Source organism: Canis lupus, chromosome 30 (genome assembly GCF_048164855.1).
Source record: "Canis lupus baileyi chromosome 30, mCanLup2.hap1, whole genome shotgun sequence".
Lineage (NCBI taxonomy): Eukaryota > Metazoa > Chordata > Mammalia > Carnivora > Canidae > Canis > Canis lupus.
Genome location: NC_132867.1, coordinates 3,406,120 through 3,478,000, shown reverse-complemented (window position 1 = coordinate 3,478,000; position 71,881 = coordinate 3,406,120).

Below are 71,881 nucleotides of genomic sequence, written 5' to 3'. Positions count from 1 at the left end.
TTTATATCCTGCCAGGGTACCAAATTGCTGTATGAGTTCTAGCAATCTTGGGGGCGAGGGTTTTGGGTTTTCTAGGTAGAGTATCATTTCATCAGCGAAGAGGGAGAGTTTGACTTCTTCTTTGCCAATTTGAATAGCTTTATTTCTTTTTGTTGTCTGATTCCTGAGGCTAGGACTTCCAGACTATGTTGAATAGCAGTGGTGAGAGTGGACATCCCTGTCTTGTTCCTGATCTTAAGGGAAAAGCTCCCAGTGATTCCACATTGAGAATGATATTTGCTGTGCGTTTTTCATAGATGGACTTTATGATGTCGAAGAATGTTTCCTCTATCCTTACGCTCTGAAGTGTTTTGATCAGCAATGGATGCTCTATTTTGTCAAATGCTTTCTCTGCATCTAATGAGAGGATCATATGGTTCTTGGTTTTTCTCTTGCTGATACGATGAATCACATTGATTGTTTGACGAGTGTTGAACCAGTCTTGTGTTCCGGGGATAAATCCTACTTGGTCATGATGAATAATTTTCTTACTGTACTGTTGGATCCTATTGGCTAGTATCTTGTTGAGAATTTTTGCATCCCTGTTCATCAGGGATATTGGTCTGTAATCCTCCTTTTTGGTGGGGTCTTTGTCTGGTTTTGGAATTAAGGTGATGCTGGAATCATAGAATGAATTTGGAAGTACTCCATCTCTTTCTATCTTTCCAAATAGCTTTAGTAGTATAGGTATAGATTCTTCTTTAAACGTTTGAAAGAATTCCCATGGGAAGCCATCTGACCATCTGACCCTGGACTTTTGTGTCTTGGGAGGTTTTGATGACTGCTTCATTTTCCTCCCTCGTTATTGGTCTGCTCAGGTTTTCTATTTCTTCCTGTTCCAGTTTTGGTAGTTTGTGGCTTTCCAGGAATGCGTCCATTTCTTCTAGATTGCCTAATTTATTGGCGTATTGCTGTTCATAATATGTTTTTAAAATCGTTTGTATTTCCTTGTTGTTGGTAGTGATTTCTCCTTTCTCTTTTTTTTTTAAATTTTTATTTATTTATGATAGGCACACAGTGAGAGAGAGAGAGGCAGAGACACAGGCAGAGGGAGAAGCAGGCTCCATGCACCGGGAGCCTGACGTGGGATTTGATCCTGGGTCTCCAGGATCGCGCCCTGGGCCAAAGGCAGGCGCTAAACCGCTGCGCCACACAGGGATCCCGATCTCTCCTTTCTCATTCATGATTTTATTAATTTGAGTCTTCTCTCTCTTCTTTTTAATAAGGTTGGCTAATGGTTTATCTATCTTATTAATTCTTTCAAAGAACCAACTCCTGGATCTGTTGATCTGTTCCACATTTCTTCAGGTCTCGATTTCCTTGAGTTCTGCTCGAATTTTAATTAACTCTCTTCTTCTGTTGGGTGTAGGATCTATCTGCTGTGTTTTCTCTAGCTCCTTTATGAGTAAGGTTAGCTTTTGTATTTGAGTTCTTTCCAGTTTTTGAATGGATGCTTGTATTGTGATGTATTTCCCTCTTAGGACTGCTTTTGCTGCATTCCAAAGATTTTGAACGGTTGTATCTTCATTCTCATTAGTTTCCATGAATCTTTTTAATTTTTCCTTAATTTCCTATGACCCTTTCATCTTTAGCAGGATGGTCCTTCACCTCCACGTGTTTGTGGTCCTTCCAAACTTCTTGTTATGATTTAGTTCTAATTTCAAGGTATTATGGTCTGAGAATATGCAGGGGACAATCCCAATCTTTTGGTATTGGTTCAGACTCGATTTGTGACCCCGTATGTGGTCTATTCTGGAGAAAGTTCCATGTGCACTCTAATTGAAAAGAATGTGTATTCAGTTGAGTTTGGATGTAAAGTTTTGTAGATTTTTGTGAAATCCATCGGGTCCAGTGTATCATTTAAAGCTCTCATTTCTATGGAGATGTTGTGCTTAGAAGATCTATTGAGTATAGGAAAGGCTAGACTTAAGTCACCAAGTATAAGTATATTATTATCTAAGTATTTCTTTACTTTGGTTATTAATTGATTTAAATGTTTGGGAGCTCCCACATTCGGGGCATATATGTAGAGGATTGTTATGTCCTCTTGTTGGATAGATCCTTTAGTATGATTTAGTGTCCATCTTCATCTCTCACTGCAGTCTTCAGGGTAAATTTTAGTTTATCTGATATAAGGATGGCTATCCCTGCTTTCTTTTGAGGATCATTTGAATGGTAAATGGTTCTCCAACCTTTTATTTTCAGGCTGTAGGTGTCCTTCTGTCTAAAATGAGTCTCTTGTAGACAGCAAATAGATGGGTCCTGCATTTTATCTAGTCTGAAACCCTACGCCTTTTGATGGGGTCATTAAGCCTGTTTATATTCAGAGTTACTAATCAACAGATATGAGTTTAGTGTCATCTTGATATCTATTCAGTCCTTGTTTTGTGGATTGTTCCACTGAACTTCTTCTTAAAGGGGAATTTCCCCCTTAAAATTCCCTGCAGAGCTGCTTTGGAGGTCACATATTCTTTCAGTTCCTGCCTGTCTTGGAAGCTCTTTATCTCTCCTTCCATTTTGAATGAGAGCCTTGCTGGATAAAGTATTCTTGGTTGCATATTCTTCTCAGAGGACCCTGAATATATCCTGCCAGCCCTTTCTGGCCTGCCAGTTCTCTGTGGAATGGTCTTCTGTTACCCTAATGCTCCTCCCCATAAAGGTCAGGGATTTCTTTTCTCTTGCTGCTTTAAGGATCTTCTCTTTATCTTTGGAATTTGCAAGCTTTACTATTAAATGTCGAGGTGTTGATGGGTTTTATTGATTTTAGGGGGGGATCTCTCTATTTCCTGATTTTAGGGGGGGATCTCTCTATTTCCTGGATCTGAATGCCTGTTTCCCTTCCCAGATTAGGAATGTTTTCAGCTAGGATTTGTTCAAATACATATTCTGGCTCTCTGTCCATTTCGGCGCCCTCGGGAACCCCAATTACACGTAGGTTTTTCTTCCTCAGGCTGTCGTTTATTTCCCTTAATCTGTCTTCCTGGTCTTTTAATTGTCTCTTTTTTCCTCAGTTTCCCTCTTTGCCATCAACTTGTCTTCTATATCACTCATTCGTTCTTCCACCTCATTAACCCTTGACATTAGGACTTCTAGTTTGGATTGCATCTCATTCAATTGATTTTTAATTTCTGCCTGATTGGATCTAAACTCTGCAGTCATGAAGTCTCTTGAGTCCTTTATGCTGTTTTCTAGAGCCACCAGTAGCTGTATAAGTGTTTCTGAACTGGCTTTCTGACATTGAATTGTAATCCATATTTTGTAACTCTTAGGAGAGAGGACTGTTTCTTTCTTTTAAGGTGCGGTTTTCCTTCTAGTCATTTTGCTCAGTGCAGAGTGGCCAAAAACAAGTTGTATTGGGAAAAGGAGAAAAAGAGGGAGAAAGAAGGAAAGAAAAGAGAAAAAGTGAAAAGGAAGAAAAAAAAGAAAAAAGAGAAGAAAAAGAGAAAGAAAAAGAAAGAAAGGAATAAAGGGTGGGGGATGCAAACAAATCAAAAAGAAATCAAAGAAAAGAAAAGAAAAAAACACGGGGAGTATCTCTGATTCTGTATACTTAAGTCCCTTGACTTCACCTGGAACTTGTCAGTATAGCTGGTCTTCTGGGGGAGGGGCCTGTTTTGCTGACTTTCAGGTGTTAGCTCTTGGGGGGCTGCTGTGCCCTCTGCCTGGTGCAGGGCTCGTTTAACCTGTGAGACCCCAGGAGGAACCATCCCAGTGACGCCAGCAGCTCTGGAGCCCTGGATTCAGCTCCCACAGTAACTATGGAGCTCTCCCTCTGCAGGGCCTGGAGGTGCCAAGGTGGGGACGCTGATCTGCTCAGCTCTGGGCAGAAGCGTCCTAGCTGTCGTGGGCCTTCCCAGGCTCTACCTGTCCCAGGGGTAGGCCGGATCCTGGGCTGTGTCCTGGCGCCCTGTGCTCCAATGCCTGCGCTGTTGGATTCCCCCTCCCGGCCACACAGCTGCCTCCATGGTGCCGCTGCCCGAGCCCCTCTGAGCTGGTCCCAGAGCCCCACAGCCCTCTCCGCAGGGATCCTCTTCCTCTGCCGGAGCCCACTCCGTGCCCTGGCCTCACAGCCCCCTCCATGTGGAGCCACCACCGAAGCCCCTCAAAGCTGCTCCTGGTCCAGCTGTGGGCCCGGCAGTCTTTTAGGGAGCTCGACGTGGGATATGGTGCAGTCTCCTGGGCGCGCAGGTGTCTATTAGTGTTCCAGGGATCCCGAGGGCATCCCCGCCATCTTGGCGTCCTGCTCCAACTCCCTGCGGGTGCCTTTCCACCCAGGAAGATTGGTGAAGCTCCTGCTTCTCTGGGTCAGAGCTTTCTTATCCTGGAGGCACTCGCCCAGGCCTTAGCCCAGAACCTCGTGCGGCCCCACCCCCTTGGATGCCTTTTGTTTCTTTTTTTTTTAATTTTTATTTATTTATGATAGTCACACAGAGAGAGAGAGAGAGGCAGAGACACAGGCAGAGGGACAAGCAGGCTCCATGACCCGGGAGCCCGATGTGGGATTCGATCCCGGGTCTCCAGGATCACGCCCTGGGCTGAAGGCAGGCGCTAAACCACTGCGCCACCCAGGGATCCCCTTTTGTTTCTTTATTTCTTTCCCCCCTCTTCCTACCTTGATAGAAGTGCGAACTCTTCTCACTGTAGCATTCCAGCTGGTCTCTCTTTAAATCTCAGGCCGAATTCATAGATTTTCAGGATGATGAAAATTATCTAGGTAATTTGGTGGGGACAGGTGATTTGGGGACCCTACTCTTCTGCCATCTTGCCCCTCCCTCCACTTTCCTATTTCAACCAATGTCAGAGAGACACAGGATAAAGCAGTGTGGTTCTAGGGCCCCGCTGGCTCCGTTGGTTAAGCATCTGAATCCTGACTTCACCCTTGGTCTTGATCTCGGGGTCATGAATTCGAGCCCTGTGCCGAACTGTGAATGAGGCATGGAGCCTACTTAAACAAACCAAACCCACAGGGGTGTGGTTCTGGCATAAGCTGAAGGAGCAGAATAGAGAGCCTGGAAGAAAATGCACTCCGATACCGTCAACTGATTTTTTAAACTTAATTCAATTTAAACCTAATTAATTAACAGTATAGTGTATTATACTTTCAGAGGTAGAATTCAGGGTTTCACCAGTTGGAGATAACACCAGGGCTCATGACATCACGTGCCCTCCTTCATGCCCGTCTACCAATTACCCTGTCCCTCCACTCCCTTCCCCTACAGTGACACTCAGTTTGTTTCCTGTGATTGAGTCTCTTTTTCCTCCATCTCTGTTTTCATATTATTTGTTTTTCCTTCCCTTCACAGATGCTCATCTGCTTTGCTTCTTCAATTTCACCTATGAATGCAACCATACGGTAATTTTCTTTCCTGACTGACTTATTTCACTTAACATGATCCCTCTAGTTCTATCCACATCATTGCAAATGGCAATATTTTCTTCTCTTTAATAGCTGAGTACTGTTCCTATCATCTAACTATCATCTATGACCATCATCTATCTTCCATCCTCTTTATCGATCATCTGCCTGAGGGCATCGAGTCTCCTCCCACAGTGTAGCTACTGTGGACCCGGCTGCTGTGGACATTGGGGTGCAGGTGTCCCCGAGTCTCATGCATCTGTATCTTCAGGGTGAGCTAAGGCCGTGCACCTGCTGGTCACAGAGCGGCTCTATTTGTAACTTCCTGAGGAGCCTCCACACCGTTTCCAGGGTGGCTGTGCCAGCCTGCGGTCCCGCCCACAGAGTGTAGGGTTGAGTGAGTTTTGCAGGACGTTGTTAAAGTCTGGTCCACATTTCATTTTGCATCATGTGTGCTCCAATAATTGTCCTTAAGTATTTCTGGGGAAGCCAGGTATTGGGCTCCTTTTCAGTGAGACGTTTCCATAGCTCATAGGCCTCAGCTGTAGCCTGGAAGGAGGCAGGTGTGGACCTGTGCACAGGGATGCTGCCTCCTACATGGCCTCCTGCAGTGCCTGAGCGTCCCGCAGGAGGCGCCCGAGCCCAGGCCCTGCCCAAGTGCCGCAAAGGCTCAGTAGGCCTCGTCCACCTGCACTAACAGGAGCCCACCTGTGCTGGGGAGGCCTGAGGAGGACGTGGGGATGCACCATGCTGATGAGCCCCGGTCTCCTCAGGAACCGCAGTGAGGCTTCAGGAAGATGTGGGCCCGCATCCACCCTGACAGGAACACCTGGGCCACTTCAGGACCTGCAGGGAGGCTTCAGGAAGCTGTGGTGCCGTGTCCACTCTGGCAGGAGCTCCCGGGCCGCTCAGGACATAAGTTGAGGCTTCTGGAAGGTGAGGGCCGCATCCACGGTGTCAGCAGCCCTGGCCTCCTCAGAACCTGCAGTGACGTTATGGGAGGACATGTGGCCATGCCCACACAACAGGACGCTGACGTCCTCAGGACCCCCGGTGTAGACTTCGGGAAATATGGGGATGCTTCCATGCAGACAGGAGACCCCAGCCTTGTCAGGGCCTTTGGTGAGGCCTAAGAAAGATGTGGGTGCCGAATCCACACTGACAGGAGTCTCCGGCCTCCTAAGGACCTGCCCTTTGACTTCGGGATATATGGGGCTGTGTCTATGCTTACAGGAGCCCACAGCGCCCTCAGGACCCGCGGTGAGTTTTCTGGAGGTCATGGGGCCATGTCCAGGCTGACAGGAGCCCCCGGCCTCCTGAGGACTTGCTGTGAGGCTTCCAGAGGATGTGAGGCATAGTCCACAGTGACAGGAGACCCAGCGTCGTCAGGACCCGCTGACTATGACTCAGGAACACGTGGGACCACATCCACACTCACAGGATCCTGACTTCCTCGGCACCCCCTGGAGGACTCTGGAGGCACCATTGGGGGCCACGTCCACCTCAGAAGGGATTACTCAGAACCACAGGGTAAGTGAATGGGTAGAATGAATGGTAGGGTCAGGGGAGGGGAGGTAGTTGGTTGTTAGGTTAGATGTTAGGGTTTCGTGATTATGCTTATGGTTATGGATTAGAGGATAGCATGAGGGATAAAGTAAGGGTCAGTGTTTAGGAGTCGGATGGGGGTTAGGGATTAGGGAAAGGGTTTAGGGTTAGTGTTAGGGACAGGATTTAGAGTTAGGGTAGGGTTTAGGCTTAGGGATTAGGGCAGGATGTTAGGAGTTGGGGTTAGGGTTATGGTTAGTGTTAGGGTTGTGATTAGGTTTGCAGTTAGGATTAGGTGTTAGGATGTGAGTTAGGGTTAGTTGTTAGGGTTAGGGTTAAAGTTAGGGCTAGCTTTAGAGTTAGGGTGAGCGGTAGGGTTAGGATAGGGGTTAGGATTAGGGTTAGTGTTTGGTTAGAGGTAATGGTCAGGTCAGGGTCAGGGTAGGGTCAGGGTACGGTTTTGGAAAAGGGTAAGAGATAGGGTTAGGCAGTGGGTTAGGGGTTTTAGGGTACGAGTTAGGGTACATTTTGGGGTATGAGATAGGGTTAGTATTAGAGGGTTAGGGTTAGGGTACAGGAAAACGTTCAGAATAGGTTTTGAGTATATTAATTTAAGGTTAGGGTTAGAGGTTAGGGTTAGGGTTAGATTTAAGGTAGCGGTCAGGGTTAAGGAAACCTAAGAATAGGTTAAGGAATTATGGTGAGGCTTGGCAGGTAGGTTCAGTGAATGTGTTTTTGTCTTGGGGTTTGTGTTTGGTTGTCGATTAGTGATGGGTCTTGTTTTAGGTTTCAGTTAACATTAGGATTAAGTGTAGGGTTAGGGTTATGTCTGTGTATGGTTAGAGTTTCAGTCTTGACCTGTGCCTGCACTGGGACTCCTAGTATCTTGGGCAGTTTAGTTTTATGCACTCTATTTAGGTTTTGGGTTCAAAGGTACCTTGACTCCACCAAGTCAGTGGCCTCCCCAGAGAATCAAAATACAGGCTTCTGCTGGGTTGAGAATAGACATGGCAGGCTTCTCCCGAGCTGAGCTAAGGAGGGGATTTGGGGCTCTAAATACTCTTTATTTGGATTTTCAGTTGCCTTTCTGATTTTATCTCTTGTGTGCACATGTATCCTCTATACTACCAATTATATTTTAAAGTTTTATTGAATTCCTGTTTGTAAACACAGTATAATATAGTTTCAGGTTTACCACATACTGATTCAACCCTTGGGTGCAATGCCTGGTACTGGTCACAGGTGCCCTCCACTATCCCCATAGCCTGATTCCCCATCCCCCCCACCTTCCTCTGGTATCTATTAGTTTATTCTCTGTGGTTAAGAGTGAGTTTCTTGGTTTGCTTCTGTCATCCCACCCCATCAATCCCCTTGCCAGTTTGTTTGTTTTCTTAAAATTTATTTGTGAATGCAATTGTATGGTATTTGATATCTGTCTTTCTCTGACTGACTGAGTTCATTTAGCATAAGTCCCTTCCACTTCTCCCATGTCATTGTAAATGGCTTCATTTCATCCTTTGTGATGACCGAGTGATGTCACAGTGTGTATATTTACCACGTCATCTCTGCCCATTCATCTGTTGATGGCTGTATCCACAGTTTGGCTCTTGTTGATAATGCTGCTACAAACACTAGGCTGCGTGTCCCTCTTTGAATCTAAGAGACTACTTTTATATCCTGGGATAAATACCTAGCTGTGAAATTTTGGAATCATAGGGTACTTCTACTTTTAACTTCTTGAGGACCCTCCACACTGTTTTGCACAGTAGCTGCAGCTGATCTCATGCTCACGAGGAGTATAAGGGGGCTCCCCCTTCTCCATAGCCTCACCAACACCTGTTGTTTCTTGTGTTGTTAATTTTAGCCATTTCGACGGCTGTCAGGTGACATCTTATTGTGGTTTTGGTTTGCATTTCCCTGATGATGGGTGACGCTGGGTGTTTGTCCATGTGTCTGGTGGCCATCTGGATGTCTTGACAGAGACAAAGTCCATTCATGTCTTCTGCCCATCTTCAGTTGGATAATTTGTGTTTAGGATGCTGGCATTTATATTTGCTTTATGTATTTTGGATACTAACTCTTTATTGGATGTGTTGTTTACAAATATCTCCTCTCATTTTGTATGTTGCATTTTAGCGTTGCTTGTTTCCTTCACTTTGCAGAAGCTTAGCAATTTGATGAACTCCCAATAGGATTTTTGCTTTTGTTTCGCTTGCCTCAGATGCATATCTGGAAAGCAGATCCAATGGCCAATGTCAAAGATGTTGCTGCCTATCTTTTCTTCTTTGTATGATTTCAGGTCCCACATTTAGGTCTTTCACCCATTTTGAATTTATTTTTTATATATATGGTGTAAGAAAGTGGTCCAGTTTCATTCTTCTGCATGTGGCTGCCTGGTTTTCCCAACACCATTTGTACATATCCTGGGGTCAGGGTTAGGGTTTGTTGAAGAGACGGTCTTTGTGCTTTGGATATTCCTTCCTTCCTTGTTGTTGTTTAATGGACCATAGTGTTACAGGTTTGTATCTTGTTTCGCCTCCCATTCTATTCTATTGATATAAGCGTCTCCTGTTGGGAGATTCTTGATTGCTGATTCAATTTCTCTGCCTGTTATCTGTGTGTTCAAGTTTCTTATTTCTTCCTTTTTCATTTTTGCTATGTTATATATTTCTAGGAATTGATCTATTTCTTCCAGGTTCGGGGTTGCTGGCATATGATTTTTCATAATGTTCTCTTATAAACATTTGTATTTCTAGTGTTGATGGTTATTTCTCTTTTCTCATTTATGATTTTATTTGGGTCCTTTCACATCTTTATATCTTTTTCTTTTTTAAAGATTTTATTTATGTATTCATGCGAGACACAAAGAAGCAGAGGTATAGGCAGAGTGAAAATGGGGCTCCATGTGGGGAGCCTGATGTGGGACTTGATGCCCCAGGAGTCCGGGTTCGTGATCTGAGCCAAAGCAGATGCTCAACCACTGAGGCACCCAGGTGCCTTGCTGATTCAATTCCTTTGCTAGTTATGGGTCTGTTCACATTTTCTATTTCTTCCTATTTCAGTTTTGCTCGTTTGCACATTTCTAGGGACTTGTCCATTTCTTCCTGGTCTCCCAGATGTTAGCGTATAACCTTTCATAGAATTCCCTTATAATTGTCTTATTTTTCTGGTGTTGATTGTGATCTCTCTTCTCTCATTTGTGATTTTATTTATTAGGTCTTTTCTCTTTTCTCATTGATAAGGCTGGCTAGGGCTTGTCTATTTTATTAATTATTTTGAAGAACCAACTCTTAGTTTTGTTATTCCATTCTACTGTTTTGTTGTTTCTGCATTGTTTATTTCTGCTCTCATCTTTATTTTTTCCCTTCTTCTGTAGGCTTCAGGCTATGTTTGCTATTCCTTTTCCAGCTTCTTAAGGTGTAGTGTTGGGTTGTGTATTGGAGACTTCTTGTTTCTTGAGGTAGGCCTGTATTGCTATGTACTTTTCTCTTACGACTGCCTTTGCTACATCCCAGAGGTTTTGAGAAACATGTTTTCATTTTCATTTGTTTTAAATTTCCTATTTAATTTCTTGGTTACTCCATTCATACTCTAGTAGGATGTTCATAATCTCCACGTATTTTTGGTCTGTCCAATTTTTTTTTTTTTACTGTTGACTTCAAGTTTCATAGTGTCTGGTCCAAAACTGTACAGGGTGTGATATCAACCTTCTTGTAACTGTAGTACCTGTTGAGGGCTGATTTGTTGGCCATGATATGATCTGTTCTGTAGAATGTCCCATGTGCTTTTGAAAGGCATGTGTAGGGATCCCTGGGTGGCGCAGCGGTTTAGCACCTGCCTTTGGCTCAAGGCGCCATCCTGGAGACCTGGGATCGAATCCCATGTCGGCCTCCCAGTGAATGGAGCTTGCTTTTCCCTCTGCCAATGTCTCTGCCCGCCCCCCTCTCTCTGTGTGACTATCGTAAATAATAAAAAAAATGAAGGAAGGTGTTCTGCTTTAGGATGAAATGTTCAGACTATATCTGTTGAGTCCCTGTGGTCCAGTGTGTCAAGGCTATTGTTCCCCTGTTGATTTTCTGTATACACGATTGGTCCATTGCTTAAGTGGTTGTTAAAATCCCTGTCATTGTATTATTATCAGTGAGTTCCTGTACGTTTGTTGTTAATTGGTTTCTATATTTAGGTACTCCCATGTTGGCAACATAAATATTTAGTTGTTTGATCTTGATAGAGAGTCTTTTTAATTTTGAAATAATGCCCTTCTTCATCTCTTCTTACAGTATTTGTTCTTTCTTTTTTGAAATTTAAATATTTTATTTATTTATTCATGAGAGATACACAAAGAAGCAGAGACAGAAACATAGGCAGAGGGAAAGGCAGGCTCCACAAATGGAGGTCGATGTGGGACTTGATCCTGGGATCCCAGGATCACCCCCTGAGCCGAAGGCAGATGCTCAACCACTGAGCCACCAGGTGTCCCCTAGGGTTTGGTTTCAAATCTCGTTTGTCTGATATAAGTATGGGTCCTCCAGCTTTCTTTTGATATCCATTAGCATGATAGATGATTTTCCATCCCCTGACTTTCAATCTCCTAGTGTCTATAAGTCTAATGTGAGCATCTTGTAGGCAGCATACAGATGGATCTTGTTTTTTTAATAACGATTAAAATGAGAGAGTGAGGGACAGAGAGAGAAAGAGAGAGAGAGAGAGGCAGAAAATTAGGCAGTGAGAGAAGTAGGCTCCCCACCAGGAGCAGAATATGGGACTTGATCCCAGAGTCCAGGATCACACCCTGAGTCAAAGGCAGAGGCTCAACCCCTGAGCCAACCAGGCATACCGGATCCTGTTTTTTAAGCCACTCTGATACCCTAAACCTTTGATTGGAGCATTTAGTCTATCAGCATTCAGAGTGATTATTCAAAGATATGAACTTTGTGCCTTTGTGTTTCCGGAAGAGATGGTGTTTCCAGTGACTTTCTCCGGTCCTTTCTAGTCTATGTTTCTTTTGGTCTCTTTTTCCCCCCCTAGAAGAGTCCCTCTTAAAATTACTTACTGGACTGATTAAGTGGTCATGAACTCCTTTATATGTTGCCTGTCTAGGAAAATCTTTATCTCTCCTTCTCTCCTGAATGACACCCTTGCTGAAAGAAGAATTCATACAAATTGGACTCCAATAAAAAGAAATTTAAAAACCTAAAATAAATTCTTTCTAATATGATTGAGGAAAATGGCATGTAGGAGGAAAACCAGAAGCACAAAGAGAGAAGGAGAGATTTCACCCTCTGTAGCCTTCACAGGGAACTGGTGTCCTTTCCTAGCAGGGGGCCCCCGTCGGTAGGATGCTTCCTTCCCCTCTGTGCCCTTGTTGGAACCCAGCAGGCACATCTCCGTGCCTTCAGCACGTCTGCAGTCGTGGTTTATAGCGTCTTCCATGTATCCTATTGGGGATCACAGCGTGGTGTATGTAACCATCCGGCTGCTGTTTGACAACATTGGGGGATTCTGACTTTTGTTGGTTTTGGGGTGTGTGTGTCTATCACATGCAGCTATCACATGCAGCTATTGGATCCTCTGGCTGGGTAACCCAAAACCTGGAAATGGTTGGCACAACATCATTTCTGGTGCTGGCGCTGGGTGGCTGGTGGCTGGGCTCTCCTGTCCACCCTGGGGCTCGCTCATGCAGTGTCTTTCCGCTGGAGAGTCAGCTGAGCTGGAAGGTCCAGCTCGGCCACATTCCCATGTCTGGCAGTGGGTCCTGCCGAGCGCCGGCTGCTTCTCTTCTCCCCAATGCCTCTCCAGCAGGGAGCCAGACATTCGGGCCACCCTTGTGGGGAGCTCCTGAGGAACCGGCTGCCCATGGCGGGAAGCCATGAGGCTGCCTGTATATGGGAGTCAGAGTGGGGATGGGGCTGGGGTTCCTTGTTCCCCTGTGCTGACTGGCCTTCAGGCCGAGTCCCATGCTCACCCACCCCCTACTCACTCGGGCAAGGAGGGTGCGTTCCACACGTTGGTGTGAGAGATCCAGCACCAAAAGGTGTTCACACTGAGTCCACCTGGTGAGGGTGGTCCAGGTGGATGAGCTGCAAGTGTGGGACCCAGGAAATTTAACAAAAATCCCCTACCCCTGGACAAGCAGAGCAGGAGTGATTCCATTTTGTGCTATATCCGCCACCTCCCCTATGACCCCCAAATGACCTGCTTATGGCTTAAGGTGCTGCCCCACCCTAGTCATTCCACTGGGCACACCCTAATCGGAAATCTGCTCATAACAATGTAACCATGCTTTGTGCCCGCCAAAACCCCGCAGCGATTCTGACCAAAGAATAGGCCAGGTCAAGTGGATCCTATAGGGTAAGGTGTAATTCAATCGGCCACCTACATGTGGACCGACATGACTGTGCAAATTTCTGCATATCCCATGGTCCACTGGCCCCTATAAAGCTGCCTCACCTCTTAGTCTCAGGGTCCAAGTCCCTGCTGCAATGTGTCTGGTGCACTTGGACCAACTTTTGGTTGGTCCCAGTGGGGGCTCCAGCTTGTAAAGAAACCCTCGGGAGTTTGCATTGGTGTCGGCTCCTTGGTGGTTTCTTGGATTCGCAATCTTGGGCATAACACAAGGGCCTGCTGTCCTGAAATCACTTCCATGGCCACGCTGACCACCCTGCAGGCCCTCTGTGCCCCAGGCACCCAGGCACAGGGATGCGGGGAGGGAGAAAGTGCCCCGGAATCCGGCCAGCCCCGGCCCCCTGGACAGAGGGAGCAGTGACCTCTCAGGTCACTTTGCACAGACCCTGGTGACCTGAGGCTCCCTGGCTGTCACACTCTCCCACCCATTCTGGCCCACGGGGCACAGGCTGAGTCCCAGTAAAGTCTGTGAGGCCTGACCCTGGCGTCCGGCCACCCCTGGATGGCACGTGGGGACGTCAGCTGTGTGTGCCTAGCGGCACCCCTGCATGTGCTGGTTGGGGCCTCAGTGGTGCCCCCTCCTCCTCACTGTGGGTCTCTCCACGCCCCATGCACAGAGTTCTGGGAGACACACAAATGGGCTGGTTGTGCATTTTTGCACCACAACACTTTATTGACTTTCTACAGCAAACAGGCTCAGAGCAGAGGGTGTGCGCCTTCTCCTGGGGAAGGAGACCCTTCTGTCTTAGGGGAGAGCAAGAATCACACGGAGTGGGGGGGGGCGAGTGCTGGAGTCCCCCACCTGGGAGCATGTGTGGACTCTGGTTGGAGGTGTGTGTCCTAGGTTTCAGCCTGAGTGACGGTTCTGAGGACAGCAGAGCTACCTGGAACTGTAGCTCATGGGCTCCTGTGCTGGATCCCTGCAGGGCAGCTGGACCCCGGCCTCGGGACCCCTGGGGCCCCAGCACCTGTAGGAGCCTGCCTCCTGGTGTGGGTGTGGGTGGGGCCCACCGACCTACCCCTCCTCTCCCCACCCTGGGGTGTACCGGGATCCCCCGGTCTGCCCTAGGTCAGCGACCTGGATCTGTGGGTGCACGCCCAGTGCCCAGGAGGCCACATCCAAATGTGAGAAGGCTCGCTCATCCCGGGGCCAGAATCCAGGGCTGGCCAGGGCCATGGGGGGGCTGGATCCCATTAGTCTTTGTGTTGGGCCTGGTGGGGGCTCAAATCAACCCAACCCCCCAGAGCCTGGCGACCAGTCAGCCCAGGTTCCTCTAGGTTAGGGGCTGGTGTCCTGTGCAGGGTGTGCCACACTCCAGGAGGGACAGTGTGCGTGGCAGGGCACAGTGGGTCCTCTGCACCACTCACCTGCACACACCCTGTTGGGGGCTCCCTGTCTTCCCTCCTCCCTGCCACCCCTGGGTACTCTATGGGACACCTGGGGTTCTGATGGGAGCAGGGTATCCATAGAACCCTGGGGATGCTGAGCATGTCCCACAGGGGGTAGCTGCATTGGGTCTTGCTCAGGGACGATGGTGTGGGGGTGGATGGTGTGGGGGCATGGGTATGATGGTGGTAGAGTGTGGGGGATGGTGAAGGGGGGATTGTGTTGGGGTATAGTGTGGGTGGGGATTGTGTGAGGTTGTGTGTGAGGGGGATGGAGTAGGGGTTACGCCATGGGGGATGATGATGTTAGGGGATGATGTGGGTCTGGGAAATGGGATGGGGTGGGGGGGCTGGCAGACACACGGCAAACCCTTTATCTAAGATCCACAGGGGAAATCTACAGAAAAAGGTGACCCCGGTCTGGGGTTTGCTGTGACACTTGCCCCTGGGGCCCCGTGTGGTCAGTGCAGGGCCCTGGCTGGACCGGGGACAATATCTCGGGTCATCATACTATGTATGTTTACAAATTGCAAATTGTCTCAAATTAAATGCATAGAATTTAGAAATATATAAAGCACCGAGAGGAGGTGTCACCCTGACCCGTCCGACCCTCATCAGATCGATGTGTGTCCTCCTCCAGTCACAGCCATGCACCCTGCCCCCTTGTCCCCTTACTGACCCCCACGGCCCGCACCCCCAACCCCTGCTTTTCAGGGGGCCGTCCCTCACCCCTTTGGTTTTCAGCTCACATGGCATCCCCTGGAGGCCCCATCCTAGTGGCCTCCTCATCCCCAAGACTCCAGGGGAGGGGTCATGGGGGTCATCCCCAACACCTTACCATGCAGCCGTGTGTTGTTGGCTTCTGTTCTTCCCCCGGCCTCAGAAGCCCCGTGTTCCCTACCCAGAAACCCCTGGTCTTCCCCTGGAGCCCGATCCCCCCTGGCCCCTCAGCCTCACCCTACCCTGTAGTAGTATCAAAACATGATGTGACTGCTGAACGTCCTGTTGACTTCCAAGTCTACCTCCGTGATGTCCTAGGAGGAGACCAGGGCCTCCTCTTTCATTTACTGTGGGAAAACCAAGGAGGAGATGCAGGCATCAGGGACACAGACCCCGACATGTCACAAGCTGCAGTGCTGAGCAGGGAGCCCTAGGGCAACCATGCGAGTGTGTCCTGCAGAACCTCCTTCCTTCCTCTGGGAGGCTGGGGATGGCAGGAGTGCCCACCGTGCCCATGGGACCTGTGTGAGGGCCTGTGCACAGCTGTTGTGGGCGGGGAGGTGACTGAGGGTCAGCCTGGGTGGGATGGCATAGGGGTTCAGCCCAGGTGGGAGGGGACATGGGGGTGTTGTGCCCAAGATTGCGAATCCGAGAAACCACTACAGAGCTGACACTGATGCAAACACACAAGGGTTGATTTCCAAACTCGAGCTTGCGTCCAAGTACACCCGACACAGCGGAGCAGGGACTTGGACCCCGAGGTAGTGTTTTGCTTTTAAGGGCTTGTCCTGGGGACCTCCAGAATGGCTGGAGTAATTCCTCAAGTTCTTTTTACATTTTGATATGGGGCCTTCAAGGGCATTGACCTCTGTTCTCATTCTAATAGACTCCTCCAGCCCTCAGTTCTTATTCTAATGTGGGGCTTTCTAGGACATTAAGCTGTAAACTTTTGTTTTTTTCCTGTAACTGTAAGCATGTAAATTTCAGCTCTTCTTCACAGGGGCCTGGGATGGCTGGACATGTTCGAAAGCTGAACTTAAAGTGGAAAGGCCTTCATTTTCTCAGCCTACTTGAGTCCCGTCCCATCCTATCTTGCTCCTTCCCCCTTCCCCAGAGCTCCTGAGAGAGCAATTGCAAATGACCACAACTTGGCATTCTGCTTTGGGGGACAGGACCAGGGATTTGGGATCAGGAAGAGCTGGGGTGCAGTCATCCTGGCTGTGCAGCGGGATTTGATGCTGCAGACTCTTATTCCCTAAGGCTATCATGACAACTGACTTTGTACATACAAAAGCTGTCCTTTATCTTTAAAGTTGAAGAGCCAGTCAAAGCCTTTTTTCTCTGCCTATCTGATTGCTCAGATTCCAATCTGAGATGTATTTCCTGTTAATAAGGATAATTTACTATCCATAGTACTATGCTTAAAATATTCTGACACAAGTAATTCAGAGGGATGAGGGTTTCTCATCTCTTTCTTCACAGCTCACTCATCAGGAAATGCATCTTTATGGATTTGGAAAGAACTGAGAGACATTATTACCAAAGGTCTTATTATTATGTGAAGGATTCTTCCCTGAGATTCTTACCCTGTTTCAACTGACACTGAAACACTGTGAACTCTTTGGAAGACAAATTTCAAGGAAATAAATGTTATGCATTACTAATTTTAAATGCCCTTGCAATATGGTGTCTATTATACTAGAAGTATTTTTATCTGATTTTTGCTATTTGTTATCCGTTCCTGCTTTTCAGGTTGAGGAGGCATTGTACGTGTTCATAAGTGTTTTTCTTTCCTTCTGATATAAACTTCTTACTTTGTTCCCATCGAAGGAAGTCTTTAAGAATAAGGCTAAAGTTAATTAAACTATTCTTAAAATGTCTTTACACTTGGAGCCTGATTCATTTAAGTCAATTTTCAAAATAAATCTTATTTATTAGGAAAACAAGAAAGATTTATAGGGAAATTGAGAAGATAGTACAGAGCATTCGCATGCACTTGCACTCAATTTCTCCAATTATCGATATCTTATATTAGTATGGTACAAATATTAGCTAATGAATCAATATTAAAATAGTCGCATTAACCAAAGACCATACTTTATTCAGATTTCCTTAGTTTTTGTTAAGTTACCATCCCTCATATCACATTCCATTTGTCCTCCTGTTTTCTTAGGCTCCTCTGGATTGTGACATTCTTTCAGCCTTTCCTACTTGTTGTTGCCCTGGAACACTTTGAGAAGTAGAGTATTTTGTAAAATTTCCTTCAGTTGGGACATGTCTGTTGTTTATCTCATGATTGAAGTGTTTTTGTGGATTATATACAGAGATATACTGCCATTTTCATTATATCATATAAAGGATAGATACTATCAACATGATTTATCAGACTTGGTATTGATCTGATCATCTTGCTGAGGTAGTGTTTGTCATCTTTTCCCGTAGTTAAGTGATGATTCTTCTTCTTCTTCTTCTTCTTCTTCTTCTTCTTCTTCTTCTTCTTCTTCTTCTTCTTCTTCATTATTATTATTATTATTATTATTATTATATTATCATTGTTATTTTAAGTTTTTCATAATATATTCTGTAGAAAGAAGTTACTATGTGTATTCCACACCTAAGAGTGGGAAGCTATGCTCATCAACTTGAAGGTGGAATGTCTGCACAAATTGTTTGAAATTCTTCTACATGGGAGATTTCTCTTCTTGTGGGTTTTCTTTTCTTTTTCAAAGATGTTATTTATTTATTTGAGAGAGAGAGAGGAGAGAAAAACCATGAGTGACAGGGGCAGAGGGAGAGGGAGAAGCAGGTTCCCTGCTGAACCGCGAGCCTTCCTTGGGACCTGGATCATGATCTGACTTAAGGCAGAAGCTTAACTGAATGAGCCACCCAGGTGCCACTATTTCTTTCTTTCCCTCTTTCTTTCTTTTTTTAAAAATAATATATTTACTTTTTATTGGTATTCAATTTGACAACATATAGAATAACACTCAGTGCTCATCCCGTCAAGTGCCCCCCTCAGTACACGTCACCCATTCACCCCGACCCCCCACCCTCCTCCCCTTCCATCATCCCTAGTTAATTTCCCAGAGTTAGGAGTCTTTATGTTCTGTCTCCATTTCTGATATTTCCCAAACATTTCTTCTCCGTTCCCTTATATTCCCTTTCACTCTTATTTATATTCACCAAGTGAATGAGAACATACAATGTTTGTCCTTCTCCGATTGACTTACTTCACTCAGCATAATACCTTTCTGTTCCATCCACGTTGAATCAAATGGTAGGTATTTGTCATTTCTAATGGCTGAGCAAGGCCCACCTTTTCTCTCTCTTCATCTTCTGAGTCTCCTATGATATGAATGTTATTGTTTTAATAAGTGGCTGAGTTCCCTATGTCTGCCTCTGTGGTCCATAACCTTTCTTGTTTTGAAGGCTTCCACTGGGGACTGCGTCTCAGTTATAGCATTTTTAACATTGGCCTGACTAGATTTTAGCTCTTTTATTTCTACTGTAAGGGATTCTCTAGTTTTCTTCTGTGCTTTTTTCCCAGCCCAGCTGCTATCTTTATAATCATTGTTTTAAACTGTAGTTAGACATCATATATGTGTATTGATGAACTTCCTGGCTGTGAGTACTACCTCATGTTATTTTATGGAGGAGAATTTCTCCATCTCATTATTTTTTCCAGAAAAGAAAGAAGGAAGAAAAAGGAAAACCACGAAAAACAATAACTACCCTCCCCCAAAAAACACTAGATTATTTTGGCCTGCTTGTTAAAGATTCTAAATCCCAAAATAAGAAACACAATTAAAGTACCATGATAGTAAAAATAAGAAATATATAAGGTACATACATAAAAATTAAAATAAGGCAATTAATAAAAAAGAATCAAAGAAAATAAATGAAAATAAAGCACAAAGTACAAAGGAAGCTACACCCTACTTTCCAGGCAGAGCTGAAGCTCTGCTGCCTCTGTGGTCTGACAAGTTGGTGGCAGTGAGTGGTCTGTGCAGGGTCTCGGGATGGGTCTTGGCGCTGATTCTCAGGTGCACATCTGCCTGGGAGATGCACCTGCGGTGTCAGAGGCTGGGTTGGTGTCAGCGTCTCTGGCCTCCAGTGGGCGGCGCTGTGCTGCACCCTTAGACTCAGTGCTGATAGGCGGGATGCGGGTGGGGACGCTGGGTCCTCTGGCTCTGGGGCTGAGCATCCCGCACCCCCATCTGCAGGGTCCTCGATAGAAGAGCCCCCCGGTGCTCCGCTGCTTCTCTCAGAACCCTGCATTTACTCGGCGTGCGTCCGAGCTTATTTTGGTTTTCATTTTTTATCTCAGACTGTTTGCCCAAGATTGGGAATCTCAGAAACCACCGAGAAGCCGACACCGATGCAAACACACGAGGGTTTATTTACAAGCTCGAGCTTGTGTCCCAGCACACCCGACATAGCGGAGCAGGGACTTGGACCGTGAGGTGGGTTTTAGCTTAGTTTTAAGTGCTGGTCTCAGGACCTCCAGGAGGGCTGGAGCAATTCCTCAAGTTCTGTTTACATTTTGATATGGGGCCTTCTAGGTCGTTGAGCTCTGTTCTCATTCTAATAGGGGCTTCCTGCCCTTTGCCTGGACTCAGTTTTTATTCTATTGTGGGGCTTTCTAGGACATTAAGCTGTAAACAGCAAAGGTTCCACAACTGGAAGGGGAACTCACACTGTCCCTATATGCTGAAGCCGTGGTACTAGAAACACGAAACTTGAGAGCCTCCACCAAGCCTGTTAGAACTAAGGAGTGAGTTCAGTAAAGTCAGGGGACACAAACTGACCCTACAGAGCAGAGTAGCCTTGCTGTGTCCCGGAAATGAGCACTCAGGAAGGAAATGAAGGACGTGACTCCCTTCTCAGGAGCATCCCAGAGAACAAATAATGAGACAGAACCAAAGGAGCACAAGACTTGTGCAGTGAGCCATACCAGTCTCTGGGAAGCCTTCATGGGCTTGTGGGGTGGGAGCCTCATCTTGTCAAAATGTCCGCAGTTCTAGAAGCCACCCTCAGTTTCAGTGTCATTCATATCAAAATCATGGTGGCAGATCTTAGAAATAGGAAAAGAAAAACCCGTAACATCCATCCGCCCCCACAAATGACCCCGGAGAGCAAATCAGTATTGGAGAAGCAGGACAGAGTGGGACATAGCACTTTCCTATTTCAAACCATGTCACAGAGACACAGGATATAGCAGTGATGTTCTCGGGCCCCGGCTGGCTCTGTCAGATAAGCATTCGACACCTGACCTCACCTCCAGTCCTGATCTCGGGGTTGTGAGTTCTAGCCCTGGGCTGGGCCATGGACAAGGCGTGGAGCCTCCTTAAACAAACCAGACTCAAGGGTGGTGGTCCCGACATAAGCTGAAGGAGCAGAACAGAGAGTCCAGAAGGAATTGTAGTCTAATACAACTGATTTTTAAACTTAATTTAATTTAAACCCAATTAATTAACATATAGTGTATTACACTTTCAGAGGAAGAATTTAGGGATTCACCAGTTGCAGATAACAGCAGTGCACATGACATCACGTGCCCTCCTTCATGCCGGTCCCCTGTGATCCCCTCACCTGTCCCCTACCCTCCAGCACCCTCAGTTTGTTTCCTATCATTAAGTGTCTGTATTTCCTGCATCTGTTTTCATGTTATTTGATTTCCTTCCTTCACAGATGTTCATCTGCTATGCTTCTTTAATTCCACCTATGAATGACACCACACAGTCATTCTCTTTCCCGACTGACTTATTTCACTTAACTTGATTTCTCTAGTTCTATCCACATCATTGCAAATGGCAAGATTTCCTTCTCTTTGATAGCTAGGTTCCATTCCTCTCTCTATGACCATCATCTATCTCCCATCCTCTTTATCCATCATCTGCCTGAGGGCACCGAGATACTTCACACAGTGTGGCTACTGTGGACCTGGCTGTTGTGGACATTGGGGTGCAGGTGTCCCGAGTCTCACTGCATCTATATATTTGGAGTCAGCTCCAGGCCATTCACCTACTGGTAGCAGGACAGCTCTATTTGTAACTTGCTGAGGAGCCTAACACTGTTTCCAGGGCGGCTGCACCAGCCCGCGGTCCCGCCTACAGTAGAAGAAGGATGAGTGAGTTTTTCAGGACTTGCTAAGGTCCAGTCCACATTTCATTTTGCGGTCTATGGGCTCCAATTCCTTGTCCTTAAGTATTTCTGGGGAAGCAGGGTGTTGGGCTCTGTTTCAATGAGACATTTCCGATGCTAACAGGCCCTAGTACGCACATGTTTCATCAATACTACCAATTATTATTATAAAGATTTACTTGAATTCCTGTTTGTAAACACATTATGATATAGTTTCAGGTTTACCACATAGTGATTCAACCCTTGGATACAACGCCTGGTACTGGTCATAGGTGCCCTCCACTATCCCCATCCCCATCCCCTGATTCCCCATCCCCCCCACCTTCCTCTGGTATTTATTAGTTTATTCTCTGTGGTTAAGAGTGTGTTTTTTTGTTTGCTTCTCTCATCCCCCCATCTGCCCCTTTGCCAGTTTGTTTGGTTTCTTAAAATTCACATGTGAATGCAATTGTATGGTATTTAGTATCTGTCTTTCTCTGACTGAGTTCATTTAGCATAAGTCCCTTCCACTTCTCCCACGTCATTGTAAATGGCTTCATTTCATCTCTTCTGTTGATCCAGTGATGTCGCAGTGTGTATATTTACCACATCGTCTCTGCCCATTCACCGTTGATGGACATGTGGCCTGTATCCACAGTTTGGCTCTTGTTGATAATGCTGCTACAAACACTGGGCTGCGTGTCCCTCATCGAAACTACTAAACGAGTTTTGTATCCTCGGGGCAAATACCTAGCTCTGCAATTTTGGAATCATAGGGTAGCTCTATTTTTAACTTCTTTTTTATTTTTTTTATGATAGTCACAGAGAGAGAGGCAGAGACACAGGCAGAGGGAGAAGCAGCCTTCATGGACTGAGAGTCCAGCGTGGGATCCGATCCCGGGTCTCCAGGATCACGACATGAGCCAAAGGCAGGTTCCAAACCACTGCACCACCCAGGGATCCCCTATTTTTAACTTCTCGAGGACCCTCCACAGTGTTTTCCACAGTGGTTGCACCTGTTCGCATGCCCACCAGGAGTGTAAGTGGCTCCCTCTTCTCCATAGTCTCAACAACACCTGTTGTTTCTTCTGTTGTCAATTTTAGCCATTCTGATGGCTGTCAGGTGACATCTTATTGTGGTTTTAATTTGCATTTCCCTGCTGATGGGTCACGCAGAGTGTCTTTCCGTGTGTCTGGTAGCCGTTGGAGGTCTTGACAGAGACAAAGTCCATTCATGTGTTCTGCCCATCTGCAGTTGGATAATTTGTGTTTAGGATGCTGAGATTTATATTTGCTCTACGTATTTTGCATACTAACTCTTTATTGGTTGTGCTGTTTACAAATATCCCATTTCATTTTGTATGTTGCCTTTTACCGTTGGTTGTTTCTATCACTTTGCAGAAGCTTTTGAATTTGATGAAGCCCCAATAGTATTTTTGCTCTTGTTTCCCTCAACTCAGAGGCATATCAAGAAAGAATATCCAATGGCCAATGTCAAAGACTTTGCTGCCTATCTTTTCTTCTTTCTATGGTTTCAGGTCTCACATTTAGGTCTTTCATCCATTTTGAATTTATTTTTTATATATATGGTGTAAGAAAGTGGTCCAGTTTCATTCTTCTGCATGTGGCTGCCTGGTTTCCCAACACCATTTGTTCTTATTCTGGGGTCAGGGTTAGGGTTTGTTGAAGAGACTGTCTCTGTGCCATTGTATATTCCTTCCTGCCTTGTTGTGGATTAATGGATCATAGAGTTACAGGTTTGTATCTTGTTTTGGAATTCCATTCTGTTCTATTGATCTAAGCATCTCATGTTGGGAGATTCTTGAGGGTTGATTCAATTTCTTTGCTGGTTATCTGTCTGTTCAAGTTTCTTATTTCTTCCTTTTTCATTTTTGCTATGTTATATATTTCCAGGAATTGATCTATTTCTTCCAGGTTCTAGTTTGCTGGGATATAATTTTTCATAATGTTCTCTTATAATCGTTTGTATTTCCATAGTGTTGGTTGTTATTTCTCTTTTCTCATTTGTGATTTTATTTGGGTCCTTTCTCATCTTTTTATCTTTTTTCTTTTTTAAAGATTTTATTTATGGATTCATGTGAGACACAGAGAGGCAGAGGTATAGGCAGGGGAAAACTGAGGCTCCATGCAGGGAGCCTGATGTGGGACGTGCTCCACCAGGACCCCGGGATCATGACCTGAGCCAAAGCAGATGCTCAACCACTGAGGCACCCAGGTGCCTTGCTGATTAAATTCCTTTGCTACTTATGAGTCTGTTCACATTTTCTTTTTCTTCCTATTTCAGTTTTGCTCATCTGCGCATTTCTAGGGTTTTGTCCATTACTTGCAGGTCTTCCAGTTTGTTAACGTATAATCTTTCATAGTATTCCCTTATAATTGTCTTATTTTTCTGGTGTTGATTTTGATCTCATTTGTGATTTTATTTATTTAGTTCTTTTCTCTTTTCTCGTTAATAAGGCTGGCTAGGGCTTGATCTATTTTATTAATTATTTTGAAGAATCACCTCTTAGTATCGTTTTTCACTTCTCTTTTGTTGTTTCTGTATCGTTTCTTTCTGCTCTCATCTTTATTTTTTCCCTTCTGCAGGCTTTAGGCTTTGTTTCCTATTCCTTTCCCAGCTCCTTTAGGTGTAGGGTTGTGTTGTGTATTGGAGACTTCTTGTTTCTTTTTTTTTATTTATTTATGATAGTCACAGAGAGAGAGAGAGAGAGGCAGAGACATAGAGGGAGAAGCAGGCTCCATGCACCGGGAGCCTGACGTGGGATTCGATCCCGGGTCTCCAGGATCGCGCCCTGGGCCAAAGGCAGGCGCCAAACCGCTGCGCCACCCAGGGTTCCCAGACTTCTTGTTTCTTGAGGTAGGCCTGTATTGCTATCTACTTCCCTCTAAGGACTGCCTTTGTTACATCCGAGAGTTTTGAAGAAACATGTTTCATTTTCATTTGTTTTAAATTTCCTCTTTAAATTCCTGGTTGCTCCATTCATTCTCTAGTAGGATGATCATAATCTCCAAGTATTTTTGGTCTGTCCAAATTTTTTCTTACTGTCGAATTCGTGTTTCATAGCCTCGTGGTCTGAAAATGTACATGGTGTGATACCAACCTTCTTGTACCTGTTGTACCTGTTGAGGGCTGATTTGTGGCCCATGATATGATCTATTCTGGAGAATGTCCCATATGCACTTGAAAGGAATGTGTATTCTGCTTTAGGAATAAATGTTCAGACTATATCTGTGGAACCCCTGTGGTCCAGTGTGTCAAGGCTGTTGTTCCCCTGTTGATTTTCTGCATAGATGATCGGTCCATGACATAAGTGGGTGTTAAAATCCCCTATCATTGTATTATTATCAGTGAGTTCCTGTATGTTTGTTGTTAATTGTTTTCTATATTTCGGTACACCCATGTTGGCAGCATAAATATTTAGTTGTTTGATCTTTTTTAAAAAATATATTTATTTTATTTTTATTTTTTTATTTATTTATGATAGGCACACAGTGAGAGAGAGAGAGAGAGAGGAAGAGACACAGAGGGAGAGAGAGAAGCCGGCTCCATGCACCAGGCGTCCGACGTGGGACTCGATCCTGGGTATCCAGGACCGCGCCCTGTGCCAAAGGCAGGCGCCAAACCGCTGCGCCACCCAGGGATCCCAAATTTATTTTTTATTGGTGTTCAATTGACCTACATACAGAATAACACCCAGTGCTCATCCCATCAAGGGTCTCCCTCAGTGCCCATCACACATTCACCCCCACCCCCACCCTCCTCCCCTTCCAGCACCCCTAGTTCATTTCCCAGAGTTAGTAGTCTTTATGATCTGTCCCCCTTTCTGATATTTCCCACACGTTTCTTCTCCATTCCCTTATATTCCCTTTCACTATTATTTATATTCCCCAAAGGAATGAGAACATACACTGTTTGTCCTTCTCGGATTGACTTACTTCACTCAGCATAATACCCTCCAGTTCCATCCACTTTGGAGCAAATGTTGGGTATTTGTCGTTTCTAATGGCTGAGTAATATTCCATTGTATACATAAACCACATCTTCTTTATATATTCATCTTTCGATGGACTCCATGGCTCCGTCTGCAGTTTGGGTATTGTGGACATTCTGCTATAAACATCGGGGTGCAGGTGTCCCAGCGTTGAATTGCATCTGAATATTTTGGGTAAATCCCCAAGAGTGCAATTGCTGGGTCATAGGGCAGGTCTATTTTTAACTCTTTGAGGAAACTCTACACAGTTTTCCACAGTGGCTGCACCAGTTCACATTCCCACCAACAGTGTAAGAGAGTTCCCTTTTCTCCGCATCCTCTCCAACATTTGCGGTTTCCTGCCGTGTTAATTTTCTCCATTCTCACTGATGTGACGTGGTATCTCATTGTTGTTTTGATTTGTATTTCCCTAATGGCAAGTGATGCAGAGCATTTTTTCATGTGGATGTTGGCCATGTCAATGTCTTCCTCTGTGAGATTTCTCTTCATGTCTTTTGCCCATTTCATGATTAGATTATTTGTCTCTTTGGTGTTGATTTTAAGAAGTTCTTTATAGATCTTGGAAACTAGCCCTTTATCTGATACGTCTTTTGCATATATCTTTTCCCATGCTGAAGGTTCTTTTTAGTTTTGTTGACTGTATTCTTTGCTGTGCAAAAGCTTCTTATCTTGATGAAGTCACAATAGTTCATTTTTGCTTTTGTTTCTTTTGTCTTCATGGATGTACCTTGCAAAAACTTGCTGTGGCCATGTTCAAAACGGGTTTTGCCTGTGTTCTCCTCTAGGATTTTGATGGACTCTTGTCTCACATTTAGATATTTCATCCATTTTGAGTTTATCTTTGTTTATGGTGAAAGAGAGTGGTCTAGTTTCATTCTTCTGAAGTTGGATGTCCAATTTTTCCAGCACCATCTATTGAAGAGACTGTCTTTCTTCCAATGGATAGTCTTTCCTCCTTTATCGAATATTAGTTGACCATAAGGTTCAAGGTCCACTTCTGGGTTCTCTATTCTGTTCCATTGATCTATGTGTGTTTTTGTGCCAGTACCACACTGTCTTGATGACCACAGCTTTGTAGTACAACCTGAAATCTGGCATTGTGATGTCTCTAGATATGGTTTTGTTTTTTAAAATCCCCCTGGCTATTCGGGGTCTTTTCTGATTCCATACAAATCTTAAAATAATTTGTTCTAACTCTCTGAAGAATGTCCATGGTATTTTGATAGGGATTGCATTAAACGTGTACATTGCCTGGGTAACATTGACATTTTCACAACATTAATTCTGCCAATCCATGAGCATGGAATATTTTTCCATCTCTTTGTGTCTTCCTCAATTTCTTTCAGAAGTATTCTATAGTTTTTAGGGTATACCTCATTTACCTCCTTGGTTAGGTTTATTCCTAGGTATCTTATGCTTTGGGTGCAATTGTAAATGAGACTGACTTCTTAATTTCTCTTTCTTCAGTCTCATTGTTAGTGTATAGAAATGCCATTGATTTCTGGGCAGTGATTTTGTATCCTGCAACGCTACCAAATTGCTGTATGAGTTCTAGCAATCTTGAGGGGGGAGGGGTTTGGGTTTTCTAGGTAGAGTGTCATGTCATCGGTGAAGAGGGAGAGTTTGACTTCTTTGCCAATTTGAATGCCTTTAATGTCTTTTTGTTGTCTGCTGAGGCTAGGACTTCCAATACTACATTGAATAGCAGTGGTGAGAGTCGACATCCCTGTCTTGTTGCTGATCTTAGGGGAAAGGCTCCCAGTGCTGCCCCATTGAGAATGATATTTGCTGTGGGCTTTTCAAAGATTTAGAGAGATTTAGAGATTTAGTTTTACGAGTGTTGAACCAGCCTTGTATCCCGGGGATAAATCCTACTTTTTCATGGTGAAAAATTTTCTTAATGTATTGTTGGATCCTATTGGCCAGTATCTTGTTGAGAATTTTTGCATCCATTTTGATCACGGCTATTGGTCTGTAATTCTCCTTTTTGGTGGGGTCTTTGTCTGTTTTTGTAATTAAGGTGATGCTGGCTTCATAGAACTAATTTCGAAGTACTCCATCTCTTTCTTTTCTTTTCTTTTCTTTTCTTTTCTTTTCTTTTCTTTTCTTTTTTTCTTTTCTTTTCTTTCTTTCTTTTTCTTTCTTTCTTTCTTTCTTTCTTTCTTTCTTTCTTTCTTTCTTTCTTTCTTTCTTTCTTTCTTTCTTTCTTTCTTTCTTTCTTTCTTTCTTTTTTCTTTCCAAACAGCTTTAGTAGGAGAGGTATGGTTTCTTCTTTAAATGTTTGGTAGAATTCCCCTGGGAAGCCATCTGGCCCTGAACTTTTCTGACTTAGAAGTTTTTGATGACTGCTTCAATTTCCTCCCTGGGTATTGGCCTGTTTAGGTTTTCTATGTCTTCCTGTTCCAGTTTTGGTAGTTTGTGGCTTTCCAGGAATGCATCCATTTCTTCTAGATTGCCTAATTTATTTCCGTATAGCTGTTCATAATATGTTTTTATAATCGATTGTATTTCCTTGGTGTTGGTAGTGATCTCTCCTTTCTCGTTCATGATTTTATTAATTTGAGTCTTCTCTCTATTCTTTTTAATAAGACTGGCTAATGGTTTATGTATGTTATTAATTCTTTCAAAGAACCAACTTCTGGTTTTGTTGATCTGTTCCACATTTCTTCTGGTCTCGATTTCCTTGAGGTCTGCTCGAATTTTAATAAACTCTCTTATACTGTTGGGTGTAGGATCTAGCTGCTTTTTTTTTCTCTAGCTCCTTTATGAGTAAGGTTAGCTTTTGTATTTGAGTTCTTTCCAGTTTTTGAATGGATGCTTCTATTGTGATGTATTTCCCCCTTAGGACTGCTTTTGCTGCATGCCAAAGATTTTGAACGTTTGTGTCTTCATTCTCATTAGTTTCCATGAATCTTTTGAATTCTTCCTCAATTTCCTGGTTGACCCTTTCATCTTTTAGCACGATGGTCCTTAACCTCCACGTGTTTGAAGTCCTTCCAAACTTCTTGTTGTGATTTAGTTCTAATTTTAAGGCATTATGGTCTGAGAATATGCAGGGGACGATCTAAATCTTTGATATCAGTTCAGACGCGATTTGTGACCCAGTATATGGTCTATTCTGGAGAAAGTTCCATGTGCACTTGAGAAGAATGTGTATTCAGTTCAGTTTGGATGTAAAGTTCTGTAGATATCTGTGAAATTTATTTGCTCCAGTGTATCATTTAAAGCTCTCGTTTCTTTGGTGATGTTGTGCTTAGAAGACCTATCGAGGGTAGAAAGACCTAGATTGAAGTCACCAAGTATAAGATAATAATTATCTAAGTATTTCTTCACTTTCATTATTAATTGGTTTAAATATTTGGCAGCTCCCACATTCGGGCATATATATTGAGGATTGTTAAGTCCTCTTGTTGGATAGATCCTTTAAGTATGATTTAGTGTCCATCTTCATATCTCACTACAGTCTTCGGGGTAAATTTTAGTTTACCTGATATGAGGATGGCTACCCCTGGTTTCCTATGAGGACCTTTTATATGGTAAATGGTTCTCCAACCCATTATTTTCAGATTGTAGGTGTCCTTCTGTCTAAAATGAGTCTCTTGTAGACAGCAAATAGATGAGTCCTGCTTTTTTATCCAGTCTGAAACCCTGCGCCTTTTGATGCGGTCATTAAGCCCGTTCACATTCAGAGTTACTAAACGACAGATATGAGTTTAGTGTCATCATGATATCTATTCAGCCCTTGTTTTTGTGGATTGTTCCACTGAACTTCTTCTTAAAGGGGAATTTTAAGAGTACCCCTTAAAATTTCTTGCAGAGCTGGTTTGGAGGTCACATATTCTTTCAGTTCCTGCCTGTCTTGGAAGCTCTTTATCTCTCCTTCCATTTTGAATGAGAGCCTTGCTGGATAAAGTATTCTTGGTTGAATGGTCGTCTCAGTGAGGACCCTGAATATATCCTGCCAGCCCTTTCTGGCCTGCCAGGTCGCTGTAGAGACGTCTGCTGTTACCCTAATGCTCCTCCCCATAAAGGTCAGGGATTTCTTGTTTCTTGCTGCTTTAAGGATCTTCTCTTTATCTTTGGAATTTGCAAGCTTCACTATTAAATGTCGAGGTGTTGATGGTTTTTATTGATTTTAGGGGGGTATCTCTCGATTTCCTGGGTATGAATGCCTGTTTCCCTTCCCAGATTAGGAAAGTTTTAAGGTAGGATTTGTTCAAATACTTATTCTGGTCCTCTATCCATTTTGGTGCCCTCGGGAACCCTAATTACATGTAGGTTTTTCTTCTTCAGGCTGTCGTTTATTTCCCTTAATCTGTCTTCCTGGTGTTTTAATTGTCTGTCTCTTTTTACCTCAGTTTCTCTCTTTGCCATAAACCTGTCTTCTATGTCACTCACTCGTTCTTCCACCTCATTAACCCTCATCGTTAGGACTTCTAGTTTGGATTGCATCTCATTCAATTGATTTTTAATTTCGGCCTGATTGGATCTAAATTCTGCAGCCATGAAGTCTTTTGAGTCCTTTATGCTTTTTTCAAGAATCACCAGTAGCTGTATAATCGTGCTTCTGAATTGGCTTTCTGACATTGAATTGTAAATCAGATTTTGAAACTCTGTGGGAGAGAGGACTGTTTCTGATTCTTTCTTTTGAGGTGAGGTTTTCCTTCTAGTCATTTTGCTCAGTGCAGAGTGGCTAAAAACAAATTGTATTGGGAAAAGGAGAAAGAGAGTAGAGAAAGAAGGAAAGAAAAGAGAAAAAGAAAAAAGAATAAAGGAAGAAAGAAGAAAAAAGGGAATAATAAGATAAAGAAATAGAAAGAAAGGGGAGAAAAAGGGTGGGGGAAGCAATCAGAAATAAAAAAAAATATGGGGGAGTATCTTCTGATTCTGTATACTTAACGACCCTTGACTTCCCCTGGAACTTGTCCGTCTAGCTGGTCTTCTAGGGGAGGGGCCTGTTGTGCTGATTTTCAGGTGTTAGTACTTGGGGGAGCTGCTCTGTCCCCTGCCTGGTGCAGGGCTCTGTGAGGGTAGTTTACCCTGTGAGGCCCTAGGAGGAAAAACCCCAGTGGCAGTGGCCAGCTCTGGAAACCTGTATTCAGCACCCACAGTAACTCCAGAGCAGTCCATCTGCAGGGCCTGGAGGCTCTGGGGTGGGGCCGCTGATCTGCTCAGCTCTGGGCAGGAGCATCCTTGTTGTCCTGGGCCATCCGGGCCTCTGCCTGTCCCAGGGGAGGCCAAATCCTGGGCTGTGTACTGGCGCCCTGTGCTCTGGGGCCTGTGCTGTTGGATTCACTCTCCTGGCCGCCCAGCCATCTCTCCCCAGAGCTGCCGCCCAGCCCCTCTGAGTTGCTCCTGGTCATGCAGCCCCCTCAGGGAGCCGCTGCCTGAGCACCTCCGAGTTGCTCCCGGAGCCGCGCAGCCCCCTCTGCACGGAGCCCCTTCTTCTGCCAGAGACACCGCCACCAAGCTGCTCCCGGGATATGCAACCCCCTCCACGCAGAGCCCTGCCCGAGCCCCTCTGAGCTGCTCCCAAGTCAGTGCATATGCCCTGCAGCCCTTAGGGAGCTTGGTGCACTCTCCTGGGAGTGCAGGTGTCTGTTAGTGTCCCAGGGAGCCCGTGGGTATCGCCGCCCTCCTGGGGTCCTGCTCTGAATCCCTGCAAATGCCATTCCGCCCAGGAAGACTGGTGCAGATCCTGCTTCTCTGGGACAGAGCTCTCCTGACCGGGGGGCACTTGGCCTGGTCTTAACCTGGCTCCTCGTGGGGCCCCTCCCCCTTCGATGCCTTTTGTTTCTTTATTTCTTTTTCCCACCTTCCTACCTTGATAGAAGCGTGAACTTTTCTAACTGTAGCATTTGATCTGTTCTCTGTTTAAATCCCAGGCCAAATTCCTAGATTTTCAGGATGTTGTGAATGTTATCTAGGTAATTTGGTGGGGACAGGTGACTTGGGGACCCTACTCTTCCGCCATCTTGCCCCTCCTCCTGTATGTTGCCTTTTAGCTTTGGTTGTTTCCTTCACTTTGCACAAACTTTTCAATTTGATGAAGTCCCAATACGATGTTTGCTTTTGTTTCCCTCACCTCAGAGGCATATCTACAAAGAAGATCCAATGGCCAATGTCAAAGACGTTGCTGCCTATCTTTTCTTCTTTTTATGCTTTCAGGTCTCACATTTAGGTCTTTCATTCATTTTGAATTTATTTTTTATATATATGGTGTAAGAAAGTGGTCCAGTTTCATTCTTCTGCATTTGGCTGCGTGGTTTTCCCAACACCATTTGTTCTTATCCTGGGATCAGGGTTAGGGTTTTTTGAAGAGACTGTCTTTGTGCCATTGGATATTCCTTCCTGCCTTGTTGTCCATTATGGGTCATAGATACATGTTTGTATCTTGTTTTGGCTTTCCATTCTGTTCTATTGATCTAAGCGTCTCCTGTTGGGAGAACCCTGATTGCTGATTCAATTTCTTTGCTGGTTAACTGTCTGTTCAAATTTTTTATTTCTTCATTTTTCATTTTTGCTATGTTATATATTTCTAGGAATTGATCTATTTCTTCCAGGTTCTAGGTTGCTGGCATATAATTTTTCATCATATTCTCTTATAATCGTTTGTATTTCTCTAGTGTTGGTGGTTATTTCTCTTTTCTCAGATGTGATTTTATTTGGGTCCTTTCTCATCTTTTTATCTTTTTTCTTTTTTAAAGATTTTATTTATGTATTCATGAGAGACACAGAGATGCATAGGTCTATAGGCACAGGGAAAATGAGGTTCCATGCGGGGAGCCTGATGTGGGACTTGATTCCCGAGGACCCCAGGATCATGACCTGAGCAAAAGTATATGTTCAACCACTGAGGCACCCAGGTGCCTTTCTGATTCAATTCCTTTGCTAGTTATGGGTCTGTTCACATTTTCTATTTCTTCCTATATCAGTTTTGCTTGTTTGCACATTTCTAGGGATTTGTCCATTTCTTCCAGGTCTCCCTATTTGTTAGCATATAATCTTTCATAGTATTCCCTTATGATTGTCTTATTTTTCTGCTGTTGATTGTGATCACTCTTCTCTCATTTGTGATTTTATTTATTTAGGTCTTTTCTCTTTTCTCGTCATAAGGGTGACTAGGGCTTGATCCATTTTATTAATTATTATTTTTTTTATTTATGATAGTCACAGAAAGAGAGAGAGAGAGGCAGAGACACAGGCAGAGGGAGAAGCAGGCTCCATGCACCGGGAGCCCGACGTGGGATTCAATCCCGGATCTCCAGGATCGCGCCCTGGGCCAAAGGCAGGCGCCAGACCACTGCGCCACCCAGGGATCCCTTTTTTATTAATTATTTTGAAGAACCAGCTCTTAGTTTCGTTATTCCATTCTACTGTTTTTTTTTTTTATTTCTGTATTGTTTATTTCTGCTCTCATCTTTATTTTTTCCCTTCTTCTGTAGGCTTTAGGCTTTGTTTCCAATTCCTTTTCCTGCTCATTTAGGTGTAAGGTTAGGTTGTGTACTAGACACTTCTTGTTTCCTGAGATAGGCCTGTATTGCTATGTACTTCCCTCTTTGGACTGCCTTTGCTACATCCCAGAGGTTTGAAGAAACATGTTTTCATTTTCATTTGTTTTAAATTACCTCTTTAATTTCCTGGTTGCTCCATTCATTATCTAGTATGATGTTCATAATCTCCATGTATTTTTGGTCTGTCTAAATTTTTTTCTTACTGTTGACTTCGTGTTTCATAGCGTCGTGTTAAAAAATGTACAGGGGGGATCCCTGGGTGGCGCAGCGGTTTGGCGCCTGCCTTTGGCCCAGGGCGCGATCCTGGAGACCCGGGATCAAATCCCACATCGGGCTCCCAATGCATGGAGCTTGCTTCTCCCTCTGCCTGTGTCTCTGCCTCTCTCTCTCTCTCTCTGTGACTATCATAAATAAAAAAAAATTTTAAAAAATTAAAAAAAAATGTACAGGGTGTGATATCCACCTTCTTGTACCTGTTGTACCTGTTGAGGGCTGATTTGTGGCCCATGATATGATCTGTTCTGGAGAATGTCCCATGTGCACTTGAAAGGAATGTGTATTTTGCTTTAGGAAGAAATGTTCAGACTATATCTGTTGAGTCCCTGTGGTCCAGTGTGTCAAGGCTATTGTTCCCCTGTTGATTTTCTGCACAGATGATTGGACAATTGCCATAAATGAGTAGGTGTTAAAATCCCCTATCATTGTATTATTATCAGTGAGTTCCTGTACGTTTATTGGTATTTGGTTTCCATATTTAGGTACTCCCATGTTGGCAGCATAAATATTTAGTTGTTTGATCCTGATAGTCTTTTTAACTATGAAATAATGCCCTTCTTCATCACTTCTTACAGTATTTGTTCTTTCTTTTTTGAGATTGAATATTTTATTTATTTATTCATGAGAGATACACAGAGAAGCAGAGGCAGAAACAGGCAGAGGGAGAGAGGTTCCCCAAATGGATGCCGATGTGGGACTCAATCCTGGGATCCCAGGATCACACTTTGAGCCGAAGGCAGATGCTCAACCACTGAGCCTCCAGGGGAACCCCAGGGTTTGTTTTCAAATCTAGTTTGTCTAATATAAGTATTGGTCCTCTAGCTTTCTTTTCATAACCATTAGCATGATAGATGATTTTCCATCCCCTGACTTTCAATCTGCTGTTGTCTATAGGTCTAAGGTGAGCATCTAGTAGGCAGCATACCAACGGACGTTGTTTTTTTAATAACAATTTTATTTTTGAGAGCATGAGGGTGGGGGCAGAAAATTAGGCCAAGAGAGAAGCAGGCTCCCCACCAGCAGCCCAATATGGGACTCGATCCCAGACTCTGAGATCACACCCTGAGTCAAAGGCAGAGGCTCAAACCCTGAGCCACCCAGGCATCGCGGATCCTGTTTTTTAAGGCACTCTGATACCCTATATCTTTTGATTGGAGCATTTAGTATCAGCATTCAGAGTGATTATTCAAAGATATGAACATTGTGCCTTTGTGTTACCGGTAGAGTTGGTGTTTCTAGTGACGTTCTCTGGTCCTTTCAGGTCTTTGTTTTTTTTGGTCTCTTTTTCTCCCCCACTAGAAGAGTCCCTCTTAACATTCCTTACTGGACTGGTTTAGTGGTCATGAACTCCTTTATACTTTGCCTTTCTGGGAAAATCTTTCTCTCTATCCTGAATGACACCCTTGCTGAAGAAAGAATTCATACAAATTGGACTCCAATAAAAATAAATTTAAAAACATAAAATAAATTTTTCTTATTATTATTGAAGAAAATGGCATTTAGTAGGAAAAGCAGAAGCTGAAAGAGAGGAGGAAATATTTCACCATCCGTAGCCTTCACAGGGACCTGGTGTCCTTGACTAGGAGGGGCACCCCCTCTGTAGGATGCTTCCTGCCCCTCTGTGCTCCTTTTTGGAACACAGCAGGCACATCTCCGTGTCTCCAGCACCTCTGCAGTCATGGTTTATAGCGTCTTCCAGGTATCCTTTTGGGAAACACGGCGTCGTGTATGTAACCATCCGGCTGCTATTTGACAACACTGGGGGGATTCTGACTTTTGTTGGTTGTGGGGTGTGTGTGTGTATCACATGAATCTATCACGTGCAGCTATCGGATCCTCTGGCTGGGTAACAGAAATGCCGAAATGGTTGGTAAAACATCATTTGTGGTGCTGATGCTGGGTGGCTACCTGGGCTCTCCTGGCTGACCCGGGGCTCACTCCTGTAGTGAATTTCAGCCAGAGGGTCAGCTGAGTTGGAAGGTCTGCTCGGCCACATTCCCATGTCCGGCAGTGGGTCTTGCCGAGCGCCGGCTGCTTCTCTTCTCCCCGATGCCGCTCCAGAAGGGAGTCAGTCCTCGGGGCCGCCCTGGGGGGAGCTCCTGAGGAGCCGGGTCCCATGGCGGGGGCCCTGAGGCTGCCTGTGTGTGGAGGTCGGGGTGGGGACGGGGCTGGGGTCCTCAGTCCCCTGTGCTGCCTGGCTTTCAGGCCGAGCCCCATGCTCACCCAGCCCCTACTCACTAGGACGAGGAGGGTGTCCTCCACACGCTGCAGTGATAGATCCAGCACCTCAAGGTGTGCACGCTGAATCTGCCTGGTGAGCGTTGCACAGGTGTGTGAGCTGCAAGTTGGGACACAGGAAATTTAACAAAATCCCCTACCCCTGGACAAGCAGAGCAGGACTGATTCCATTTTGTGCTACCCCCGCCACCTTCCCTATGACCCCCACATGAGCAGCTTATGGCTTAAGGCGCTGCCCCACCCAAGTCAAGCTGCTGGGCACACCCTAATCGGAAATTGGCTCATAACAATGTAACGCTACTTTGTGTCCCCCAAAACTGCACCGATTCTGACCAAAGTAATAGGCCAGCTCAAGTGGATACTATAGGGTCAGTTGTAATTCAATCAGCCACCTGCGTGTGGACCGACATGACTGCAAATTTCTGCATATCCCACGGTCCACTGACCCTATAAAGCTGCTATGCCTCTTGGTCTCGAGGTCCAAGTCCCTGCTCCGCTGTGTCAGGTGCACTTGGACCCAAGCTCCAGCTTGTAGAGAAACCCTCGGAGTTTCCACCGGTCTCGGCTCCTTGGTGGTTTCTCAGATTCGCAATCTTGGGCACAACACTAGGGCCTGCTGTCCTGACATCCCTTCCAGGGCCACGCTGAGCGCCCCACAGGCCCTCTGTGCCACAGGCACACTGGCATGGGGATGCGGGGAGGGTAGTACGTGCCCCGGAACCGGGCCAGCCCCAGCCTCCTGGACAGAGGGAGCACAGACCTCCCAGGTCGCTTTGCACAGACCCTGGTGACCTGAAGTTCCCTGGCTGTCACTCTGTCCTAGCCCATTCTGACCCATGGGGCACAGGCTGAGTCCCAGTATAGTCTGTGGGGTCCTGAACCTGGATTCTGGCCGCCCCTGGAAGGCACGTGGGAACGTCAGCTGTGTGTGCCTTGAGGTGCCCCTGCAGGGGCTGTTTGGGGCCTGGGTGATACCCCCTTGTCCTCTCTGTGTGTCTCTCGACGCCCCGTGCACAGATTTCTGGGAGACACAGAAAAGGGCTGGCTGTGCACAACACTTTATTGACTATCTACAGTAAATGGGCTCAGAGCCATGGGTGCGCACTTTCTCCTGGGGAGGGAGACCTTTCTGTCCTTTACGGGAGGACAAGAATCACATGGGTTGAGGGTCAAGTGCTGGAGTCCCCCACCTGGGAGCATGTGTGGACTCCGTGTGGGGGGGTGTGTCCTGAGTTTTCAGCCTGAGAGACGGTTCTGAGGACAGCAGAGCTGAACTGGACCTGTAGCTCATGGGCTCCTGCGCTGGGTTCCCACAGGGCAGCTGGACCCCGGCCTCAGGCCCCCTGGGGCCCCAGTATCTGGAGGAGCTTGCCTCCTGGTGTGGGTGCCGGTGGGGCCCACCGGTGTACCTCTGCTCTCCCCACCCTGGGGTGTATCAGGATCCTCAGGGCTGCCCTAGGTCAGCGACCTGGATCTGTGTGTCACGCCCAGGGCCCAGGAGGCCACATCCAGCTGTGAGAGGGCTCGCTCAGCGTGGGGCCAGAATCCAGGGCTGCCCAGGGCCATGGGGAGCTGGAACCCATTAGTCTTTGTGTTGGGCCTGGGCAGGGCCCAAATCAAACCAGCCCCCACAGATCCTGGTGCCAGGGCAGCTCAGGTCCCACTGGGTTAGGGGCTGTTGTCCTGTGCAGGGTGTTTCACCCTCCAGGAGGGAGAGTGGGCAGAGGTAGGGCACAGTGGGTCCTTTGCACCACCCACCTGCACCCACTCTGTTGGGGACTCCATGCCTACCCTCCTCCCTGCAACCCCTGTGTGCTCTATTGAACACCCGGTCTTCTGATGGAGCAGGGTATCCAGAGAATCCCAGACAGGCTGAGCATGTCCCACAGGGGGCACCTGTACCGGGTTTGCTGGTGACCGATGGTGTGGGACCTGGGGCATGATGGTGGTGGAGTGTGTGGGATGGTGTAGGGGGGATGGTGTTGTGGTGTAGTGTGGGTTAGGATTGTGTGAGGCTGTGTGGCTGTGAGGGGGATGGTGTTATGTGGAATGCCATTGGGGATGATGATGTAGGGGGATGATGTGGGGGTGGGGAATGAGAAGGATGGCATGGGGGGCCTGCGGACACAGGGCATCCCCTTCCTCTAAGATGCACAAGGAGACGTCTACAGTTAAAGGCGACCCCAGTCTGGGGTTTGTTGTGACACCTGCCCCTGTGGCGCCGCGTGGTAAGTGCAGAGCCCTGGCTGGACCGGGGTCATTATCTGGGGGTCATCATATTATGTATGTTTTCAAATTGCAAATTGTCTCAAATCAAATGCATAGAATTTAGAAATATACAAAGCACCGAGAGTGGGTGTCACTCTGACCCGTCCGACCCTCATGGGATTGATGTGTTTCCTGCCCCAGCCACGGCCATGCCGCCTGGCCCCCAGCTCTGGTTCCTGCCCCCCACATCCCCCACCCCATCCCCTGCTTCTCAGGGCGCCATCCCTCTCCCCTTTGGGGTTCAGCTCCCATGGAAACCACTGGAGGCCCCATCCAATTGGCCTCCTCATCTCTGAGGCCCCGGGGTTGGAGGCATGTGGGTCATCCCCATCACCCTATCATGGAGCAGTGTGTTATTGCCTGCTGTTGCTCCCCCCTGCTTCAGAAGCCCCGTTTTCCTTACCCAGAAGCCCCCAGGCCTCCCCTGGGGCCCCTAAGCCCCCTGCCCAGCAGTCTCACCTGACGCCCTAGCAGGCCCAAAACATAGTGTGGCTGCCGAACGTCCTGTTGATGTCCAGGTCTATCTGCGTGATGTCCCTGGATGAGACCAGGGCCTCCTCCTTCATTTCCTGTGGGAAAACCGGGGAGCAGGAGCCCGCATCAGGGACACAGACCCCGACCTGTCACGAGCTGCCATGCTGGGCAGGGAGCCCTGGGGACACCATGGGAGTGGGTCTGCCGAAACCTCCTGCCTTGCCCTGGGAGGCTGGGGATGGCGGGAGTATCCACCGAGCCCATGGGACCTGTGTGAGGGCCTGTCCAAGCTGTTGTGGGCGGGGAGGTGACTGAGGGTCAGCCTGGGGTGTAGGGGATGTGGGGTCAGCCCAGGTGGGGAGGGGACATGGAGGTGTTGTGCCCAAGATTGCAAATCCGAGAAACCACTGAGGAGCCGACACCAATGCAAACACACGATGGTTGATTTCCAAACTCGAGCTTGCGTCCAAGTACACCTGACACAGTGGAGCATGGACTTGGACCCCGAAGTGGGTTTTAGCTTAGTTTTAAGGGCTGGTCTCGGAGACCTCCAGAAAGGCTGGAGCAATTCCTCAAGTTCTGTTTACATTTTGATATGGGGCCTTCAAGGGCATTGAGCTCTGTTCTCATTCTAATATGGGGCTTTCTGGGACCTTAAGCTGTAAGCTGTGTTTTTTCCTTTTCCTGTAACTGAAGTAATGTAAATTTTAGCTCTTATTCACAGGGGCCTGGGATGGCAGTACTTGTGCTAACAGTGAACTTAAAGTGGAACGGCCTCAATTTTCTCAGCCTCCACACAGACAAGTTACTGAAGTTTAAAACTCCAAATTTTAGGGGCTGCCCTGGTGGAGACCTGTGCTCTTCCTGCCCGGGAGGGTGTCCTCCCACTCCTGGCCTTTGCTGGCCTGTCCCAGGAACGTGGCCCCGTGACTGCACAGGGGTTTGCAGGTTATGGCCACACAGGGCAGAGAGCTGGCCCGAGTCCCACTGCTCCCAGCCGTATTCCCACTCCTGTGCCTGGGAACAGTTGGTGCCACCATCCTTGGGACCTGTGGATCCTGAGCCCACCCTGTCGCTCCAGGGACTGCCCCTGACTTCTCCACCTGAACACCTTAAGGCTGGTGTGTCCCCCACTCTAGGAGACATCTGAAAGTTCACATTTTGTGCTCTGCTGCATAATATTGTGCGTAGAACCATCAGCTGGATCCCTGCCCTTGTATGTCTCCCCAAGATAAACTTATTGATATTTTTAAGATTTTATTTTTCTGTAATCTCTACAGCCAACATTGGGCTTGAACATGCTACCCCAAGAACAAGAGTCCCATGTTCTTATGAACCACACTGAGGCAGTTAGGCTCCCTTTGATTGATTGATACATGTTAATTGAAGCAGGGGTGTTGCATGTGTCAGGGCAGAAACTGAGCCCACGCTTTGAGGTGTGGTGGAGTCATTTGGACCTTGATCAATGTTAAAGAAACCATAGCTTCCCTGGGAGCCCAGGGAGCAGGGACCACATACGTGAAAATTTGATAATTTCCTTTTCTGTAGTAGTTATCTTACTGACTATTTATTTAAAGTGCTATTCATTGGTAAATGTCAATCTAGGATTGGGATACAGTGAGAACATTCTAGGATTCGGAGGTTACTAAAGCTCCCCGTCAAGGACTCAATGTTCCAGTTCGATTCAGAGATAGGCAAGGAAGCAAAGAGTTATGAAACATGGGACTGGGGTGCCTGGCTGGCCTGGTTGGGGTATCTTGAACTCAGGGTTATGAGTTTGAACACCGTGTTGGGTATAGACAGGACATAAAATTAAAATATTTAACAAATAATAAATGGATGAACAAATAAAGCATGATATCAAAGGTAAGTGCTTGCTTATGTCTCACCTGCGACCTATTCTTGATCACCCCATTTGGACTACTTGGCCCAGATGACGTCCTCCACAAGGGACAGTCCCGCCCGAGTGGAAGTGGGCGTCTTTCATTATAAGACCTGTGGTTCCCCTCGTTCTGTAGGGAGAGAAGAGCCATGAAGGCACGAGTTCGGGGGATCAGCATACACCTAGAAAATGATCGTTTCTGAACCCTGTAGCCAGAGCTCAGCATCCTTTTAGGATCGGATATCATAAAGAAGCCTCTTTGGTCATTGTTTTGGATGCAGGGTGGAGGGTAAACTAGAATTAGGAAGAAGAAGGAGGAGGAAATCCAGAAGCTGAAGGAGAGGAGGAAAGATTTCACAATCCGTAGCATTCACAGGGACCTGGTGTCCTTTCCTAAGAGGGGCCCCCCCATTGAAGTATGCTTTCTAGCCCTCTGCTCTCCTTGTTGGAACCCAGCAGGCACATCTCCGTGCCTCCAGCACCTCTGCAGTCGTGATTTATAGCGTCTTCCATGTATCCTACTGGGGACCATAGCGTCGTGTATGTAACCATTCGACGGCTGTTTGACAACACTAGGGGATTCCGACTTTTGTTGGTTTTGGGGTGTGTGTGTGTCTATCACATGCAGCTATCATGTGCAGCTATTGGATCCTCTGGCTGGGTCACCCAAACACCGAAATGGTTGGCAGAACATCATTTCTGGAGCTGGCGCTGGGCAGCTAGCTGGACTCTCCTGGCCGACCCGGGGCTGGCTCGTGCAGTGACTTTCCAGTGGAAGGTCAGCTGAACTGGAAGGTCTGGCTCGGCCACATTCCTATGTCAGGCAGAGTGTCCCGCTGAGCACCAGCTGCTTCTCTTCTCCCCGATGCCTCTCCAGCAGGGTGCGGGACCTCAGGGCCGCCCTGGGGGTATCTCCAGAGGCGCCAGGTGCCCATTACGGGGTGCCACGGTGCAGCCTGTGTGTGGGAGTAGGGGTGGTGATGGGGCTGGGGTTCCTCGGTCCCCTGTGCTGCCTGGCCTTCATGCCGAGTCCCATGCTCACCCAGCCCCTACTCACTAGGGCAAGGAGGGTGCCCTCTACACGCTGGTGTCAGAGATCCAGCACCACCAGGTGTGCACACTGAGTCCACCTGGTGAGGGTGGCCCAGGTGCATGAGCTGCAAGTGTGGGACCCAGGAAATTTAACAAAAATCCCCTACCCCTGGACAAGCAGAGCAGGACTGATTCCATTTTGTGCTACACCCTCCACCTCCCCTGTGACCCCCATATAACCTGCTTATGTCTTAAGGCACTGCCCCAACCCAGTCAAGCCGCTGGGCACACCCTAATCAGAAATCGGCTCATAACAATGTAACCCTGCTTTGTGCCTGCCAAAACTGCACGCCGATTCTCACCAAAGAAATAGGCCAGGTCAAGTGGATCCTATAGGGTAAGGTGTAATTCAATCGGCCACCTGCGTGTGGACCGACACGACTGTGCAACTTTCTGTGTATCCCATGGGCCACTGGCCCCTTTAAAGCTGCTATGCCTCTTAGTCTCAGGGTCCAAATCCCTGCTCCGCTGTGTTGGGGGCACTTGGACTCAAACTCCAGCTTGTAAAGAAATCCTCGGGATTTTGCATCAGTGACGGCTCAACGGTGGTTTCTTGGATTTGCAATCTTGGGCACAACACAAGGGCCTGCTGTCCTGACATCCCATCCAGGGTCACGCTGACAGCCCCATAGGCCCGCTGTTCCCCAGGCACACAGGCACAGAGATACGGGGAGGGGAAAAGGTACCCCAGAAAACAGCCAGCCCCGGCCCCCTTGACAGAGGGAGCACAGACCTTCCAGGTCGCTTTACACAGACCCTGCTGACCTGAGGCTCCGTGGCCGTCACTCTGTCCTAAGCCCTCCTGGCCTGTTGGGCACAGGCTGCGTCACAGTATAGTTTGTGGGGTCCTGACCCTGGCGTCTGGCCGCCCCTGGACGGCATGTGGGGGCGTCAGCTGTGTGTGCCTTGCGGTGACCCTGCAGGGGCTGTTTGGGGACTGGGTGGTGCCCCCTCCTCCTCTCTGTGGATCTATCCATGCCCCGTGCACAGAGTTCTGGGAGACACAGAAACGGTCCGTCTGTCCATTTTCGCATCACAACACTTATTGACATTCTACAGCAAATGGGCTCAGAGTGGAGGGTGTGCGCCTTCCCCTGTGGAGAGAATGTCTGTCCTTTAGGGGAGGGCAAGAATCACATGGGTGGGGTGCGAGTGCTGGAGTCCCCCACCTGGGAGCATGTGTGGACCTCGGGTGGGGGCATGTGTCCTGAGGTTTCAGCCTGAGAGATGGTTCTGAGGACAGCAGAGCTGACCTTGACCTGCAGCTCATGGGTTCCTAGCTGGGTCTCCGCAGGGCAGCTGGACCACAGCCACGGGGCCCCTGGGGCCCCAGCACCTGCAGGAGCCTGCCTCCTAGTGTGGGTGTGGGTGGGTCCCACCGGTCCACCTCTGCCCTCCCCAACCTTGGGTGTCCTGGGATCCCCATGGCTGCCTTAGGTCAGCGACCTGGATCTGTGGGGCACCCAAGGGTCCAGGAGGCCACATCCAGCTGTGAGAGGGCTCGCTCAGCGTGGGGCCAGAATCCAGGGTTGGACAGGGCCATGGGGGGCTGGATCCCATTAGTCTTTTTGTTGGGACTGGGGTGGGGGCTCAAATCACCCCCGCCCTCACAGAGCCCAGGGCCAGGCCAGCCCAGATCCCCCTGGGTTAGGGGCTGGTGTCCTGTGCAGTGTAAGCCACCTTCCAGGAGGGACAGTGGGCGGAGACAGGGCACAGTGCGTCCTCTGCACCACTCACCTGCACACACCCTGTCGGGGGCTCCCTGTCTTCCCTCCTCCTTGCAACCCCTGGGTACTCTATGAGACACCTGGGTTTCTGATGGGAGCAGGGTATCCAGAGAACCCCGGGGAGAATGAGCTTGTCCCACAGGGGGCACCTGTACCGGGTCCTTGCAGGGGGCCAATGTTGTGGGGGTGGAAGGTGTGGGGGCAGGGGTATGATGGTGTTGGAGTGTGGTGGATGGTGTAGGGCGGATGGTGTTGGGGTATAGTGTGGGTGGGGATTGTGTGGGGCTGTGTGGGTTTGAGGGGGATGGTGTAGGTGGGATGCCATTGGGGATGATGATGTAGGGGGATGGAGTGGGAGTGGGGAATGAGGGGGATGTCGTGGGGGGCCTGCGGACACAGGGCATCCCCTCCTCGAAAATGCACAAGGAGACGTCTACACTTAAAGGCGACTCCAGTCTGTGGTTTGTTGTGACCCCTGCCCCTGGGGCCGGGTGTGGACAGTGCAGGGCCCTGGCTGGACCGGGGGCATTATCTGAGGTTCATCATACTATGTGTGTTTTCAAATTGCAAATTGTCTCAAATCAAATGCATAGAATTTAGAAATATATAAAGCACCGAGAGTGGGTGTCACTCTGACCCATCCGACCCTCATGGGATCGATGTGGTCCTGCTCCAGCCATGGCCATGCCACCTGGCCCCCAGTTCTGGTTCATGCCCCTCACATCCCCCACCCATCCCCTGCTTCTCAGGGGGCAGTCCCTCTCCCCTTTGGGGTTCAGCTCCCATGGCAAGCCCTGGAGGCCCCATCCTAGTTGCCTCCTCATCCCCGAGGCCCCGGGGGTGTGGGCATAGAGGTCATCCCCAACACCCTACCATGGAGCAGTGTGTTGTTGGCTGCTGTTTTGCCCCCTGCCTCAGAAGCCACGTTTTCCCTACCCAGAATCCCCTGGTCCTCCCCTGGGTCCTGATCCCCCCGGCCCCTCAACCTCACCCTAACCCGTAGTAGTCCCAAAATATGATGTGACCACTGAACATCCTGTTGACGTCCAGGTCCACCTGCGTGATGTCCGTGGAGGAGACCAGGGCCTCCTCCTTCATTTCCTGCGGGAAAACCGGGGAGGAGGAGCACATTCACCCCCACCCCCGCCCTCCTCCTCTTCCATCACCCCTAGTTCGTTTCCCAGAGTTAGGAGTCTTTATGTTCTGTCTCCCTTTCTGATATTTCCCACACATTTCTTCTCCCTTCCCTTATATTCCCTTTCACTATTATCTATATTCCCCAAGTGAATGAGAACATACAATATTTGTCTTTCTATGATTGACTTACTTCACTTAGCATAATACCTTCCAGTTCCATCCACGTTGAAGGAAATGGTGGTTATTTGTCATTTCTAATGGCTGAGAAAGCCCACCTTTCCTCTGTCTTCATCTTGGGAGTCTCCCATGATATGAATGTTATTGTTTTAATAAGTGGCTGAATTCCGAAATCTGCCTTTGTGGTCCATAACCTTCCTTGTTTTTAATGCTTCCACTTAGTACTGCATCTCAGTTATAGCATTTAGAACGTTGGCCTGACTAGATTTTACTTCTTTTATTTCTACAGTAAAGGATTCTCTAGTTTTCTTCTGTGCTCTTTTTCCAGCCCAGATGCTATCTTTAAATCATTGTTTTAGACTGTAGTTAGACATCATATATTGGTATTGATGGACTTCCTGGCTGTGAGTACTACCTCATATTATTTTATGGAGGTGAATTTCTCCATCTCATTATTTTTTTCCAGAAAAGAAAGAAGGAAGAAAAAGAAAAACCAAGAAAAACAATAACAACTGCCCTACCCAAAAAAACTACCAGATTATTTTTGCCTGGTTGTTAAAAGATTCTAAATCCCAAAATAAGAAACACAATTAAAGTACCATGAATCTAAAAATGAGAAATATATAAGGTACATACATAAAAATTAAATAAGGCAATTAATAAAAAGAATCAAAGAAAATAAATGAAAATAAAGCACAAAGTACAAAGGAAGCTAGACCCTACTTTCCAAGCAGAGCTGAAGCTCTGCAGCCTCTGTGGTCCGACACCTTGGTGGCAGCGAGTGGTCTGTGCAGGGTCTGGGGATTGGCCATGGCGCTGATTGTCAGGTGCACATCTGCCTGGAAGATGCATCAGTGGGGTCAGAGGCAGGGTGGGCGTCAGTGCGTCTGGCCCCCAGCGGGTGGCGCTGTGCTGCTCCCTCAGACCCGGCCCAGATGGGCGGGATATGGGTGGGGTCTCTGGGTCCTCTGGCTCTGGGGCTGAGCATCCTACCCCCAATCTGCAGGGGCCTCAACAGAAGAGCCCCCAAGCCCCCGGGTCTCTGCCGGTCTCTCAGAATCCTGCGATCACTACCTGCGTCCGAGCTTCTTTTGGTTTTGTTTTTTTATCTCAGACTGTTGTGCCCAAGATTGCGAATCCGAGAAACCTCCGAGAAGCTGACACTGATGCAAACACACGAGGGTTTATTCACCACCTCGAGTTTGTGTCCAAGTATACCCCACACAGCGGAGCAGGAACTTGTACCCTGAGGTGGGTTTTAGCTTAGTTTTAAGGGCTGGTCTCAGGGACCTCCAGAAGGGTTGGAGTAATTCCTCAAGTTATGTTTACATTTTGATTTGGGCATTCAAGCGCAATGAGCTCTGTTCTCATTCTAATAGGGTCTTCCTGCCCTTGGCCTGGGCTCAGGTTTGATTCAATTGTGGGGCTTTCTAGGACATTAAGCTGTAAAAGTAAAAGATTCCACACCTGGAAGGGGGACGTCACACTGTCCCTATATGCTGAAGATGCGGAAGTAGAAACAGGAAACACGAGAGTCTACACCAAAACCTGTTAGAACTAAGGAGTGAGTTCAGGAAAGTCACGGGACACAAACTGACCCTACAGAGCAGAGTAGCCTTGCTGTGTCCTGACAATGAGCACTCAGGAAGGAAAGGAAGGACGTGAAGGCCTTCTCAGGAGCATCAAGGAGAAATAATGAGACTGAACCAAAGGAGCACAAGACTTGTACACTGAGCCATACCAGGCTCTGGGAGGCCTTCCTGGGCTCGTGGGGTGGGAGCCTCATCTTGTGAAAATGTCCACAGTTCCTGAAGCCACCCTCAGTTTCAATGTCATTTCTATCAAAATCATGGTGGCAGAACTTAGAAATAGGAAAAAAAAACATAACATCCATCCTCCTCAACAAATAACCCCGGACAGCAAATCAGTATTTGAGAAGTAGGACAGAGTGGGATGCAGCACTTTCCTATTTCCCCTGTTATGCCCCCACCCCTCCAGCGACCCTCAGTTCATTTCCTAACGTTAAGAGTCTGTATTTCCTGCATCTGTTTTGATCTTTTTTTTTTTTAATTTTTTTATTTATTGATGATAGTCACACAGAGAGAGAGAGAGAGAGGCAGAGACACAGGCAGAGGGAGAAGCAGGCTCCATGCACCGGGAGCCCGACGTGGGATTCGATCCCGGGTCTCCAGGATCACGCCCTGGGCCAAATGCAGGCGCCAAACCGCTGCGCCACCCAGGGATCCCCTGTTTTGATCTTATTTGTCTTTCCTTCCCTTCACAGTAGTTCATCTGTTTTGCTTCTTTAATTCCACCTATGAATGACACCACACGGTCATTCTCTTTCCCGAGTGACTTACTTCACTTAACATGATCCCTTTAGTTCTATCCACATCATTGCAAATGGCAAGATTTCCTTCTCTTTGATACCTGAGTATCATTCCTCTCTCTATGACCATCATCTATCTCCCATCCTCTTTATCCATCATCTGCCACAGGGCACCGAAGCTCCTCCCACAGTGCGGCTACTGTGGACCCGGCTGCTGTGGACATTGGGGTGCAGTTGTCCCACTTCTTACTGCATCTGTATCTTCGGAGTGAGCTCCAGGCCGTTCACCTGCTGGTCGCAGGGTGGCTCTATTTTAACTTCCTGAGGGGCCTCCACACTGTTTCCAGGGCGGCTGCACAAGCCTGCAGTCCCTCCCACAGTGGAAAGGGTTGAGTGAGATTTGCAGGACGTGGTAAAAGTCTGGTCCACATTTCATTTCGCGTCCTGTGGGCTCCAATTCCTTGTCCTTAAGTATTTTTGGGGAAGCCGGGTGTTGGGCTCCTTTTCATTGAGATGTTTCCAAAGCTAACAGGCCCCAGGTGGAGCCTGAAAGGAGGCAGGTGGGGCCCATGGAGCACCCGCTGCCTCCTGCACAGCCTCCTGCAGTGCCTGAGTGTCCCGCAGGGGGCGCCCGAGCCCAGGCCCCTCCCATGTGGCGCCCATGTGCAGTAGGCCTCCTCTGCCTGCACTAACAGGAGCCAGCCTGTGCTGGGGAGGCCTGAGGGGGATGTGGGGACGCATCTACGAGATGAGCTGAAGCCTCCACAGGACCCTCGGGAAGTCTTCAGGGGGAAATTGGGTCGCGTTCATGCTGACAGGAGTCCCAGTCTCCTCAGGACCCGCGGTGAGGCTTTAGGAAGATGTGGGTCTGCATCCACCCTGACAGGAGCCCTGGGCCACCTCAGGACCCGCGGGGAGTCTTCAGGAAGATGTGGGTCCACATTCACACTGACAGGAGCCCTTAGCCACCTCAGGACCCTCGGGGAGGTTTCAGTAAATTGTGGGCCTGCATCCACACTGACAGGAACCCCTGAGCAGCCTCAGGACCCGCGGGGAGGGTTCAGGAAATGTGGTGCCATGTCCACTCTGGCAGGAGACCCAGGCCCCTCAGGACATAAGTTGAGGCTTCTGGAAGCTGGGGGCCACATTCATGGTTACAGGAGCCCCGGCCTCCTCAGAACCCTCGGTGATGCTTCGGGAGGACTTGGGGCCACATGGACAGAACAGGACACTGACTTCCTCAGGACCCCCTGTGTAGACTTGGGGAAATATGGGGATGCGTCCATGCGGACAGATGACCCCAGCCTTGTCAGGGCCTGTGGTGAGGCCTGAGAAAAATGTGGGTGCCGCATCCACACTGACAGGAGTCTCCAGCCTCCTCAGAACCCACTGTGAAGGTTTGGGAAGATTATGGGCCACATCCATGCTGACGGGAGCCCCCAGCCTCCTCAGGTCTTATGGTGAGGCTTGAGTAAAAGGAGGGGCCACGTCAACCCTGACAGGAACCCCGTCCTTCTCAGGACCAGCACTTTGGCTTCAGGACATATGGGGCTGCGTCTATGCTGACAGGAGCCCACAGCCCCCTCAGGACCTGCGGTGAGTTTTCTGGGGGACGTGGGGCCATGTCCATGCTGACAGGAGCCCCTGGCTTCCTGAGGACCTGCTGTGAGGCTTCCAGAGGATATGAGAAATAGTCCACAGTGAAAGGAGACCCGGCATCCTCTCGACCCGCTGACTATGACTCAGGAACACGTTGGGCCATGTCCACACTCACAGGAGCCCGGCTCGCTTGGACCCCCTGGAGGACTCTGGAGGAGCCGTTGGGGGCCACGTCTACATCAGAAGGGAGTCCTCAGAACCACATGGTAAGTGAAAGGGTAGAATGAATGGTAAGGTTAGGGGAGGGGAGGCAGTTGGTGGTTAGCCTTAGGTTATATGTTAGGTGTTAGTGATTATGCTTATGGTTATAGATTAGAGGTTAGGTGAGGCATAAGGGTAATGGTCAGTAGTTAAGAGTTAGGATGGTGGTTAGGGTAAGGGACAGGATTTACTGTTAGGGTTAGGGTTTAGGCTCTAGGGATTAGGGCAAGAGGTTAGGAGTTGGGGTTATGGTTATGGTTAGTGTTAGGGTTGTGCTTAGGTTTGCAGTTAGGGTTAGGGTGTGAGTTAGGTTTAGGGTTTAGGGTGAGGGGTTAGGCTTATAGTTAGGGCTAGGTTTAGAATTAGGGCGAGGGTTAGGGTTAGGATAGGGGTTAGGACTAGGTTTCGGGTTATTGTTTGGTTAGGGGTTAGGGTTAAGGACAGGTCAGGGTCAGGGTCAGGGTCAGGGTATGGTTTTGGAAGAGCGTAAGAGATACATTTAGGGAGTGGGTTAGGGGTTAGTTTTAGGGTAAGGGTTAGGGTACAGTTTGGGGTATGAGATAGGATTAGTATTAGAGGTTTAGGGTTAGGGTACAGGTTAAGGTCAGGAATAGGATTTGAGTACATTAAGTTAAGTTTAGGTTTAGAGGTTAGGGTTAGGGTTAGATTTAAGGTAGCGCTCAGGGTTAAGGGTTTAGAATAGGTTTAGGAGTTAGGGTGAGGTTTGGCAGGAAGGTTCAGTGAATGTGTTTTGGTCCTGGGGTTTGTGTTTGGTTTGCGATTAGTGATAGGTCTTGTTTAAGGTTTAGGTTAACATTAGGCTTAAGTGTAGTGTTAGGGTTATATCTGTGTATGGTTAGAGTTTGGGTCTTGGCATGTGCCTGCACTGGGACTCCTAGTATCTTGGGCAGTTTAGTTTTATGCACTCTATTTAGGTTTTGGGTTCAAAGATAGCTTGACTCCAACAAGTCAGTGGCCTCCCCAGAGAATGAAAATCCAGGCTTCTGCTGGGGTCAGAAAAGACATGGAAGGCTTCTCCCGAGCTGAGCTAAGGAGGGGATTTGTGACTCTAAAGACTCTTTATTTGGATTTTCTGTTGCCTTTCTGATTTTATCTCTTGTGCGCACATGTTTCATCAATACTATCAATTATTATTTTAAAATTTTACTTGAATTCCTCTTTGTAAACACAGTATGATATAGTTTCAGGTTTACCACATAGTGATTCAACCCTTGGATACAACGCCTGGTACTGGTCACAGGTGCTCTCCACTATCCCAATCGCCTGATTCCCCATCCCTCCCACTTTCCTCTGGTTTTATTAGTTTATTCTCTGGGGTTAATAGTGTGTTTTTTTATTTGCTTCTCTCATCCCCCCCTCCGCCCCTTTGCCAGTTTGTTTGGTTTCTTAAAATTCACAAGTGAATGCCATTGTATGGTATTTGGTATCTGTCTTCCTCTGACTGAGTTCATTTAGCATAAGTCCTTCCACTTCTCCCACGTCATTGTAAATGGCTTCATTTCATCCCTTCTGATGACCGAGTGATGTCGCAGTGTGTATATTTACCACATTGTCCCTGCCCATTCATCTGTCGATGGATATCTGGGCTGTATCCACAGTTTGGCTCTTGTTGATAATGCTGCTACAAACACTGGGCTGCGTGTCCCTCTTTGAATCTACTAAACAACTTCTGTATCCTTGGGGTAAATACCTAGCTGTGCAATTTTGGAATCGTAGTGTAGCTCTATTTTTAACCTCTTTGTTTTAATTTTTTTTTAATGATAGTCACAGAGAGAGAGGCAGAGACACAGGCAGAGGGAGGAGCAGGCTCCATGCACTGTGAGTCCGACGTGGGATTCGATCCCGGGTATCCAGGATCGCGACATGGGCCAAAGGCAGGTGCCAAACCACTGAGCCACCCAGGGATCCCCTATTTTCAATTTCTCGAGGACCCTCCACAGTGTTTTCCACAGTGGCTGCACCTGTTCGCCTGCCCACCAGGAGTGTAAGGGGCCTCCCTCTTCTCCATAGCCTCAATGACACCTGTTGTTTCTTCTGTTGTTAATTTTAGCCATTCTGTCGGCTGTCAGGTGACATCTCATTGTGGTTTTGGTTTGCATTTCCCTGCTGATGGGTGACGCTTAGTGTCTTTCCGTGTATCTCATGGCCATCTGGATGTCTTCTCAGAGACAATGTCCATTCATGTCTTCTGCCCACCTGCAGTTGGATAATTTGTGTTTAGGATGCTGAGATTTATATTTCCTTTATGTATTTTGGATGTTAAATCTTTATTGGATATTTTGTTTACAAATATCTCCTCTCATTTTGTATGTTGCCTTTTAGGTTTGGTTGTTTCCTTCACTTTGCGGAAGCTTTTAAATTTGATGAAGTCCCAATAGTATTTTTGCTTTTGTTTCCCTCACCTCAGAGGCATATCTAGAAAGAAGATCCAGTGGCAAATGTCAAAGACGTTGCTACCTATCTTTTCTTCTTTGTATGGTTTCAGGTCTCACAGTTAGGTCTTTCATCCATTTTGAATTTATTTTATATATATATGGTGTAAGAAAGTGGTCCAGTTTCATTCTTCTGCATGTGGCTGCCTGGTTTTCCCAACAACATTTGTTCTTATCCTGGGGTCAGGGTTAGGGTTTGTTGAAGAGACTGTCTTTGTGCTTTGGATATTCCTTCCTGCCTCATTGTCGATTAATGGATCATAGAGTTACATGTTTGTATCTTGTTTTGGTTTTCCATTCTGTTCTATTGATCTAAGCGTCTCCTGTTGGGATATCCTTGACTACTGATTCAATTTCTTTGCTGGTTATCTGTCTAAGTTTCTTATTTCTTCCTTTTTCATTTTTGATATGTTATATATTTCTAGGAATTGATCTATTTCTTCCAGGTTCTAGGTTGCTGGCATATAATTTTTCATAATGTTCTCTTATAATCGTTTGTATTTCTCTAGTGTTGGTTGTTATATTTCTTTTCTCATTTGTGATTTTATTTTGGTCCTTTCTCATATTTTTATCTTTTTGCATTTTTTAAAGATTTATTTATTGATTCATGAGAGCCACAGAGAGGCAGAGATATAGACACAGGGAAGTTGAGGCTCCATGTGGGGAGCCTGATGTGGGACTTGATTCCTCAGGACCCCGGGATCATGACCTGAGCCAAAGCAGATGCTCAACCATTGAGGCACCCAGGGGCCTTGCTGATTCAATTACTTTGCTAGTTATGGGTCTGTTCACATTTTCTATTTCTTTATATTTCAGTTTTGCTCACTTGCACATTTCTGGGTATTTGTCCATTTCTTCCAGGTCTCTCAGTATGTTAGCGTATAATCTTTCATAGTATTCCCTTATAATTGTCTAATTTTTCTGGTGTTGATTGTCATCTCTCTTCTATCATTTGTGATTTTATTTATTTAGGTCTTTTCTCTTTTCTCGTTGATAAGGCTGGCTAGGGCTTGATCCATTTTCTTAATTATTTTGAAGAACCATCTCTTTGTTTCGTTATTCCATTCTACTGCTTTGTTGTTTCTGTATTGTTTATTTCTCCTCTCATCTTTATTTTCCCCCTCTTCTATAGGCTTTAGGCTTTGTTTGCTATTACTTTTCCAACTCCTTAAGGTGTAGGGTTAGGCTGTGTATTGGAGACTTCTTCTTTCTTGAGGTAGGTCTGTATTGCTATGTACTTCCCTCTAAGGACTGCCTTTGCTACATCCCAGAGGTTTGGAGAAACATGTTTTCATTTTCATTTGTTTTAAATTTCCTCTTTAATTTTCTGGTTGCTCCATTCATTCTCTAGTAGGATGATCATAAACTCCAAGTACTTCTGGTCTGTCCAATTTTTTTCTTACTGTCGACTTCCAGTTTCATAGCGCCTTGGTCCGAAAATGTATATGGTGTGATATCAACCTTCTTGTACCTGTTGTACCTGTTGAGGGCTGATTTGTGGGCCATGATATGATCTGTTCTGGAGAATATCCCATGTACACCTGAAAGGAATGTGTATTCTGCTTTAGGTTGAAATGTTCAGACTATATCTCTTGAGTCCCTGTGGTCCAGTGTGTCAAGGCTATTTTTCCCTTGTTGATTTTCTGCATAGGTGATCGGTCCATTGCCATAAGTTTGTTTTAAAATCCCCTGTCATTGTATTATTATCAGTGACTTTCTGTACATTTGTTGTTAATTGGTTTCTATATTTAGGTACTCCCATGTTGGCAGCATAAATATTTAGTTGTTTGAACTTTTTTTTAAATAAATTTATTTTTTATGGTGTTCAATTTACCAAGAAACAGAATAACACCCAGTGCTCATCCCAGCAAGGGCCCCCCTCAGTGCCGTTCACCCATTCACCCGCACCCCCCACCCTCCTCCCCTTAAAGCATCCCTAGTTTCTTTCTCAGAGGTAGGAGTATTTATTTTCTGTCTCCCTTTCTGATATTTCCCACACGTTTCTTCTCCATTCCCTTATATTGCCTTTCACTATTATTTATATTCTCCAAATGAATGAGAACATACACTGTTTCCTTCTCCGATTGACTTACTTTACTCAGCATAATGCCCTCCAGTTTCATCCACGTTGAAGCAAATGGTGGGTATTTGTCGTTTCTAATGCCTAAATAATATTCCATTTTATACATAAACCTCATCTTCTTTACACATTCATCTTTCAATGGACACCAAGGCTCCTTCCACAGTTTAGCTATTGTGGACATTCTGCTATAAACATCGGGGGGCCGGAGTCCCGTCGTTTCCTTGCATCTGAGTCTTTGGGGTAAATACCCAAAGCTGCAATTGCTGGGTCGTCAGGCAAGTCAATTTTTATCTCTTTGAGGAATCTTCACTCAGTTTTCCAGAGTGACTGCACCAGATCACATTCCCACCAACAGTGTAAGAGTCTTCCCTTTTCTTCGCATCCTCTCCAACATTTGTGGTTTCCTGCCTTGTTAATTTTCCCCATGCTCACTGGTGTGAGGTGGTATCTAATTGTGGTTTTGATTTGTATTTCCCTGATGGCAAGTGATGCAGAGCGTTTTTTCATGTGCATGTTGGCCATGTCAATGTCTTCGTCTATTCATGTCTTTTGCCCTTTTCATGATTGGATTGTTTGTTTCCTTGGTTTTGAATTTAAAACGTTCTTTATAGATCTTGTAAAGTAGCCCTTTATCTGATACCTCTTTTGCATATATCTTCTCCATTCTTTAGGTTGTCTTTTAGTTCTGTTGACTGTATCCTTTGCTGTGCAAAAGCTTCTTATCTTGATGAAGTCCCAATAGTTCATTTTTGCTTTTGTTTCTTTTGCCTTTGTGGATTTATCTTGCAAGAAGTTACTGTGGCTGAGTTTAAAAAGGGTGTTGCCTGTGTTCTCCTCTAGGATTTTGATGGACTCTTGTCTCACATTGAGATCTTTCATCCATTTTGAGTTTATCTTTGTGTATGGTGAAAGAGAGTGGTCTAGTTTCATTCTTCTGACTGTGGATGTCCATTTTCCCTGCACCATATATTGTAGAGACTGTCTTTCTTCCAATGGATAGTCTTTCCTACTTTATCGAATATCAGTTGACCATGAAGTTCAGGGTCCACTTCTGGGTTCTCTGTTCTGTTCCATTGACCTATGAGTCTGTTTTTGTGCCAGTACCACACTGTCTTGATGACCACAGTTTATAGTACAACCTGAAATCTGGCATTGTGATGCCCCCAGATATGGTTTTCTTTTTTAAAATTCCTCTGGCTATTCGGGGTCTTTCCTGATTCCACACAAATATTAAAATAGTTTGTTCTAACTCTCTGAAGAAAGTCTATGGTATTTTGATAGGGATTGCATTAAACGTGTACATTGCCCTGGGTAACATTGACTTTTTCACAATATTAATTCTTCCAATCCATGAGCATGGAATATTTTTCCATCTCTTTGTGTCTTCCTCAATTAGTTTCAGAAGCGTTCTATAGTGTTTATGGTTGAGATCCTTTACCTCCTTGGTTAGGTTTATTCCTAACCTACTCTACCTAGAAAACCCAAAACCCTCCTCCAGAAGATTGCTACAACTCATACAGCAATTTGGTAGCGTGGCAGGGTACAGAATCAATGCCCAGAAATCAATGGCATTTATATACACTAAAAATGAGGCTGAAGAAAGAGAAATTGAGGAGGCAATCTCATTTACAATTGCACCCAAAAGCATAAGATACCTAGGAATAATACAGTCTTCGGGGTAAATTTTAGTTTATCTGATATAAGGATGGCTACCCCTGCTTTCTTTTGAGGACCATTTGAATGGTAAATGGTTCTCCAACCTTTTATTTTCAGGCTCTAGGTGTCCTTCTGTCTAAAATGAGTCTCTTGTAGATAGCAAATAGGTGGGTCCTGCTTTTTTATCCAGTCTGAAACCCTGCGCCTTTTGATGGGGTCATTAAGCCCATTCACATTCAGAGTTACTAATTGACAAATATGAGTTTAGTGTTATCATATCTATTCAGTCCTTGTTTTGTGGATTGTTCCACTGAACTTCTTCTTGAAGGGGAATTTTAAGAGTCCCCCTTAAAATTCCTGCAGAGCTGGTTTGGAGGTCACATATTCTTTCATTTCCTTCCTGTCTTGGAAGCTCTTTATCTCTCATTCCATTTTGAATGAGAGCCTTACTGGGCAAAGTATTCTTGGTTGCATGTTCTTCTCATTGAGGACCCTGAATATATCCTGCCAGCCCTTTTTGGACTGCCAGTTCTCTGTGGAGTGGTCTGCTGTTACCCTAATGCTCCTCCCCATAAAGGTCAGGGATTTCTTGTCTCTTGCTGCTTTATGGATCTTGTCTTTATCTTTGGAATTTGCAAACTTAACTATTAAATGTCGAGGTTTTGGACGGTTTTTATTGATTTTAGGGGGGGGATCTCTCTATTTCCTGGATCTGAATGCCTGTTTCCCTTCCCAGATTAGGAATGTTTTCAGCTAGGATTTGTTCAAATACATATTCTGGCCCTCTGTCCCTTTCGGTGCCCTCAGGAACCCTAATTACACGTAGGTTTTTCTTCCTAAGGCTGTTGTTTATTTCCCTTAATCTGTCTTCCTGGTCTTTTAATTGTCTGTCTCTTTTTTCCTCAGTTTCCCTCTTTGCCATAAACTTGTCTTCTATGTCACTCACTCGTTCTTCCACCTCGTTAACCCTCGTCATTAAGACTTCTAGTTTGGATTGCATCTCATTCAATTGATTTTTAATATCTGCCTTATTGGATCTAAATTCTGCAGTCATGAAGTCTCTTGAGTCCTTTAGGCTTTTTTCTAGAGCCACCAGTAGCTGTATAAGTGCTTCTGAATTGGCTTTCTCACATTGAATTGTAATCCAAGATTTTGTAACTCTTAGGAGAGAGGACTGTTTCTTTCTTTTGAGGTGAGGTTTTCCTTCTAGTCATTTTGCTCAGTGCAGAGTGGCCAAAAAAATTGTTTTGGGAAAAGGAGAAAAAGAGAGAGAAAGAAGGAAAGAAAAGAGAAAAAGAGAAAAGGAAGAAAAAAAAAGAAAAAAGAAAAAAAGAAAGGAATAAAGGGTGGGTGATGCAAACAAATGAAAAAGAAAGAAGAAAAGAAAAGAAACAAGAGAAGAGAAAAGAAACGAAAGAATAGAAAAGAAAAGAAAAGAAAAAGAAAAGAAAAGAAAAGAAAAAGAAAAGAAAAGGAAAGAAAAGAAAAGAAAAGAAAAGAAAAGAAAAGAAAAGAAAAGAAAAGAAAAGAAAAGAAAAGAAAAGAAAAAAACACGGGGGAGTATCTTCTGATTCTGTATACTTTAAGTCCGTTGACTTCCCCTGGAACTTGTCCGTCTAGGACGTCTTCTGGGGGAGAGGCCTGTTGTGCTGATTTTCAGGTGTTAGCTCTTGGGGGAGCTGCTCTGCCCTCTGCCAGGTGCAGGGCTCAGTGGGGGTTGTTTAACCCGTGAGGCCTCAGGAGGAACCATCCCAGTGACGCCGGCACCTCTGGAGCCCTGGATTCAGCTCCCACAGTAACTATGGAGCTCTCCCTCTGCAGGGCCTGGAGGTGCCAAGGCGGGGACGCTGATCTGCTCAGCTCTGGGCAGAATCGTCCTAGCTGTTCTGGGCCTTCCCGGGCTCTGCCTGTCCCAGGGGGAGGATGGATCCTGGGCTGTGTCCTGGAGCCCTGTGCTCCAGTGCCTGTGCTGTTGGATTCCCCCTCCCGGCCACACAGCCGCCTCCGCGGCACCACCGCCCGGGCCCCTCTGAGCTGGTCCCGGAGCCCCGCAGCCCTCTCCGCAGGGATCCTTTTCCTCTGCCGGAGCCCCCTCCGAGCTGCTCCTGGCCTCACAGCCCCCTCCATGCGGAGCCGCCTCCCAAGCCCCTCCAAGCTCCTCCGGGTCCAGCCGTGGGCCCTGCAATCTTTTAGGGAGCTCGGCCACGGGGTATGGTACAGTCTCCTGGGTGCGCAGGTGTCTTGTAGTGTTCTAGGGAGCCCAAGGGCATCCCTACCATCCTGGCATCCTGCTCCAACTCCCTGCGAGTGCCTTTCCACCCAGGAAGATTGGTGAAGCTCCTGCTTCTCCGGGACAGAGCTTTCCTGTCCTGGGGGCACTTGCCCCGGCCTTAGCTTGGCACCTCGTGGGGCCCCTCCTCCTTGGATGCCTTTTGTTTCTTTATTTCTTTTTCCCCCTCTTCCTACCTTGATAGAAGTGCGAACTCTTCTCACTGTAGCATTCCAGCTGGTCTCTCTTTAAATCTCAGGCTGAATTCATAGATTTCAGGATGATGAAGATTATCTAGGTAATTTGGTGGGGACAGGTGATTTGGGGACCCTACTCTTCCGCCATCTTGCCCCTCCCTCCACTTTCCTATTTCAACCAATGTCACAGAGACACAGGACAAAGCAGTGTGGTTCTCGGGCTCCGGCTGGCTCCGTTGGTTAAGCATCTGACTCCTGACTTCACCCTTGGTCTTGATCTCGGGGTCATGAATTCTAGCCCTGTGCTGAACTGTGGACGAGGCATGGAGCCTATTTAAACAAACCAAACCCACAGGGGTGTGGTTCTGGCATAAGCTGAAGGAGCAGAATAGAGAGCCTGGAAGAAAATGCACTCCGATACTGTCAACTGATTTTTTAAACTTAATTTAATTTAAACCCAATTAATTAACAGTATAGTGTATTATATTTTCAGAGGTAGAATTCAGGGATTCACCAGTTGGAGATAACAACAGGGCTCATGACATCACATGCCCTCCTTCCACTCCACTCCCCTCCCCTCCAGCGACCCTCAGTTTGTTTCCTGTGATTGAGTCTTTTTTTCCTCCATCTCTGTTTTCATCTTATTTGTTTTTCCTTCCCTTCACAGATGCCCATCTGCTTTGCTTCTTTAATTTCACCTATGAAAGCAACCATACGGTAATTTTCTTTCCTGACTGACTTATTTCACTGAACATGATCCCTCTAGTTCTATCCACATCATTGCAAATGGCAATATTTTCTTCTCAATGATAGCTGAGTACCATTCCTATCATCTAATTATCTATCATCTATGATCATTATCTATCTTCCATCCTCTTTATCCATCATCTGCCTGAGGGCACGGAGGCTCCTCTCACAGTGTGGCTACTGTGGACCCGGCTGCTGTGGACATTGGGGTGCAGGTGTCCCCGAGTCCCATGCATCTGTATTCGGGGTGAGCTAAGGCCGTGCACCTGCTGGTCCCAGGGCGGCTTTATTTGTTACTTCCTGAGGAGCCTCCACACTGTTTCCAGGGCGGCTGTGCCAGCCTGTGGTCCCGCCCTCAGAGGAAGAGGGTTGAGTGAGTTTTGCAGGATGTGCTTGAAGTCTGGTACACATTTCATTTTGTGTCTTGTGGGCTCCAATCATTGTCCTTAAGTATTTCTGGGGAAGCCGGGTATTGGTCTCCGTTTCAGTGAGACGTTTCCAAAGCTCATAGGCCTCAGCTGGAGCCTGGAAGGAGGCATTTGTGACCCTGTGCATGGGGACCCTGCCTCCTGCATGGCCTCCTGCAGTGCCTGAGTATCCCGCAGGAGTCTCCCAAGCCCAGGTCCAGCCCAAGGGCCACGAAGGTTCAGTAGGCCTTGTCCACCTGCACTAACAAGAGCCAACCTGTGCTTGGGAGGCCTGAGGAGGACGTGGGGACGCATCCTCGCTGATGAGCCCCGGTCTCCTCAGGAACCGCAGTGAGGCTTCAGGAAGATGTGGGCCCGCATCCACCCTGACAGGAACACCTGGGCTGCTTCAGGACCTGCAGGGAAGCTTCAGGAATCTGTGGTGCCATGTCCACTCTGGCAGGATCTCCTGGGCTGCTCAGGATATAAGTTGAGGCTTCTGGAAGGTGGGGGCCGCATCCACGGTGTCAGGAGCCCTGGCCTCCTCAGAACACGCAGTGACGTTATGGGAGGACGTGGGGCCACGCCCACACAACAGGACGCTGACGTCCTCAGGACCCCCAGTGTAGACTTCGGAAAACATGGGGATCCTTCCATGTGGACAGAAGACCCCAGCCTTGTCAGGGCCTGTGGTGAGGCCTAAGATAGATGTGGGTGCCGAATCCACACTGACAGGAGTCTCCGGCCTCCTCAGGACCGGCCCTTTGGCTTTGGGATATATGGGGCTATATCTATGCTTACAGGAGCCCACAGCCCCTTCAGGACCCGCGGTGAGTTTTCTGGGGGCCGTGGGGCCATGTCTAGGCTGACAGGAGCCCTCGGCCTCCTGAGGACCTGCTGTGAGGCTTCCAGAGGATGTGAGGCATAGTCCACAGTGACAGGAGACCCAGCGTCCTCAGGACCCGCTGACTATGACTCAGGAACACGTGGGGCCACATCCACACTCACAGGATCCTGGCTTCCTCAGGACCCCCTGGAGGACTCTGGAGGCGCCGTTGTGGGCCACGTCCACATCAGAAGGGACTACTCAGAACCACCGTGTAAGTGAAAGGGTAGAATGAATGGTAGGGTCAGGGGAGGGGAGGCACTTGGTGGTTAAGTTATGTTAGATGTTAGGGTTTAGTGATTATGATTATGGTTACGGATTTAAGGATAGAGTGAGGGATAAGGGTAAGTGTGAGTGGTTAGGAGTTGGATGGGGGTTAGGGAGTAGGGAAAGGGTTTAGGGACGTAAAGACTGCTAACTCTGCGAAACGAACTAGGGGTGGTAGAAGGGGAGGAGGGCGGGGGGTGGGAGTGAATGGGTGACGGGCACTGGGGGTTATTCTGTATGTTAGTAAATTGAACACCAATAAAAAATAAATAAATAAAAAGAAAGGGTTTAGGGTTAGTGTTAGGGACAGGATTTAGAGTTAGGGTTAGGGTTTAGGCTTAGAGATTAGGGCAGGATATTAGGAGTTGGGGTTAGGGTTATGGTTAGTGTTAGGGTTGTGATTACATTTGCAGTTAGGGTAATGGGTTAGGTAGTGAGTTAGGGTTAGTTGTTAGGGTTACGGGTTAGGGTTAAAGTTAGTGATAGGTTTAGAGTTAGGGTGAGCGGTAGGGTTAGGATAGGGGTTAGGGTTAGGGTTAGTGTTTGGTTAGGGGTAATGGTCAGGTCAGGGTCAGGGTAGGATCAGTGTACGGTTTTGGAAAAGGGTAAGAGATAGGGTTAGGCAGTGGGTTAGGGGTTAGTTTTAGGGTACGGGTTAGGGTACAGTTTGGGGTATGAGATAGGGTTAGTATTAGAGAGTTAGGGTTAGGGTACAGGATAAGGTTAAGAATAGGATTTGAATACATTAAGTTAAGTTTACGGTTAGAGGTTAGGGATAGGGTTAGATTTAAGGTAGCGCTCAGGGTTAAGGAAACCTAGGAAACCTAAGAATAGGTTTAGGAGTTAGGGTGATGCTTGGCAGGTAGGTTCAGTGAATGTGTTTCGGTCTTGGGGTTTGTGTTTGGTTTTTGAGTAGTGATAGGTCTTGTTTAAGGTTTAGGTTAACATTAGGCTTAAGTGTAGGGTTAGGGTTATGTCTGTGTAGGTTAGAGTTTGGGTCTTGGCCTGTGCATGCACTGAGACTCCTAGTATCTTGGGCAGTTTAGTTTTATGCACACTATTTAGGTTTTGGGTTCAAAGATAGCTTGACTCCAACAAGTCAGTGGCCTCCCCAGAGAATCAAAATCCAGGCTTCTGCTGGGGTCAGAAAAGACATGGCAGGCTTCCCCGAGCTGAGCTAAGGAGGGGATTTGTGGATCTAAATACTCTTTATTTGGATTTTCAGTTGCCTTTCTGATTTTATCTCTTGTGTGCACATGTTTCATCAATACTAACAATTATTATTTTAAACTTTTAATGAATTCCTGTTTTTAAACACAGTATGATATAGTTTCAGGTTTACCACATACTGATTCAACCCTTGGATACAATGCCTGGTACTGGTCACAGGTGCCCTCCACTATCCCCATCCCCTGATTCCCCATCTCCCCCAACTTCCTCTTATCTATTAGTTTATTCTTTGTGGTTAAGAGTGAGTTTCTTGGTTTGCTTCTCTCATCCCACCCCATCGATCCCCTTGCCAGTTTGTATGGTTTCTTAAAATTCACATGTGAATGCAATTGTATGGTATTTGGTATCTGTCTTTCTCTGACTGAGTTCATTGAGCATAAGTCCTTTCCACTTCTCCCACATCATTGTAAATGGCTTCATTTCATCCCTTGTGATGACCAAGTGATGTCGCAGTGTGTATATTTACCACATCGTCTCTGCCCATTCATCTGTCGATGGCTGTATCCACAGTTTGGCTCTTGTTGATAATGCTGCTACAAACACTAGGCTGCATGTCCCTCTTTGAATCTAAGAGACTACTTTTATATCCTCGGGATAAATACCTAGCTGTGCAATTTTGGAATCATAGGATACTTCTACTTTTAACTTCTTGAGGACCCTCCACACTGTTTTCCACAGTAGCTGCACCTGTTCACAGGACCACGAGGAGTGTAAGGGGGCTCTGCCTTCTCCATAGCCTCACCGACACCTGTTGTTTCTTGTGTTGTTAATTTTAGCCATTCTGAAGGCTGTCAGGTGACATCTCATTGTGGTTTTGGTTTGCATTTCCCTGATGATGGGTGACGCTGTGTGTCTGTCCATGTGTCTGGTGGCCATCTGTATGTCTTGTCAGAGACAAAGTCCATTCATGTGTTCTGCCCATCTGCAGTTGGATAATTTGTGTTTAGGATGCTGAGATTTATATTTGCTTTACGTATTTTGCATACTAACTCTTTATTGGATGTGTTGTTTACAAATATCTCCTCTCATTATGTATGTTGCATTTTAGCGTTGCTTGTTTCCTTCACTTTGCAGAAGCTTTTCAATTTGATGAACTCCCAATAGGATTTTTGCTTTTGTTTCACTCAACTCAGATGCATATTTGGAAAGAAGATCCAATGGCCAATGTCAAAGATGTTGCTGCCTATCTTTTCTTCTTTGTATGGTTTCAGGTCTCACATTTAGGTCTTTCATCCATTTTGAATTTATTTTTTATATATATGGTGTAAGAAAGTTGTCCAGTTTCCTTCTTCTGCATTTGGCTGCCTGGTTTTCCCAACACCATTTGTTCTTATCCTGGGGTCAGGGTTAGGGTTTGTTGAAGAGACTGTCTTTGTGCCATTGGATATTCCTTCCTGCCTTGTTGTCGATTAATGGACCATAGAGTTACAGTTTTTTTTAATTTTTTTATTTATTTATGATAGAGAGAGAGAGGCAGAGACACAGGCAGAGGGAGAAGCAGGCTCCATGAAGCGGGAGCCCGACGTGGGATTCGATCCCGGGTATCCAGGATCGCGCCCTGTGCCAAAGGCAGGCGCTAAACCGCTGCGCCACCCAGGGATCCCCGAGTTACAGGTTTGTATCTTGTTTCGCCTCCCATTCTATTCTATTGATATAAGCGTCTCCTGTTGGGAGATTCTTGATTGCTGATTCAATTTCTCTGCCTGTTATCTGTGTGTTCAAGTTTCTTATTTCTTCCTTTTTCATTTTTGCTATGTTATATATTTCTAGGAATTTATCTATTTCTTCCAGGTTTGGGGCTGCTGGCATATAATGTTTCATAATGTTCTCTTATAAACGTTTGTATTTCTAGTGTTGGTGGTTATTTCTCTTTTCTCATTTGTGATTTTATTTGGGTCCTTTCTCATCTTCTTATCTTTTTTCTTTTTTAAAGATTTTATTTATGTATTCATGCAAGACACAGAGAGACAGAGGTATAGGCAGAGGGAAAATGGGGCTCCATGTGGGGAGCGTGATGTGATACTTGATGCCCCAGGATCCTGGGATCGTGACAGAGCCAAAGCACATGCTCAACCACTGAGGCACCCAGGTGCCTTTCTGATTCAATTCCTTTGCTAGTTATGGGTCTCTTCACATTTCTATTTCTTCCTATTTCAGTTTTGATTGCTTGCACATTTCTAGGGATCTCTCCAATTCTTCCTGGTCTCCCAGTTTGTTAGCATATAATCTTTCATAGTATTCCCTTATAATTGTCTTATTTTTCTGGTGTTGATTGTGATCTCTCTTCTCACATTTGTGACTTTATTTATATAGGTCTTTTCTCTTTTCTCGTTGATAAGGCTGGCTAGGGCTTGTCTATTTTATTAATTATTTTGAAGAACCAGCTCTTAGTTTCGTTATTCCATTCTACTGTTTTGTTGTTTCTGGATTGTTTATTTCTGCTCTCATCTTTATTTTTTCCCTTCTTCTGTAGGCTTCAGGCTATGTTTGCTATTCCTTTTCCAGCTCCTTATGTGTAGGGTTAGGTTTTGTATTGGAGACTTCTTGTTTCTTGAGGTAGGCCTGTATTGCTATGTACTTCCCTCTTAGGACTGCCTTTGCTACATCCCAGAGGTTTTGAGAAACATACTTTCATTTTCATTTGTTTTAAATTTCCTATTTAATTTCTTGGTTGCTTCATTCATTCTCTAGTAGGATGTTCATAATCTCCACATATTTCTGGTCTGTCCAATTTTTTTTCCTTACTGTCGACTTCAAGTTTCATAGTGTCGTGGTCCAAAACTGTACAGGGTGTGATATCAACCTTTTTGTACCTGTTGTACCTGTTGAGGGCTGATTTGTGGGCCATGATATCTGTTCTGTAGAATGTCCCATGTGCAGTTGAAAGGAACGTGTAGAGATCCCTGGGTGGCGCAGCAGTTTAGCGCCTGCCTTTGGCTCAGGGTGCGATCCTGGAGACCTGGGATCGAATGCCACATCGGCCTCCCGGTGAAAGGAGTCTGCTTCTCGCTCTGCCAATGTCTCTGCCCCTCTCACTCTCTCTCTCTATGTGCTATCAAAAATAATAAAAAACGAAAGGAATGTGTATTCTGCTTTAGGATGAAATGTTCAGACTCTATCTGTTGAGTCCCTGTGGTCCAGTGTGTCAAGGCTATTGTTACCCTGTTGATTTTCTGTATAGATGATTGGTCCATTGCCATAAGTGGGTGTTAAAATCCCCTGTCACTTTATTATTATCAGTGAGTTCCTGTACTGTTGCTGTTAATTGGTTTCTATATTTAGGTACTCCCATGTTGGCAGCATAAATATTTAGTTGTTTGATCTTGATAGAGAGTCTTTTTAATTATGAAATAAGGCCCTTTTTCATCTCTTCTTATACTAGTTGTTCTTTCTTTTTTGAAATTTAAATATTTTATTTATTTATTCATGAGAGATACACAGAGAAGCAGAGGCAAAACATAGGCAGAGGGAAAGGCAGGCTCCGCAAAGAGAGGCCGATATGGGACTCGATCCTGGGATCCCAGGATCACCCCTGAGCCGAAGGCAGATGCTCAACCACTGAGCCACCAGGTGTCCCCCAGGGTTAGGTTTCAATTCTCCTTTGTCTGATATAAGTATGGGCCCTCCAGCTTTCTTTTGATATCCATTAGCATGATAGATGATTTTCCATCCCCTGACTTTCAATCTCCTGGTGTCTATAAGTCTAATGTGAGCATCTTGTAGGCAGCATACAGATGGATCTTGTTTTTTTAATAATGATTCTATTTATGAGAGAGAGAGAGAGAGAGAGAGAGAGAGAGGCAGAAAATTAGGCAGAGAGAGAAGCAGGCTCCCCACCAGGAGCAGAATATGGGACTCGATCCTAGACTCCAGGATTACACCCTGAATCAAAGGCAGAGGCTCAACCCCTGAGCCACCCAGGCCTCCCAGATCCTGTTTCTTAAGCCCCTCTGATACTCTATATCTTTTGATTGGAGCATTTAGTCTATCAGCCTTCAGAATGATTATTCAAAGATATGAACTTTGTTCCTTTGTGTTTCCAGAAGAGTTGGTGTTTCTGGTGACTTTCTCTGGTCCTTTCTAGTCTTTGTTTCTTTTGGTCTCTTTTTCCCCCCACTAGAAGAGTCCCTCTTAAAATTCCTTACTGGACTGGTTAAGTGGTCATGAACTCCTTTATATGTTGCCTGTCTAGGAAAATCTTTATCTCTCCTTCTCTCCTGAATGACACCCTTGCTGAAGAAAGAATTCATACAAATTGGACTCCAATAAAAATAAATTTAAAAACATAAAATAAATTATTTCTAATATGATTGAGGAAAATGGCATGTAGGAGGAAAACCAGAAGCACAAAGAGAAGGGGAGAGATTTCACCCTCTGTAGCCTTCACAGGGACCTGGTGTCCTTTCCTAGGAGGTGCCCCCTGTCCGTAGGATGCTTCCTTCCCCTCTGTGCTCCTTGTTGGAACCCATCAGGCACATCTCCGTGCCTCCAGAATGTCTGCAGTCGTGGTTTATAGCGTCTTCCATGTATCCTATTGGGGATCACAGCGTGGTGTATGTAACCATCCAGCTGCTGTTTGACAACATTGGGGGGATTCCGACTTTTGCTTGTTTTGGTGTGTGTGTGTCTCTATCACATGCAGCTATCACGTGCAGCTATTGGATCCTCTGGCTGGGTAACCCAAAACCCCGAAATGGTTGGCAAAACCTCATTTCTGGTGCTGGCGCTGGGTGGCTAGCTGGGCTCTCCTGTCCAATCCGCGGGAAGCTCATGCAGTGACTTTCCACTAGAGGGTCAGCTGAGCTGGAAGGTCCAGCTCGGCCACATTCCCATGTCCGGCAGTGGGTCCTGCCAAGCGCTGGCTGCTTCTCTTCTCCCCAATGCCTCTCTAGCAGGGAACCATACATTTGGTCCACCCTTGGGGGGAGCTCCTGAGGAGCCGGCTGCCCATGGCGGGGAGCCATGGGGCTACCTGTATGTGGGAGTCAGGGTGGGGATGGGGGGGGTTGTCGGTCCCCAGTCCTGACTGTCCTTCAGGCTGAGCCCCATGCTCACCCACCCCCTACTCACTTGGGCAAGGAGGGTGCCCTCCACACATTGGTGTGAGAGATCCAGCACCACAAGGTGTGCACGCTGAGTCCACCTGGTGAGGGTGGCCCAGGTGCATGAGCTGTAAGTGTGGGACTCAGGAAATTTAACAAAAATCCCCTACCACTGGACAAGCAGAGCAGGACTGATTCCATTTTGTGTTACACCCGCCAACTCCCCTATGACCCCCAAATGACCTGCTTATGTCTTAAGGCGCTGCCCCACCCTAGTCAGGCCACTGGGCACACCCTAATCAGAAATCGGCTCATAACAATGTAACCCTGCTTTGTACCCACCAAAATCGTGCACCAATTCTGACCAAAATAATAGACCAGCTCAAGTGGATACTATAGGGTAAGGTGTAATTCAATCGGCCACCTACATGTGGACAGACATGACTGCAACTTTCTGCATATCCCATGGTCCACTGGCCCCTATAAAGCTGCCTCGCCTCTTAGTCTCGGGGTCCAAGTCCCTGCTCCAATGTATCTGGTGCACTTGGACCCAAGCTCCAGCTTGTAAAGAGACCCTCGGGAGTTTGCATTGGTGTCGGCTCCTTGGTGGTTTCTCGGATTCGCAATCTTGGGCACAACACAAGGGCCTGCTGTCCTGAAATCACTTCCACAGCCACGCTGACCACCCTGCAGGCCCTCTGTGCCCAAGGCACCCAGACACGGGTTGCGGGGAGGGGAGGAAGTGCCCCAGAACCCGTCCAGGCCCGGCCCCCTGGACAGAGGGAGCAGTGACCTCTCAGGTCACTTTGCATAGACCCTGGTGACCTGAGGCTTCTTGGCTGTCACTCTGTCCTGCCCATTCAGACCCACGGGGCACAGGCTGAGTCCCAGTAAAGTCTGTGAGGCCTGACCCTGGCGTCCCGCCACCCCTGGATGGCACGTGGGGACGTCAACTGTGTGTGCCCAGCGGGGCCCCTGCATGGGCTGATTGGGGCCTCGGTGGTGCCACCTCCTCCTCTCTGGGGGTCTCTCCACGCCCTATACACCGTGTTCTGGGAGACACAGAAATGGGCTGGTTGTGCATTTTCGCACCACAACACTTTATTGAATTTGTACAACAAACAGGCTCAGAGCAGAGGGTGCGTGCCTTCCCCTGGGGAAGGAGACCTTTTTGTCTTTAGGGGAGGGTAAGAATCACACAGGGTGAGGGGGCGAGTGCTGTAGTCCCCCACCTGGGAGCATGTGTGGACTCTGGTTGGGGGCGTGTGTCCTGAGGTTTCAGCCTGAGAGATGGTTCTGAGGACAGCAGAGCTGACCTGGAACTGCAGCTCATGGGCTCCTGTGCTGGGTCCCTGCAGGGCAGCTGGACCCCGGCCTCGGGACCCCTAGGGCCCCAACACCTGTAGGAGCCTGCCTCCTGGTGTGGGTGTGGGTGGGGCCCACCGGCCTACCCCTCCTCTTCCCACCCTGGGGGGTACCGGGATCCCCCAGTCTGCCCTAGGTCAGCGACCTGGATCTGTGGGGCACACCCAGTGCCCAGGAGGCCACATCTAACTGTGAGAAGGCTCGCTCATCCCGGGGCCAGAATCCAGGGCTGGCCAGGGCCATGGGGGGGCTGGATCCCATTAGTCTTTGTGTTGGGCCTGGTGGGGGCTCAAATCAACCCAGCTCCCCAGAGCCTGGTGTCCAGTCAGCCCAGGTCCCTCTAGGTTAGGGCCTGGTGTCCTGTGCAGGGTGTGCCATGCTCCAGGAGGGACAGTGGGTGGAGGCAGGGCACAGTGGGTCCTCTGCACCACTCACCTGCACACACCCTGTCGGGGGCTCCCTGTCTTCCCTCCTCCCTGCAACCCCTGTGTACTCTATGGAACACCCGGGCTTCTGATGGGAGCAGGGTATCCAGAGAACCCTGTGGAGGCTGAGCATGTCCCACAGGGGGTAGCTGCTCCAGGTCCTTGCTCAGGGCCGATGGTGTGGTGGTAGATGGTGTGGGGGCATGGGTATGATGGTGGTGGAGTGGGGGGGCCGGTGTAGGGGGGATAGTGTTGAGGTATAGTGTGGGTGGGGATTGTGTGGGGCTTTGTGTGTGTGAGGGGGATGGTGTAGGGGCAATGCCATGGGGGATGATGATGTAGGGGGATGATGTGTTTCTGGGAAATGGGGGGATGGGGTGGGGGGCTGGCAGACACATGGCAAACCCTTTCTCTAAGAACACAAGGAGACGTCTACAGATAAAGGTGACCCCAGTCTGGGGTTTGCTGTGACACCTGCCCCTGGGGCTCCGTGTGGTGAGTGCAGGGCCCTGGCTGGACCAGGGGCAATATTTCAGGTCATCATACTATCTATGTTTACAAATTGCAAATTGTCTCAAATTAAATGCATAGAATTTAGAAATAAATAAAGCACTGAGAAGGGGTGACACCCTGACCCGTCCGACCCTCATCGGATCGATGTGTGTCCTCCTCCAGTCACAGCCATGCACCCAGCCCCCAGGTCCCCTTACTGCCCCCCACGGCCCGCAACCCTGCCCCCTGCTTTTCAGAGGGCCGTCCCTCACACCTTTGGGGTTCAGCTCACATGGCAACCCCTGGAGTCCCCATCCTAGTGGCCTCCTCATCCCTGAGACCCCGGGGGAGGGGGCACGGGGGTTATCCCCAGCACCTTACCATGCAACTGTGTGTTGCTGGCTGCTGTTCTTCTCCCGGCCTCAGAAACCCTGTGTTCCCGACCCAGAAGCCCCTGGTCCTCCCCTGGAGCCCGATCCCACCTGGCCCCTCAGCCTCACCCTACCCTTTAGAAGTACCAAAACATGATGTGACTGCTGAATGTCCTGTTGACATCCAGGTCTACCTGCGTGATGTCCTAGGAGGAGACCAGGGCCTCCTCCTTCATTTCCTGTGGGAAAACCGGGGAGGAGGAGCAGGTGTCGGGGATACAGACCCTGACCTGTCACGAGCTGCTGTGCTGGGCAGGAGCCCTGGGGCAACCATGGGAGTGTGTCCTGCAGAAACCTCCTTCCTTCCTCTGGGAGGCCGGGGAAGGTGGGAGTGCCCTCTGTGCCCGTGGAACTGTGTGAGGGCCTGTGCCCAGCTGTTGTGGGCGAGGAGGTGACTGAGGGTCAGCCTGGGTGGGAGGGCATAGGGGTTCAGCCCAGGTGGGAGGGGACATGGGGTTGTTGTGCCCAAGATTGCGAATCTGAGAAACCACTACGGAGTTGACACCAATGCAAACACATGAGGGTTGATTTCCAAACTCGAGCTTGCGTCCAAGTACACCCGAACCCAATACAGCGGAGCAGGGACCTGGCCCCCGAGTTGGGTTTTAGCTTAATTTTAAGGCCTTGTCTCACGGATCTCCAGAAGGGCTGGAACAATTCCTCAAGTTCTGTTTACATTTTGATATGGGGCCTTCATGGGCATTGAGCTCTGTTTCATTCTAATAGGCACTTCCAGCACTTGGCGTGGGCTCAGTTCTTATCCTATTGTGGGGCTTTCCAGGGCAATAAGCTGTAAACTTTTGTTTTTTTCCTGTAACTGTAGGCATGTAAATTTCAGCTCTTCTTCACAGGGTCCTGGGATGGCTTGACGTGTTCGAACGCTGAACTTAAAGTGGAAAGGCCTTTATTGGGCAGCCCCGGTGGCACAGCGGTTTAGCGCCGCCTGCAGCCCAGGGCGTGATCCTGGAGCCCCGGGATCGAGTCACACGTCAGGCTCCCTGCATGGAGCCTGCTTCTCCCTCTGCCTGTGTCTCTGCCTCTCTCTCTCTCTCTCTCTGTGTGACTATCATAAATAAAAATTAAAAAAAAAAAAGGAAAGGCCTTTATTTTGTCGGCCTCTTGCGTCCATTCCCATCCTATCTAGCTCCTTCCCCCTTACCTGGAGCTCCTAAGAGATCAATTGCAAATGATCTCAGCCTGACAGCCAGTGTTGGGGGACAGGCCCAGGGACTTGGGATCAGGAAGACCTGGCTCCTGGGCGTCCCAGCTGTGCAGCGGGATTCGATGCTGCAGACTCTTACTCCCTGAGGCTATCTTGACAACTGACTTTGTACATACAAAAGCTGTCCTTTCTCTTTATAAGATGAAGAGCGATTCAAAGTGTTATTTCTCTGCCCTTCTGATTGCTCAGATTCCAATCTGAGACGTATTTCCTGTTAATAAGGATAATTTACTATCTGTAGTACTATGGTTAAAATATTCTGACACAAGTAAATCAGAGGGATGAGGGATTGTCTTCTCTTTCTTCACAGCTCAGTCACTCATTAGGAAGTGCATCTTTATCATTTGGAAAGAACTGAGAGACATTATTACCAATGGTCCTATTATTATCTGAAGGATTCTTCCCTGAGATTCTTCCCCTTTTTCAACTGACACTGAAACACTGTGAAGTCTTTGGAAGACAAACGTCCAGGAAATAAATGTTATGCATTGCTAATTTTAAATGCACTTGCAATATGGTGTCTAATATAAAAGAAGTATTTTTATCTGATTTTTGCTATTTATTATCCGTTCCTGCTTTTCAGGTTGAGGAGGCATTATACGTGTTCATAAGTGTTTTTCTTTCCTTCTGATATAAAATTCTTACTTTGTTCCCATCGAAGGAACTCTTTAAGAATAAGGCAAAAGTTAATTCAACGATTCTTAAAATGTCTTTACACTTGGAGCCTGATTCATTTAAGTCAATTTTCAAAATATTATTTATTAGGGAAAAAACAAAGATTTATAGGGAAATTGAGAAGATAGTACAGAGCATTCACATGCACTTGCACTCAATTTCTCCAATTATTGATATCTTATATTAGTACGGTACAAATATGAGCTAATGAATCAATATTAAAATATTCGCATTAACCAAAGACCATACTTTATTCAGATTTCCTTAGTTTTTGCTAAGTTACCACCCCTCATATGACATTCCATTTGTCCTCATGTTTTCTCAGGCTCCTCTGGATTGTGACAGTCTTTCAGCCTTTCCTTGTTTTTGTTGCCCTGGAACACTTTGAGAAGTAGAGTATTTTGTAAAATTTCCCTCAGTTGGGACATGTCTGTTGTTTATATCATGATTTAAATATTTCTGTGGATTATATACAGAGATATACTCCCATTTTCATTATAGCATATAAAGAATAGATACTAAAAAAAAAAAAAAACGAATAGATACTATCTACATGATTTATCAGTTGGCATCGTTCTGGTCATCTTGCTGAAGTAGGGTTTGTCAGATTTCTCCGTAGTAAACTGATTCTTTATGATTATGATTATTATTATATTAGCATTATTATTTTAAGTTTTTTATAATATATTTTGTAGAAGGGGGTTACTATGTGTATTGCACACATAAGAGTGGGAAGCTATGCTCATGAACTTGGCGGTGGAATGTCTGCACAAATTGTTTGAAATTCTTCTACATGGGAGATTTCTCTTCCCTCTAGGTTTGTTTCATTGTTTTTCTTCAAAGATGTTACTTATTTATTTTAGAGAGACAGGAGAGAAAAAGCATGAGTGAGCGGGACAGAGGGAGAGGGAGAAGCAGGTTCCCAGATGAACAGGGAGCCTGCCTTGGGACCTGGATCATGATCCAAGCCTAAGACAGAAGCTTAACTGAGCAACCCAGGTGCCACACTTTGTTTCTTTCTTTTTTTAATAATAAATTTACTTTTTATTAGTGTTCTATTTGCCAGCATACAGAATAACACCCAGTGCTCATCCCGTCTAGTGCCCCCCTCAGTGCCCGTCACCTATTCACCCCCACCCACCGCCCTCTTCCCCTTCAATCACCCCCAGTTCTTTTCCCAGAGTTAGGAGTCTTTATGTTCTGTCTCCCTTTCTGATATTTCCCACACATTTCTTCTCCCTTCCCCTATATTCCCTTTCACTATTATCTATATTCCCCAAATGAATGAGAACATACAATGTTTGTCCTTCTCCAATTGACTTACGTCACTCAGGATAATACCTTCCAGTTCCATCCACGTTGAAGCAAATGGTGGGTATTTGTCGTTTCTAATGGCTGAGCAAGGCCCACCTTTTCTCTCTCTTCATCTTCTGAGTCTCCTATGATATGAATATTATTGTTTTAATAAGTGGG